The sequence below is a fragment of the Salvelinus fontinalis genome, chromosome 14, assembly GCF_029448725.1.
Source record: "Salvelinus fontinalis isolate EN_2023a chromosome 14, ASM2944872v1, whole genome shotgun sequence".
NCBI lineage: Eukaryota > Metazoa > Chordata > Actinopteri > Salmoniformes > Salmonidae > Salvelinus > Salvelinus fontinalis.
Window position 1 is genome coordinate 40337741 of NC_074678.1, and position 72089 is coordinate 40409829.

General features: G+C 43.1%; 1 protein-coding gene and 1 long non-coding RNA gene across 2 annotated transcripts; both read right to left on the reverse strand.

Moving 5' to 3' along the window:
- Window positions 1-3950: 3950 nt before the first annotated feature.
- Window positions 3951-45499, reverse strand: cers4a (ceramide synthase 4a). The gene is made up of 11 exons (XM_055861778.1): window positions 45229-45499; window positions 37084-37254; window positions 22258-22375; window positions 19143-19261; window positions 18972-19029; window positions 18796-18846; window positions 17053-17145; window positions 16328-16456; window positions 15171-15277; window positions 14692-14848; window positions 3951-10627 (listed from the first exon to the last, which is right to left on the reverse strand). The coding sequence occupies exons 1-11, from the start codon at window positions 45429-45431 to the stop codon at window positions 10433-10435; spliced, it is 1401 nt and encodes a 466-aa protein (XP_055717753.1). The 5' UTR covers window positions 45432-45499; the 3' UTR covers window positions 3951-10432.
- On the reverse strand, window positions 24634-35644 carry LOC129810844 (uncharacterized). The gene is made up of 2 exons (XR_008752789.1): window positions 34495-35644; window positions 24634-26193 (listed from the first exon to the last, which is right to left on the reverse strand). It is a non-coding gene; the product is annotated as an uncharacterized LOC129810844 (long non-coding RNA).
- Window positions 45500-72089: the final 26590 nt, after the last annotated feature.

Consider the following 72089-nt stretch of genomic DNA (forward strand, 5'->3'; position numbering starts at 1 on the left):
TTGTTGCAACAGAAACTGTTTACTCCAAACGCTGTTCAAAGTGACGTAAAAGCTGCTGAGGTTCTAAACGGAAGTTGTAGTTAAGTAAAATGTTATGGTTTCATGCATTACCATTCCAATCTGAATAGTCTGCAAAGTATTTGGCACAATCTGCACATCTATAAATTATTGATTCTTCTGTACTCTAAAGTCTGTAAAGTAAAGTCTGCAGAGTTCCTTCCAACTTTTTCCAGTCATTAAAGTCAGGCATTTATGGTGCCTTCAAGACAACTGGGAACTCTGAAAAAAACAAGTTGGAATCATGACGTCAGTGATCTTCAGGTCGGAGCTCTAGAAAGAGGCCTGAGTTCCCGACTTGGAATTCTGAGTTGGATGACTTTCCAAACCCCTCATTGTTGAATTTGCGATTTCCAAGTTGTTGTGTAATGTTTATGTGTCACGACTTCTGCCGAAGTCTCTGGACATCGAGGGGACTCCGGCGTACTCTGTTCGATCCATCCTGGATTCGAGACGTCGGGCGAGGGGCCTTCAGTACCTCATGGACTGGGAGGGGTACGGTCCGGAGGAGAGATGCTGGGTTCCGGTGGAGGACGTGTTAGATCCTTCCCTGCTGCGAGAATTCCACCGTCTCCATCCGGATCGCCCTGCGCCTTGTCCTCCGGGTTGTCCCCGAGGCCGGTGTCGACGCGCTGCTGGGGCCGACTTCTGCCGAAGTCGATGCCTCTCCTTGTTCGGGCGGTGCTCGGCGGTCGACGTCACAGGTCTTCTAGCCATCATTGATCCATTTTTCATTTTCCATTGGTTTTGTCTTGTCTTCCTACACACCTGGTTCCAATCCCATTCATTACCTGTTGTGTATTTAACCCTCTGTTTCCCCTCATGTCCTTGTCAGAGATTGTTTGTTGTTCATTTATTGTGTTGTTTGTATTGGTGTGCGACGGGTCCTCGTACCCACTTTGTTTTGATTATTGTCATGGTTTTGGAGCTATGTTTTTTAAGTTATTATACTACTCCATTTTACCAAGTTCGATTCTCCTGCGCCTGACTTCCCTGCCACCTATACACACGTCTATGACATTATGTCCAACAGCCGATGAGCACCGATACGTTTTATCTATAATTTCTCTTGATATGAAAAGGATTGAAAAGGATTTGCCAGTAGATTGTCGACTTAATTCATGACGATGACTGCTTGTGTAGCTTGCTAGCTAAGATTTTGAAAGTATGATGTCAAAGCTATTGTAGATATAACCTGATTTGACTTAATTGTATCTGTGGCCACTGACCTTGAGCCTTCTTGGATGTGCACTTCTAATGTAACTCTATGGCAGCACCCAAGGGTCTTGAATTTTCGAGCTCTCCCTGTAGACTTTGTGGTAACGTAGTGTCCTCATAAGTGACAGAACACTGAGCCAATCATGGCGCAACTAGAGAACATTAAAAAACTCCTACGCACCGTATTTTCCGCTGGCTGACCCACCACCACAGAAAGCACTGAGCTAGGTTGAAACACCTGCATTTTGGAGCTGCCTTACTCAAGAAAGAAAAAAAGAGACCATGTTTGTATGCAGCTTTATTAACTGTAAGATTTTTTTTTAAATTACACTGTTTGCAAACTGATATGTGACACGTTTTAATGCCAAAATAACAGGCAAAACAGGCAAAAAATAAATAATACACACACATATATGTATATGTATATATATATATATGTATATATTTTATAGCTAAACGGGTTGGGCTCAAAACAGGTGAGGCTCAAAACAGGTGGGGCTCTGCCCTGAATGACGGGTCGCCACTGCTATAAACATGTTGTCAGGAGTACGTATCAGTGGAAGCTCCTCAGAGGAGGAAGGGGAGGACCATCCTCCTCAGTGAATTTCATAAAAATATCAATTGTAAAACATTGAAAAAGTTATCATTTTTATACAAAACTACACTAAATATATTCACGTCACCAAATAATTGATTAAAACACACTGTTTGCAATGAAGGTCAACAGTAGCCTCAACAGCACTCTGTAGGGTAGCACCATGGTGTAGTCAGAGGACACAGTAATTATGACAACTTCTGGAGGACGTCCTCCAACCTATCAGCTCTTGTAGCATGAACTGACATGTTGTCCACCCAATCAAAGGATCAGAGAAGGATCAGAGAATGAATCTAGTACTGAAAGCATAAGCTATAGCTGGATAGCACTGCAGTGCATAAAATGTGGTAGTAGTTGACTCAAAGAGAGAGAAAGACAAATTAATTTCTTAAAAAATGAAGGAGAAGCAAGAGGTTTCATCACTTATTTTTTCACTTTCAGTTTCACTTACTTAACTCGCAAATGCAGCTGGCTAGTACAGTTACTCGAACACCCAGCTCAAACAGAGGGATGCTATGTTAGCTAGCTGGCTATGACTTTCCAACACAACATTGGAACTCTTCCAAGTCAAGGTAAGCTTTTGGTTTTATTAATTTATTTTCACCGGGACTATACACTGTAACGTTCTGCATGATTGTAGTGGGTTTACTAACGCATTAGTTCTATTAGCTATGTTGACTAGGACGTTACTTTAGCTAATATGGGGACAACGATGTAGGCTGTGTGTAGCGGTTATGATCTGGTTCGGCTTGGAAAGGTTTTTTCGCCTGATCACATACAGAGGTTAGGGTTAGGGTTAAATGTGTTGGATCCTTGTGTTCAATGTGTTGTTCATTGAAGTCCACAAACAAAGGGAGAAGGTGAGAGGAGGAGAGTGCATAGAGGCGAGAAGGAATACAACATGGCTGCTATGAAAGTGAATTGTGTTCATGCTTGATCAAGGGTGTATTCATTCCTCCGATTCTGTTGAAAAACGATTCTTAAACGGAAGCAAACGAAACAGAAATAAAAATAATACCTGCATTTGTCCAATAGAAACTCTTGTTTGCAACTGTTGGACTAATGATTACACCCTAGATAAGCTAGATGCAGGCAAGAGTGTACAAGGCGGTATTGAATGTGTCAATCTCTGTCATCTCAAGTGTTTCTCTCAACCTGTGTGCACATACGTTGTAACCTTTCATTCATGGGCTAGGTTGTAGAAACCTCATGATGGGTATAGGGCAAATTGTAGCATCATGTTGTAGCCTAAACCTATCGACGTTACATTGAACAAGGGGAATGGAATCTGAATGACAGTCATCCAATATGCTGTAATATAAATAAGGCCAAGCTCACGTGAAGAAGCGGTTGCTGGGAGCAGAGGGCTGGGAGGAGGTCAGCCCCATGGTGTGGGCTGTGGAGAGGGCTGCCACCGTCACTCTGGGTTTGTGTATTTATGTGGCTTGTGGACTGGATGAAAATGGGGAGGTGTACAGCGGCATTCAGAGATACCCTGGTGAAGGAGGACCAATGGGACCTGGTCAGGTAAGTGAACTCAGAATTTGCACCAACAAACTTTTGTCTGGGACAGGTTCCTTATAAAATAGATTTGTATGTCACGTAGGTATGACCTTTTCGCAACAGAGCTCAACGGGGCCCTCTATCTCCTGATAGGCCAGGCGCTAAGGCTGGATGTGGAGACAGACGAATGGACAGTTCTAGAAGAAGAATGTCTGGACAGAAAGTTCTTTGGTGGATGCACCACAATCAATGGCCAGATCTACCTGCTGAGCGAGCGAAAGATGAACAAAGCATTCCCCAACATGGTACTGATGGATCCTTATATCGACACCTGCATGGGAATAGACAATGCCATACCCTGTCCTGGGATGCCATACCCTGTCCTGGGCCTCTCCGTGGCTGTGTCACCATGCGCTCGGTCACAAGACACTGGTGAGTTGCCCATAAACTAGTTTGAAGTTCACATTCTTCTCACCAACTCCCTCTCACCAACATAAGATATATTTATATATTCAAATGGTTAAGCACTTTTCAGCTATTGATTTTTCTTTCGAATTAAAAGGTACAAACAAATGTATCAATAGTTCAATAAAAGTCATTTATTGATTGTGTTGAACTGGCCACAGAGTGAACAAACTTATGGGGTGTGTGCATTCATGATACGCAGAACAAAAAGACCAGTCAAATGTTATTGACATGATGACCCTGGCATTTCTCTTGTTGCAATAGTTGAACTTTTAATAAAAGAAACATCCAATAATCATGATTAAAGTGAGTAATTGAGTGTATCAGCCCTTTTGGTGCTCTAGAAACAGACCACAGATAAAAATCCACAGACACTCAGTGTGAACGTGCCATACTGGAGACAATAGTACAGAGAGTGAGGCACACGGACCCTGGTAACAAAGTAGTGTGTTCCTACCGTGGTCCATATGTGCTTTAGTCAACTCATCTGATCCTCATTGTCATTTGCCTGATACACATCAAGCACATACAGATCTGGCACCGTGCTAGTTAGTGTATTTCAGTGTGAGACAGATAGAGATGGTTGTGATTGACATCTCTGGGCGAAAGAAAATTACACTTAATTTCAAGCCCCCATCTTGCACAGTAATATCATGCTTTCAGTGCAAGAACGATTTGCCACACTTCAAACTAGACATATTTTTTGCAAAAGTGCATGTCAGTTATATGAATAGTAAATTTGTATTGATCCAGACATTATTCCATACGTATAGATTTAGACAGAACCAAAAACATTCTCACATTTTGAGGGTACCCATCAGCATGGTTACATTACATGGCTCTCCTAAAGATGTAAGATCTTAAAGACATGCTCCGCTACTTTGACGACTAAAAAATAATTGTTTAAACCTCCTGCTTTGGGCTGGATGTGTCAATGTGTAGTTCATACATGCATAATGGATGAGCAGAATTACCTCAATTAGCAATGAAATCCCTAAAACGACTGTTTTCTTGAAGCTGTGCTATGCCCCATTTGAGTGACAGCTAGCAAGAGGCCTCCTGCTCAGCGTTATCCAATGAGTTTGCAGGGCAAGCCCAACAGCTCAGTAGACACAGTGGAGGCCCGAAAAATGTATGAAGACTCTAGCTATAGTCTGTTCACCCTGTTACCGTCGGTCAAACGGTACCGGAACATCGGCTCTCGGACCAACAGTTTCCGAGACAGCTTCTAGCCATAAGACTGCTAAATAGTTAGTCCGGGGAACCCTTAATTATCTGCACTAACCCTATCTTGCACTGACTCTATGCACACTCACAAGACTATGCACTGAGTGTACAAAACATTAGGAACACCTGCTCTTTCCATGACACAGACAGACCAGGTGAATCCAGGTGAAAGCTATGATCCCTTATTGATGTCAACTGTTAATTCCTCTTAAATCAGTGTAGATGAAGGGGAGGAGACAGGTTAAAGAAGGATGTTTAAGCCTTGAGGCAATTGAGACATGGATTGTGTATGTGTGCCATTCAGAGGGTGAATGGGCAGACAAAATATTTAACGGCCTTTGAACGGGATATGGTAGTAGGTGCCAAGCGCACCGGTTTGAGTGTGTCAAGAACTGCAACGCTGCTGGGTTTTTCACGCTCAACAGTTTTCTATGTGTATCAAGAATTTGATTTGAGAGAGAGAGAGAGAGTGAAAGCGCAATGACATGCAACATTTAAAACTTGTTGTTTATTTTAGGTTTAAAAAGGCTTCTGAAGTTTGTAATTTCCACTTTGAAATTTCAGACTTGATTTTCACTTAAGAAAAATGTATCAACCCTTTTAAAAATGTCCATTAATATTATAATTATATAATTATAATCCACATAATAATTTACATTTCCTATTGCTGCAGGATTATTTTCCTGCTGTAGCAAACTGGCTCAAATTAAGCTCCAACAGCTGTACCTAGGCACTGGATGGCTGTCCAGATTCTCAATAAAAACCCTTTGAACAAGAGCAGCAAGTGAAGATTTTTACAAATAGTTTGTAAAGCTATACTAATACATAGAGCTACATAATAAGTGCTTGTGACAGAAAAAGTACAAAAAAAATAGCAGCCAAGGCACAAAATAACAAAGTTCAGTAGCACAGAGTAAAACACCTTGTGGAGAAACATGCTGCAAGATCTTCTCTACTGTCACATTGATTATAGAAAAACACATCATATTTTTTCCCCAAGGCTTTACTTGTAAAATGTTTTATAAGGGAGCAGGAGTAGTTAGCCCAAGATACTGATCTAAGGTCCGTTTTGTGTTTGTCACCTGCAATCCTATAGCAATTTCTACTTGGGACCCTTTCCTAACAAATCTTCGCTAGAGGGCGCTATCACCATTCCAACAAGAGTAATATGACCAATTCAATCCTCTACAATTTGGAGTACTTTTGGGAAATATGTATTAGCTTCCACAGACAAAATTGTCTGATTAAAAACGATCAGCTACAAAGCTATATTATCTGCACATTTCAATCTAGAGGCTGTCATACTGTTGCCTATGATATCCTTAATTTGAATAAAAAGCTAATTGTTCAATAAATAAATTATTTTATCCAAAATCTATTATCTTACATGTGTTATTAGTGCCACAGTGGTTGATATAACGAATAAGAATTCCATAGATTAATCTGGGTTTTGTAAAAAAATTAAAATTCATTAAAAATAAAATCCAGGGATAAATTATCCAGGGAAGAATTGACACACTTGTTACAGTCACCAACGCTCTGGATAACATGAAAACAGCCTAACCAGCTCTGCTAGGGCGAGTAGAATGGTCAGAGTGAAGTGTTCTCTCATTTGTGTCTGGAAGTAGCTAGCAAGCTAGCCAACGTTAGTCAGTTAGCTTGGGTGCTTGACTGCGGTTGAGGTCAGAACACTCGGATCAACCCTACTCCTCGGCCAGAGTATCCAGTGTGCGCTCTGAACGCTCCGAGAGCGAAACACTCTGAATTTACGAACTGACAATCTGATAACGCTCTGAATTTACGTACGACCCAGAGCGCACTCTGACACACTGGAGGCAATATAAGAATGCACCCTTTGACTGTACCAGAGTTAATCGCCATTGCACTGCACACTGCCCTATCCCATCTGGACAAGAAAAATACCTATGTAAGAATGCTGTTAATCGACTACAGCTCAGCCTTCAACAATATTGTGCCCAACACTAAGCTCAGGGCCCTCCCTTTGCAACTGGGTCCTGAAATTCCTGACGGGCCGACCCCAGGTGGTGAGGGTAGGCAACAACACCTCTGTCAAGCTGATCCTCAACACGGGGGCCCCACATGGGTGCGTACTCAGCCCCCTCCTGTACTCCCTGTTCACCCATGACTCCGTTGCCACAGACGCCTCCAACTCAATCATCAAGTTTGATGACGACACAACAGTGGTGGGCCTGATTACCAACAATGATGAGACAGCCTACAGGGAGGAGGTGAGAGCCCTGGCGGAGTGGTGCTAGGAAAATAACCTCTCCCTCAAAGTCATCAAAACTAAGGAGCTGATCGTGGACTACAGGAGACAGCAGAGAGGGCACGCCCCCATCCACATCAACGGGCCGCAGTGGAGAGGGTCAAAAGCTTCAAATTCCTCGGCGTGCACACCACTGACAGCCTGAAATGGTCCCTTCACACAAACAGCGTCGTGAAGAAGGAGCAATACCACCTCTTCAACTTCAGGTGGCTGAAGAGATTTGTCTTGGCCCCGAAGAACCTCGCAAACTTCTACAGATGCACCATTGAGAGCATCCTGGGCTCCCGAGTGGGGCAGTGGTCTAAGGCACTGCGTCTCATTGCTAGAGGTGTCACTACAGACTCTGGTTCGAATCCAGGCTGTATCAAAACCAGCCGTGATTGGGAGTCCCATAAGGCGGCACACAATTGGCCCAGCATCGTCTGGGGTACGGTTTGGCTGGGGTAAGCCATCATTGTAAATAAGAATTTGTTTTTAACTGACTTGCCTAGTTAAATAAAGGTTAAATAAATGAACAAAATCTAAATCCTGTCGGTGTGTATCACTGCCTGGTACGGCAATTGCACCGTCCGCAACCTCAGGGCTCTCCAGGGTGGTGCGGTTAGCCCAATGCATCACCGGGAGCACACTGCCTGCCCTCCAGGACATATACACCACCTGGTGTCACAAGAAGGCCTAAAAGATCCTCAAGGACCCAACTGTTCATCCAGCTACGATCTATAAGGTGAAGACAGTACAGGTGCATCAAAGCTGGGACCGAGAGACTGAGAAACAGCTTTTATCTCCAGGCCATCAGACTGTTATTAAACAGTCACCACTAGCCGGCCTCCGCCCAGGACCCTGTCCTGAACCTTAATCACTGTTGCAGCCGGCTACCACTCGGTACTCTACCCTGCACCTTAAGAAACTGCTGCCCTATGTACAGAGTCATTGAACGCTGGTCACTTTCATAATGTTTACACACTGTTTCACCCACTTTATACACTGTATCTATATACTGTATTCTACACATAGCTCATTAATATAACTACTGCTGTACACACCTTTCTATTCATATACCTACTCATTCAAGGGTTTTTCTTTATTTTTACTATTTTCTACATTGTAGAATAATAGGGAAGACATCAAAACGATGAAATAACACATATGGAACCATGTAGTAACCAAAAACAGCATTAAACAAATCAATATATATTTAATATTTTAGATTCTTCAAAGTAGCCACCCTTTGCCTTGATGACAGCTTTGCACACTCTTGGCATTCTCTCAACCAGCTTCATGAGGTGGTCACCTGAAATGCCTTTCAATTAACAGGTGTGCCTTGTTAAAATTGTATTTGTGGAATTTCTTTCCTTCTTAATGCGTTTGAGCCAATCAGTTGTGTTGTGACAAGATAGGGGTGGTATACAGAAGATAGCCCTATTTGGTAAAGACCAAGTCTATATTATGGCAAGAACAGCTCAAATAAACAAAGAGAAACGACAGTCCATCATTACTTTAAGACATGAAGGTCAGTTAATCCGGAAAATGTGCAGTCGCAAAAACCATCAAGAGCTATGATGAAACTGGCTCTCATGAGGACCGCTACAGGAAAGGAAGACCCAGAATTACCTCTGCTGCAGAGGATAAGTTCATTAGAGTTAACTGCACCTCAGATTGCAGCCCAAATAAAGGCTTCACAGAGTTCAAGTAACAGACACATCTCAACATCAACTGTTCAGAGGAGACTGTGTGAATCAGGCCTTCATGGTCGAATTGATGCAAAGAAACCACTACTAAAGGACATCAATAAGAAGAAGAGACTTGCTTGGGCCAAGAAACACAAGCATTGGACATTAGACCAGTGGAAATCTGTCCTTTGGTCTGATGAGTCCAAATTTGTAATTTTTGGTTCCAACCGCCTTGTCTTTGTGAGATGCAGAGTAGGTGAACAGATGATCTCCGCATGTATGGTTCCCACCGTGAAGCAAGGAGGAGGAGGTGTAATGGTGTGGGGGTGTTTTGTTCGTGACACTGTCAGTGAATTATTTAGAATTCAAGGCACACTTAACCAGCACGGCTACCACAGCATTCTGCAGCGATACACCATCCCATCTGGTTTGCGCTTAGTGAGACTATCATTTGTTTTTCAACCTAAAATACATCTTCAGGCTATTTGACCAAGAAGGAGAGTGATGGTGTGCTGCATCAGATGACCTGGCCTCCACAATCACCCAACCTCAACCCAATTGAGATGGTTCGGGATGAGTTGGACCGCAGAGTGAAGGAAAAGCAGCCAACAAGTGCTCAGCATATGTGGGAAGTCCTTCAAGACTGTTGGAAAAGCATTCCTCATGAAGCTGGTTGAGAGAATGCCAAGATTGTTCAAAGCTGTCATCAAGGCAAAGGGTGGCTAGTTTGAAGAATCAAAAAATTGTAATATTTTTTTTTGGTTACTACATGATTCCATATGTATTATTTCATAGTTTTGATGTCTTCACTATCATTCTACAATGTAGAAAATAGTCAAAACAACAACAAAAACTTGAATAGGTGTGTCCAAACTTTTGACTGGTGCTGTTTGTATATATTCAGATCATTTTTAATTAAAAAAATAAAATAAAATGTTTATTTTTTTTCTGGATTATGTGTGTATTGTTTTTTGTATTGCTAGGTATTACTGCACTGTTGCAGCTAGAAACACAAGCATTTTGCTGCACCTGCCATAACATCTGCTAATTGGTGTACGCAACCAATAAACTTTGATTTGATTTTAGTTCATGTCTTTAACTATTTCCACACAATCCAAACAAAAACAAATCAATTCTAAATATAAAATCTAGAAAAACATACTTCATCTTAAAGTAAACTTAAAGTAAAACCAGTGTTGTTCTTGTTTGACCAGACCATTATTTTGACAGCTCAGTGAACAGTTATGTACTCCAAACGTAGTGAAGTATTATCTGAAACCGTTCATAAAATCATAAATGGACCCCATTGGTAATATGTAAGCCATATAAATTAATTATATCTTACCAGCATATACTGTGGAAGGAGAGGAAAACATTCTAAGTTTAACCTAGTGCGAAAAGAGAGTGGTACTATCTGGCTTTGGGCAGTCTGCTGTTCATATTTCTCTGGTTGGTCAGGTTGTTCAGGACACAATTGTTGGCAAGCGAAGCCAATTTGGAATTGAGTGCACCCTTTCTTTGCTCCCAGCTAGTCTCCTCTTCCTCCTCTGCCTCCTCTTCCTCCTCTGGCTCGCTTTCTTCATCGCTGCGCTCGTCTTTCTCCACCTACAGCATAAAGATACATGTAAGTGACCGTTTAAGGCTGCAGAAGAAATCAACAAACGGAACATAACCAGATGGTATAGCACAGAATGTATTGATAATGCCAATACATCTTACAAACACTTATGCCTTAAAGCCAGTCCCCTGTGATACTTCCAAGGTGTACAATGAAAGAAATGGACAGTACATCATAATCATCTTCAATGACGAATGTATTCTTTGTACGGACGTGTTTTGGCCGCAGTTGAACGAAAGCACGTCTATTCAAAGAATAAATGAATCATTGAAGCATATTTATGGTGCACTGTCCATTTATTTCATTGTGGGCTTTCCTAAGATGATTCATCGCCCAACTACTTCTGACAAATAATACGAGTGAGCATGTGATCTACTTTTCTACTGTATCATGGCATCCGATTAAATCACTATTAATAAGTGTTAAGGATACAGGTATCCTGTGAGTGTATCCTGTGTGTGTGTGTGTGTATTTCTTTTCTCTCCTTCTCCCCTCACAGGTGGCAATAATCATTCCCCAATCAGTCACCAATCAGTCACCAATCAGAAGACACACCTCCTCCTGTTTCCATTACCAAATCACAACCCCTTTCCCTTGGTTTAAAAACCCATTCAGTTGTTATCTCTGGAGCTCAATCTCTCTGTCATGCAATCTCTCTGTAGGTCTCTTGTTTGTGCAACTACATGCCACTTTGTCCGTTACCCTGTGAGTATTGTTTTTGTTATGGTGTTTGACTGTTTGTTTTATGGTGGGAAAAGGGGGTACCAAGACAAGTCACCCATGGGCATACACTACCCGTAGGAATACTTTGTCTAAGAACACTAGTTAGAACTGGGCGGACCACCCACTGTATTTTTGGTTAGTTAGTTGTATTGAAGTAGGCTAGTCTAGTTTAGTGGTGTTTTTGGATATTTGTTTCTTTCCTTGGGTCCAGCTCAGCCCCTTTTCCTGCCACCCTTTTTCCGTGTGTTTACCAAATAAACCATGAGTGTTTGACGGTAATTTAGTTGTCTGTGGTTTTTCGTTCTCACTGTTACGTTTTCACTATTCTACTTTGCATGAGTTATGTTACAGGTCTCGTTACCATCCCCCCTTAGACTGTCGGGCCAAAGGGATTCGTAACATAAGTGGGGTCTTGTCTGGGATTTTGTCATTACTGACACCCATGCTGCTAGTGCAGATTGTTCTAGTGGTATAGTTCAGTGTTGAGCGTGATAGCTGATGTAGCATTAGTGTTTGCTATTTGTTGGCTTTTGTGTGGTAGTTCAAGATGGCTACTTTTGATTTGAAATCCTTTTTGGATAACACTTCATGGGAGGTTTTTGACAAATGTCGTGGAGTTGATTTACAGACCTTGGCTGACCATTATTCTGTATCGATTCCGCAGAGTGTAGTTAAGGCGGAGGTTAAACAGCTAGTGTTAAATGTTTTGTTGGAAGAGCAGGTGCTTGTATTACCGCTGCCTGAGCCTACTACCCCTGTAGGGGATGTTGCTGCTCCTCTAAGCCCAGTGGTGTCTGAGGGCGAGGCTAGAACTCCAGCCACATTGCCCCGTTTTGATCCACTCTCCCCACAGTCAACCAGTGATGCCAGGAGGGATGTCCGTTCAATACAGTTCCAACTGGAGGTGGAAGAGAGAGCCCAAATTAGGCGGGAGACTCTTGGAGATGTGTAAAATGGAGGCAGAAAAAGAAAGAGACCAGCGGCAGATGGAGTACAAAATGGGACTGGAGGCAGAGACAGCGAGGCTGGCCTTCGTTCCTGCTGTAACTGTTAGTGAGGCGTCCTCACCAACTGGAGCTTCCAACACTTTTGACATTAGTAGGCAGATTGCCTTGGTACCTTTGTTCAGAGAGTCAGAGGTTGACTCCTATTTTTGTATTTTTTAACGTATAGCCGTAGCATTGAAATGGCCTGAAGAGGTATGGTGCCTATTACTTCAGTGTAAATTAACTGGTAAAGCCCAAAAGGTTTTGTCAGCGCTACCTCTTGAAGACAGTTTGAATTATGAAGTGGTCAAAGCTACTCTTCTTTGCGCCTATGAGCTTGTGCCGGAGGCATACCGACAGAGATTTAGGTCTCATAGAAAGTCTTCTAGTAAGACTTATGTGGAATTTGCTAGAGACAAGGGATATCTGTTTGATAAATGGCATGCTGCTAGCAAGGTAACTGATTTCAACTCTCCGGGAGTTAATCTTGTTGGAAGAGTTTAAAAATTGCTTACCCGAACGGATTGTAGTTTACCTAAACGAACAGAAAGTATCCTCCCTGTCAGAGGCATCTGTGTTGGCAGACGAGTTTGTGTTGACGCACAAGAGCGTGTTTTCGGCTCATACTGAGAGTAGAGCCACTGAATTGCCTACTTTTAGTCCTAGTCGGCCAGCAGTAGTATATCAAGCACGCCAGAAAAATTAGCGTTTCTATTGTCATAAGGTGGGACATATGATTGCTTCCTGCTAAAACGCAAACAAGGGTTGCCTCTTCGTGCCAAGCCGCCAACAGGTGTTGGTCTAATTCGTACGGTTGTGAGATCTGAAACGAAACAGGTGCCTCAGGGTAAATGTAGTTTGAAAGTCTCAGTCCCCGACGGCGGTTATGAACCGTTTATTTTCAAGGGGTTTGTGTCCCTAGCGAATGACGAAGCGTCTCAGCGTCCGGTTAAAATCCTTAGAGATACTGGTGCGGCGCAGTCGTTTATATTGTCTGATGTGTTGCCCTTATCCGACGATACATACTGTGGTTCCAGTGTGTTTGTTCAGGGTATTGAAATGGGTTTTGTGCCGTTGCACTTTGTGAAAGTACACTCTGAGTTAATAAGTGGAATATTCAGTGTGGGGGTACGTTCTATGTTGCCAGTAAAAGGTGTGACCTTTATAGTGGGTAACGATATTGCCGGAGGAAAGGTAGTACCCGTATTGGAAGTATTGGATAAAAGTGACCACTCTCTCTCCAAAGAGCTGGCACAGAGTTATCCACATGTGTTCCCCGCTTGTGCTGTCACTCGTGCTCAGGCACGACAAGAGAGTGACGTGATAGATTTGTCGAACACTGTTCTGTTCAAAGAGGATGATCCAGAGGATGGGTTGTGCACTACCTCTGGGAAGCTGATCACCTCTGACAAACAGCCCAGGAAAGAATCGAAGTATGTTGAACTTATTGCTGATGCAATACAGTTACCAGTCACTCGTGAGCAGCTGATTGCTAACCAAAAGGTTGACAACAAGCTTGCTAAATGTTTTTCTAGTGTTGTCTCATTGGAAGAGGTAAAGAAGAAGAACGTGGCTTACTTCATTGATGGTAATCTCCTCATGCGTAAATGGACATCCCATGATGACGCGGACGGAGATTGGAATGCTGTTTACCAAATAGTGATTCCTACAGCCTTTCGACAAAACGTGTTATCCCTTGCTCATGATCACCAGTGGTCTGGTCATTTAGGAATCACAAAAACTTATGATCGGACCCTTCGACATTTCTTTTGGCCAGGTTTAAAACAAGATGTGGCTCAGTTCTGTCAGACATGCCACACGTCAGATAACAGGAAAACCAAATCAGGTTATTCCTCCCGCTCCTCTGTCCAATACCTGTCATAGGTGAACCATTTGAACATGTGGTGGTTGATTGTGTTGGACCGTTACCGAAGACAAAATCGGGTAACCAGTTTCTGTTAACAATTATGTGTATGGCAACAAGATACCCTGAGGCCATTCCTCTGAGAAGTATTACAGCTCCGGTAGTGAGTAAAGCCTTAATTAAATTCTTCACGACATTCGGGTTACCTAAGGTGGTACAAAGTGATCAAGGTACCAATTTCCTATCAAAGCTCTTCAAGCAGGTGTTAAAATCCTTGTCAATTACGCACCGGGTGGCAAGTGCATATCACCCAGAGTCTCAGGGTGCGCTTGAACGATGGCATCAGACACTGAAGTCTATGCTACGTAAATAATGTTTGGAATCTGAGATAGATTGAGATGAGGGAGTTCCTCTAGTTTTGTTTGCTGCTCGTGAAACTGTAAGGCAGTAAGGCAGATAATGACTTTAGTCTACTGACCTTGCCCATAAAGACAAACTTGTAGACCATGCGAAGGATCAGCCAGGCCCAGAAGATGTGCAGAGCTTGCAGCACCAACAGCAGGGCATTGAAGAAGTAGTAGCCAAAGAAAGGCTGGAAGAAATCCAAGGACACAACCAGGGTGGAGTGGACTATTCTGAAGGGGAAAGAAGGGGCATAGAAAACTGGAAATTAATCCAACCTCAACCCTTGCCTTTTTAACATTCTCTAATTGATACTTCTGAACACATTCCCTTAACTGATTTATAGTACACACTATGTGCTATGTTCTGACTTGAGATGTGCGTACATCGGATGTATTGGAATATTTGCATGTAGGCCTACATTTGAGTTACAAGTGTAAACTGTCAGAAAAGGATAGACCCTGAGTAATCTTATTACTACTTTTATTATAATTGACCTTTGTAATACACTCCTAATAAATTGTCAAATGACTGTGAGAAAGCCTCCAGTCTCACCTGCCAGGGAAGACCACTAGTCGTGTTAGCAGGAAGACCAGGGCGAAGATGACAAACAGTGTGTCACATGTCTTCCTCCAACCAGCGTAGTTGAACATCTTGGCAGACTGTAAGTGAAATATAATAATACTCCTTTCACAGTTGGCCTTATTCACGACCCTCATGAGGCACTAGTAATGATACAGTTGTGTTACCAGCTGGGTTGACCAATATAGCACAGTGGCTGCACAAATGATAGCATACAGTAATGCTGTTCTCCAACACATTGTATGATCTCCCAGTCCATACTCGCTGATGGAGTGGTTTTCTCTAGCACACACTGACAACCAATGTCCCCTTCTGACCCAATGTCTCCCATTGACTGCTTCTAAAGGAAGCATTATGTCACGCCTGGATCCTGACATGACAAGCCATACAGATTTCATCAGGTCCAAGATGATGGAGACAATGATTATTGTGAGATAACATCAGGGCAATACTACACTGCTTTACTGAGGTCATTTAAAAACATCTTTAGGAATACATGTGATAATAGGAGTTCTATTTCAGAGCGGAAAGTCTATTGGGAGAGTTAAGAGAAGTTCCCCCCGAAGACATGTTTTCCTTTAACCACATAAAATTGCTAAAAATATAACCATATGTGTTTGATCGCTATGAACCTACAGATGCAGTATCTTCATTTGGAAATGAAAACTTGTAGAGTATTTGAGAGTATAAAAAATTATACTTTGAAATTTCAGACTTGATTTGCCCTATGGAAAAATGTATCAACACTTACAAAAAAAGTATATTAATTATAATCCACATCATAATCCACATTTCCTGATGATGCAGGATAATTTTCCTACTGTAGCAAATTGGCTCAAATTAAGATCCTACATCTGTATGAACAAAATAGTGTGATTCGCGGTCATAATAAGATTAAGTTATGTTAATAAACAATCCCTGTATTCAAATCAAGCTTACAGTGACCTACATGTAAACAAAGAACCTTGCTTAAATAACCACACAACCCATCAAAACAGTCTGTGGGGAAAATGGTAGTGCCAAATTAGCTTGACCACATGCATTTATGATAAGAGATATCATTCCCCCTTTAGTTCCCTGTGTCTGTATGATTTGTGTGTGTGACTTGTAAACTGGGACTGAGCTCCTACCTCCAGGAGGAAGTCTGAAGAATCATGGACTAGTATCACCAGTGTGCCAACGCGCACATAATTGGCACAGTACGAGAAACCGATGAGCAAAATGGTAGCGACGTGGTGGATGATCTGTTCCTTGAAATCCTGAAAACACACACAAACCACACAGCTATAGAGGATATACTATAACCTGAGCTTCAGCAGTTCTGCACTTCTGGTGCCGTAAATCACTCATCTTTCTCCTGTATGAGTGATTTATCAATGGTACAAAATAAATAAAAAAGTTGCTTAAGAACTGTACAAATCAGATATACGTGACAACATCTGTGAACCCCTCCTGCTTGTGTCTGCTGGTTATCTGTATAGCAGTTTATCTTTACAGGGTGTTCCTGATGAGTTTCAGAGTAGAGAGGTTGACTGTTTTTCAGATTATGGACAGAGAGCTGAGTCAGACCAAAGCAGGCCAGGAGGGGTTGGTCCCCATGAGGGGAGGGAATAGCAGGAGAGGATGAGGAGAGAAGGGGGGGGGTTCCTGTAGGGAAACATGACTATAAAAATGACATGAACGTTTCAGTAAAACAAGCTGGGAATCTGCTGTGAACACTAACTGTAATCTGGAAGGGAAAGTAATGATTTCTTTCAGTGAAAGCTGATGCTGTTCTGTGGATTGGACTGAGTCACTGTGAATGGAGACAGCGTGCGTGCGTGCGTGCGTGCGTGCAGACAGGAGTGACACATACCTTCCGCTTCACATCCACAGTGACACAGAGCAGCAGGGACCAATAGAAACCCAGTTCAGTGATGTAATACCAGTAGTGAGCCTCAGCGACAGGCTGCAGGGACAGAGAGAAACAAAACAAACACCAGGGGGGTTGAAGGTGACCGAGCATGACTCCGGGGGGTGCATCCTAATAGTCTAAAGTGACTTCCTTTAATTTCCTCCTCACCTTTATCTGCACCGATCTGACATCAAAGTAAAGTTGAAGGCTTTATGGGAACGGAAGTCTACATGGGGGGATTTGCTTTCACCTGTGCGGTTCTCACACAAGCGTAGATGACACAGGAGGTTGGTGGCATCTTAATTGACTGGACTGGAATGACTGGAATGGTAGCAAAAACATCCAACACATGGTTTCCAGGTGTTTGATGCCAGTCAATTTGCTCCGTTCCAGGCATTATGAGCCTTCCTCCCCTCAGCAGCCTCCACTGGTAGATGACAAAAGAAAGGAAACCAGGGAGAGGAAGGAGGCCTTTTGAGACTAGTGAGACACAGCCCAGGTAGGAAGGAGTTAATGTGTGGACTGACTGACTCCATCCCCCACCTGTGCACTGGGAGAGATCAGTCAGTCAGGGGAGTTTACCAAGGAGGCCTTTTCCCAGCAGCAGCAGATAGACACCCAGCCCACTGCCAGGCCTGAGAATCCACACAGCTGAGCATTTACAACAGGGAGCTCTATGTTTGGGGGATAACCCTTCACTGAAATGGAGAAACTCAGGATTCCACACACAGTGAAGCACAGGCTTTGAAACAACGCACCCCTGGGGCGGGCCAGTAACCAAAAGGTCGCTGGTTTGAATCACAGAACCGACTAGGCAAAAAATCTGTCTGTGCCTTTGAGCAAGGAACTTAACCCTAATTGTTCCTGTAAGTCACTCTGGATAAGACTGTATGCTAAATTACAAAAATGTACATTGCTGATTGCTGCTTTGTTTATTAAACCCCCTCATATTCCCAACCAAAGCTTTAAAGTGGAAGCTTTGAAACCCCCTTTAGCAAGCGTTCCCCCACGCTTCCACAGTCAAAGTTTAACATTAAAATCAGAGCGGATGTGTACATGTATAGAAAGAGGTGATAAATCAAAATGGCCGTGAAGTGACCCAAACACCCACCACCAAACAGTACTCTCCAAGACTCCATAGACAATAGAGGGAAGTTTACTGAGGCATTTAACCCCTAGAAATCCCACCCTCCCTCTGCAAGGCACTGAACACAGCCTGGCTTCAACAAACGGAAGGGCAACAGCATTAGGGAGTTACAGTGCCATGATAGGTTTAAGTGTAGAAAGAGATGCTGTGTCATTTGTACTTGTAGTGTTTTCTGTTTCAGGTCATCCCTTTTAGGGAAGGAGGAGGAGAGGTTAAGTCCCCTGTAGGAATGTCATAACTCTTATCTGGAGGGGCGTTGTTCAATTCCTCCAGACATAGCTGTCAATAGCGGTGCAGCACAGCAGAAAGAGAACGTTTCCTGAGATTGTCCAAAGCAGTGTTTTCCAGATTCCCAAATCGTGTTTTGGGACTCGAGACTCAATGGTGTGGGATGCGGCTTATTGTGGCTATACAGTAGATTGGGTTGTCACTAGAAACATTGGATGTATTTACTTAGTGGGTGACAGGACAATTCCATAGGCCTTTGATGAGTGACAGGACAAACATGTTTGGAAACCACTGGTCAACTGAAAGTTAAAGTGAACTGTTCTACTCACTTGTTTGGGGTAGCCCTGCCAGCACTCTCTGTGGTCCCAGAACCAGGGGGTCTGAGGGACAGAACAAATAGTCACAGTGAGGGCCCCTTAGTAGTAGTAGTAGTAGTAGTAGTACAAGAAGCAGTAGCACTGTTTAGGGTAAAGGTAGCCAAAGTGAATGTGCTTAATATACTCACATCAATCAGGGAGGCAAACGCTGCTACAAATGCAATGAGGTAGAAAACGAACCTCCAACTGCCAAAACAAAATATTTGTCATAAGATAACTTAATATGCTTTCTATGAACTATACATTGAAATGAAATGGATCACATGAATACATAGAACTCTGAATGAGAGCTGACTCACGAGGCTTCACAGAACTTCTTGGTGTTGCTCGGCCTGTCTTGGTTACGGCGTTGGCGGAACCACGTTTCTATCTGGCGCTGACTGAGACCACAATGCTTCCCCAGGCCCAGGACCTCACTCTGAACACAGACAGGACCAAATCACCTCAGAGAGAGAAGCTCCGCTGTTCCTTTCCTAAGAAGACCCTCAGCATATCTTTCATATACAGATTTGTCAGGGAGATAGCCCATTACCTTCTTCAGCACCTTAAATGATCTCAATAGGTGTTTTGTCATAGCTTCATTAGAGCAGAATTCCAATATTTTTTGTGTGTAAAAAATGATGATTTTTAAAATGACAAATATGTTAAATCCCTCCATTTGGCTTCCCCTGATCCCTGCTCTGTGCAAGCTATACCCTCTACCCTCTGCTCCCCCCTGCCTGTCACGCCCTGACCTTAGAGATCCTTTTTATGTCTCTATTTTGGTTTGGTCAGGGTGTGAGTTGGGGTGGGTATTCTATGTTCTATTATTTGTATTTCTATGTTTTGGCCAGGTATGGTTCTCAATCAGGGACAGCTGTCTATCGTTGTCTCTGATTGAGAACCATACTTAGGTATCCCTTTTTCCCACCTGTCTTTGTGGGAAGTTTACTTTGTTTATGGCACATAGCCTTTAGCTTCACGGTTTGTTTTGTAGTGTTTATTGTTTTGTTCTGTGTTTTTTCATATAAAAAGAAAATGCTCACCACGCTGCGCCTTGGTCTACTTCAGTCGATGGCCATGACACTGCCCACATAAAAAAATACTACAGTTTAATATAGAATACTAAAGTACTTACTGTGAAATTCTAAAGTAAACTGTAGTATATTGTAGAATACTATACTACACACTGTGAGGGCAGCAGGTAGCTTAGCAGTTAAGAGCGTTGGGCCAGTAAACTAAAAGTCCCTGGTTCAAATCCCTGAGCTGGCAAGGTGTAAAAATCTGCCGTTGAGCAAGGCAGTTAACCCCTAACAACAACTGATCCCTGGGCGCCGATGACGTGGATGTCGATAAGGCAGCACCCCGCACCTCTCTGATTGGGGTTAAATGAGGAAGACACATTTCGGTTGAATGCATTCAGTTGTGCAACTGACTAGGTATCCCCTTTCCTCTTTCGCTAGTATCCCTCAATCATGTGTAGTGCTTACTATAGAATGTTGTAGAATACTACAGTATTATCTGCAAAAAGAACACTGCACTGTCAGTAATGTCCGCAAAAACACTACACTTGTTTTTACTAGAGTAAATACTACAGTATTTCATTTGCATATACCCTGCTCATTCCCCATACCACATTTTGTGCCACCCATAAGTGAGAAATCTACATGCCAAGTATAGACCATATTGTGTTCCCTACAGGTCATAGAAAAGCACAGAAGCGCTGAACTATTGGTTCAGATCCCAGTCCTACAGGTTATGCAAAATGTGATCTTTTGTATTTCTCCAGTAGGTTTCCTGAAAGAGAAAGCCTCTATGTCAAAGATAATACAAATTTAAAAAACACTCTAGTAAATACTACAGTATACTACAGTTTGCACAAACCCTACATGAATTACTAAAGTATATACTACAGTTTCCTTTTAGTAGAGTATTTATACTATAGTTAACTGTAAATACTACAGTAAACACACTTTAGTCTGCAAAAATACTACAGTGAATACTACAGTAAATTCAGCAAAAACACTAGTGAATATTACAGTATTTATAGTATAGTATTTTTTCATGTGGGTGGCACTTTACACCACCTTAGGCTCATACTTCTACTGTACTGTAGAATGGCTCTTGTGTGGGGAGATACATAATTACTCTAGAGGGCTCCTAGTATTAGTAGGTGTATGTCACTCCTGAGTAACGGCAGAACACAGAGACAGACAAAATGCTCACCTAAACCTTGTTTGGAACTGATTTGATTTTATCATCGTGACATACCAATGAGGTGGTTACACAATATGGGTGTGGCTAGTGCAGTCCTGGTGATTGTATATGTTGAGAGCATTAACCTTCACTGAAAATCCAGGGAACGTCTATAGGGAGCCCATGCGCTTCATGAAAATGTGAGGTTTACAAATGAGGCAGGAAGACGTTCTAACACAGAGACTGACAGCCAGGTAATACTTCACCAACAACATAACCTGTTTCAACAATAGACAGAAGACAATGTCTAAATGCACAGAGAGAATAGGATTTGTGTATATCCATATACTATGGTATGTCTACTATCAGAGATTTGTACTTGTAAACGAGGAGACACATGCCTCAGCAGATGTACAGTCCAACATGTCAACATTTGCAAATTCTGCCTTGTTACTCCTAACGAGTAAAAAGGTGGAACATTTCCATGTGAACAGAGCCAAGCTATAAAATATGACCTGTACCTACCTGACTGACAAGGAAGGGATGGGCCACTAGAACAATGCCTTCCAAAGCATTTAAGGGTTTTACCCAAGGAAGTACTCTATTATTTATCCTATTCCACCAAATATACCTGGCTAATAAACAACTATCTTGTCATTTCCTGGTGTACTACAACCCACAATAGTAGACCCTAAACCCAACCCTAACCTGATACCCCTAAACGAGTTCCACATAACGGTTTCCTATTATAGCAGAAACTACTTTAACTTCAACCTGATCCCCATTCACCCAGTAAACCATATAATTACAACTCAACCTTTATGCACCAATGCTCTAATTCTACTTGCTATACTCAAGTAATAGAGTTTCTATTTCTAAACTGGTTACCAATGTAATTAGCGTAGTAAAAATACATGTTTTGTCATACGCATGGTATACAGTCTGATATACCACGGCTTTCAGCCAATCAGCATTCAGGGCTCGAACCACCCAGTTTATAATTCTACTTGAGGGCTATACTCATGAAGCAATATAGATTCTCCAGGGGAGAAATTGTATCTTATCTCATGAGTACTAGCTGCAATATTTGTAATGCTATGTGTAGAGGCTTGTATAAGATCTTTGCTAAAAACATACTCCTTATCAATTTCAGAATCAATCATATATGTTTCTATAAGTGAATATTCCATATCCCACTAACAGAGTGACAGAGATGGATGAAGGCGATTTATAACTGACCTGTGAGGGTTGCTGTTTGTTCTGTTTGTAAAATGTCTCCAGCTTTGGGACAGGCAGGGCTCGAACCCGCACCCTGTCTCTCACCCCCAGCTGTCTGCTTAGTGGCATGGCTATGACCCTGTAGAGAAGACAGACAGAAAATAGAGTTCTGCAGTAGTTCAATGCAAAGGCAAATGTCAGTTAGGCCCTATTTTCCATATGTCACACTGCTTTTGACCTAAGCTGCAGTATTTTGGTCAAAGGAAGTGCACTGGGCACTATTGGTGAATAGCTTAACCTGTTGAGGCTGGGGGCGCTGTTGTCACTATTTATGCTAATCGTGTAATTTTTGAAACGGCTTCCCACAAAATTCTTGATCGTACAATATGCATATTATTATTATTATTGGATAGAAAACAGTCTATAGTTTCTATAGGAGTTGAAATTTTGTCTCTAAGTGGAACAGAACCCATTCTACAGCAATTTCCCTGACATGGAGTCAGATTTCAGAAATGTTGGCCCCTGATCTGGAGTCAGTTAAAAGGCCACTGTTATTGCTATGAGTATACGGACACTGCTTACGTCTTCCCCTGGATGCCTTTACGTGATGACGATTTGAATGGGGTCGATTGCGCGTTCACAGGCACTATAAATTAAAAAACCCTGTAGCTAGCAACTCTTTTCTTGGTGCGTCATGCGCGTGGAGGACACCGACCCGCACCTGTTCAAAGCATTAGTGTTGGGAGTAATCTTTCTCCGGTCATGTTAAGACTCGTTATATGAGTTAAAAACATCATAAGGTAGTTAATTTAAAGCGTTTTATAGCAATTTATATCCGTTTAGTGCGATTTTGGGACATTTATTTCTGAAACGCTGTGAATCGCTGGGCACGCTTCCAGTTCATCCCGAACGCAGTTGGCATTTCCACATGGCAAGACGACAGCTTTCCACCAAAAGACGATTAGACCCAAGAAAGGATCCTTTGCCCAAGATACTGATGGAAGAACAGCTCAAAGTAGGACATTTTTATTATGATAAATCGTGTTTCTGTCGAAAAATGTTAGTGGCTTAGGACGCCATGTTTTTTGACGTAGCTTCGCTTGGCGCAAACTGTATTGAAAAGTAAGGATAATTTAAAAAATGTAAATCCGCGATTGTATTAAGAATTAAATTGTCTATCAATCGCTGTCCACCCTATATTTTTTAGTCACGTTTATGAGTATTTATGTATAAGAGTAGATCACTGTCTAATATGGCGCACCAACATTTTCTCACCAGCTGGGCTACTTTTGTCATTGTGTAACCATGATTTTGGTGGCTAAATATGCACATTTTCGAACAAACTGTATATGCATGTTGTAATGTGATGTTACAGGGGTGTCATCTGAAGAATTCTGAGAAGGTTAGTGAAAAAATAATATATTTTGGCGATGTTTACGTTATCGCTCACTTTGGCTAGAATTAATGCTGGGGTAATGTTTGCACATGTGCTATGCTAATATAACGATTTATTGTGTTTTCGCTGTAAGACACTTAGAAAATCTGAAATATTGTCTGTATTCACAGGATCTGTGTCTTTCGATTAGTGTATGCTGTGTATTTTTACGAAATGTTTGATGATTAGTAAGTAGGTAAACACGTTGCTCTATGTAGTTATTCTAGTCCATTTGTGACGGTGGGTGCAATTGTAACCTATGCCATCTACCTGAAATATGCACATTTTTCTAACAAAACCTATCCCATACCATAAATATGTTATCAGACTGTCATCTGATGAGTTTTTTTCTTGGTTAGGGGCTATAAATATCTTAGTTTAGCCGAATTAGTGATAGCTACTGTTGTTGGTGGACAAATAAAAGATGGTGGATTATGCTAATGTGTTTTTAGCTAATAGATTTACATCTTTACATATTGTGTCTTCCCTGTAAAACATTTTAAAAATCGGACATGTTGGCTGGATTCACAAGATCTGTGTCTTTCATTAGCTGTATTGGACTTTAATGTGTGAAAGTTAAATATTTAAAAAATATATTTTTTTTGAATTTCGCGGCTCTGCCTTTTCAGTGGGGGTGGGGGAGTGCCGCTAGCGGCACCCTCATCCTAGACAGGTTAAGACCGGGTGTTTTGCGTACTACAAAAAACTCAAGGTCCTAGTTATATTATAGCCTATAACAGGCCCCAGAGTTTTCATTGCGTATGTCAGGTGGGGTGAAAAACAGTCAGGTGGTTAGGAAAAATTCCTGGAATAGAATATCACTTAAGGCATAACCATTATCTCCTCAACAACAAAGAGCAAAAACACGAGAGCTCCTCATGTCACTCCATGTTGTTAAGGCTGTCGCTCTCCTCATCCTCGGACGAGGTGAGGAGAGAAGGATCTTCAGACCAATACGCAGCTTCAGGGAAATAAGCCATCTTTTTATTTATAAACGACAAAACTGAATAATGATGGCAACACGAAAACAAACACTTTACCAAACTTTACAAAAACAAGAAAACGACGTAGAACGAAACCTGAACATAAACTCACATCACTAAACGTAAACTCACGGACAGGAACGTTACATCAAAACACACGAACAGCCAAACAGCCCCGTAAGAAAAAATACATCGACAACGACGAAGACATCACAGGAGACAATCACCCACAAACAAACAGTGAGAACGCCCTACCTAAATATGACTCTTAATTAGAGGAAAACGCAAACCACCTGCCTCTAATCAAGAGCCATACCAGGTAACCCAAAACCAACATAGAAACAGATAACATAGACTGCCCACCCAAAACACAGGCCCTGACCATAAACACATAAAAAACAACATAAAACAGGTCAGGACTGTTACACATGTCAGTCTTCAACATAACATAACAAATGAACTGACAACCGCTGGAGCCTGTCCCATTCCCATACACTTAGTGTCACATTGGGCCAGACAACCTTTGTGCTAAATTGATACTACACCTCCAGGGACACGTGATCTATGTTTGTGTGTCTGAGTGAGAGGGTGTGCTTGTGTGTATATGCATGGGTGGGAAAGGGTACAGGTAAGAGTGTGTGTGTGCGTGTGTGTGTGCGTACCTGTGTGTGTATTTCTACAGTATGTGTGTACAGTTTAAGTGTGTGAACCTCTACCTGAGAGATAATCATAGGTAAGTGGGCAGGCAGGGAGATCAGAAGTGATGGAAGTTCAGAGTAATTTAGCTCGGAGACTCCAGGGCTTTCCGGTTACAGGAACCCCAAAGGAAACACCTGCTGCTAATGAAGTCCCCACTGACGACTACTACTTGCATGTAAACAAACCCCTCCCTGCCCTGGCCCTGCGTATCTCACCTCACCTCATGAAACACGTACGCCTGCACGTGTGTGTTGTGACTGACACACAGCTCAGCCCTGCCCAGGTACAGTACAGTACACTAATAAACTGTGAGGAAATAACTGATAAGGAAAAACATTCAAAAAATGAGTGTCCTATCGATCGCTCCATCAGACTTCTGTTCTTTCTGTCTCCATGCCTGAGCCCTCCACTTTACATTTCTGGCCTCTGCCTCCACATGGCTTCCAGCTCTAATGTAGTGTGCAGTACAAAAATCTACAACTAATGTCCACAGGTGCAATGTACAATAAATGCCATGAGGACAAGAAGAAAAACACCTGCACATTGTTAGAATGCTCCCATAGGTTTATTAGCAAATTTGACTGCAACGGATCTGTGTCAGGATTATAGAGCTTTTCTGCGTCAGGAGAAACTCCTGGCCCTATTTTTAATTGCCCATTAAAAAAGCTGGATAAACGCTCCCAAGTACATTTACTATAACAATGTTTTGACCCTATGATCGTCATCAGGTTTTAGAAACCGTTTTCTAAATCGTTGAAACGTTGTTACAATAATGTTGTTATAACACACCTGGGAACAGATCTCTATGTGCAGTGTTTTCCCGTTTTGCTCCCAATTGCTCTTAGTGTAACAGGGTTGGTTATGTTTCCACTTGCCTCTAAAGAAATGTGTATTTGATGTTCAAGCATTCTTATTGGTTAGTTCAATTCTGATGACAATAAGGGGTGTTGTGATTGGCCCCACTTGCAGATAGGGGGAGATCGCGAACGTCAGGTCTTCCCAGTATGAAAATGTGATGCAAGGGGTAGGTCACGTTCTGAATACTGTTTTCTATTTTCTATTTTACAATGTGTACAAGTTTGCTGTACGTTACTGATTTTATACATGTGTGGGTATATGGTACCTGTTAGGGATTGAGGGGCTTTCTGGGATGTGCTTTGGCATATGATTGCTGTAAATAATTGTGTTAGCTAGCATACACCGATGTCATGGTCACATAAGCCACGGCTAACACAGTTGTCTTCATGCTACAGATTTTGTCATCGACAGCCATCAACACTGTTAAGCCCTGCACAACTAACGTGCTGTTTCCCATTTAACAACAGGTATTTATACATGTTATATTTTGTATTGTATTTTTGTATTTTGTTCGCCCAGTATGAAAATGTGATGCAAGGGATTTTGTCATCGACAGCCATCAACACTGTTAAGCCCTGCACAACTAACGTGCTGTTTCCCATTTAACAACAGCAGAAATAAATGATGCTCAACTGGGACCACTGGCCGAAGTTATTTATTATTATAAAACACAACGCATGGAGAGTACACTATACATCTGTTACACTGGTGCCGTGACTCGTCTTCTTGTCTTTGCCGGACGTCACGTGGAGGGATCGGAGACCCGGCTTCAAGAAGTACTGTGGTTGCTGATACACGTCTAAAGCCTAGGTTTTGCATTCTGCGCAAGTGGAGTTCTCAGGAAGCTCCTGGTAGCATGAGTGAGTGGGGAATATAATATACTGTTTATTAGTTGTATGTGTTGATGTTATGATTATTTAGTGATGTAATTGGGCTGTTACGCTAGTGACCTTCGTAAGCCAATTAACGTGAGGGTGATGCCATTTTCTACCACACGGTGGCGACAACTATTAAGGCGTTTCTTGTTACTTTTCTGTGTTGATTCTTGGTCTTGTTAGACAACTACTACTGAACTTTTATTTTGAGTGCATTATGTTCAAGCTGATTTTATAGAAGTGTTAATATTGATTGTGATAATTTTCATATTTTTTGGGGGGGACTTAATATTTACAACAACAACAAAACAAATTATTATTTTTTAATTTATTTTAAAAATGGAAAGTTTTGGGAGAGGTAGGGGAGTTTTCATGTTTAACCCTTCACTGCCAGTGGGTAGGGGGGCAGCTATTTCTCCAGTTACTTCCACACCTCTGGCCAGGCCAACTACGCAGGCAAGTGTGCACCTTCCACATGATTTAGAGCTACCTCAACTCAGTGCATTCGAGCCAGTTTCACCTAATCCTAGGAAGGAGGATGTGTCTATGGATTTCCTGGCGGACATTGTTAAGCAGATAGGTTACTCCATAGGTGAAAATATTGCCTCTTGTTTGGAATCAAAGGCTATGGGAGATGGGGTGGGACAGAAGGTTGATTATGTTGGTGGTACCAAGGTTGGGGCCAGCTCTAGTCTAAATGTAGTGGTGGAAAATGATGTCAGGGAACCAGTGTGTTTCAGGGGGGATGGTTTAGAGGAATGCACAGTGCATGAGTGGGAGGAGACCATGTTAGTGTACATGCAGAAGAAGGGCTATGGTGGGCAGGAGAGGTCAGATGAAGTTTTGGGTAAGCTGAAAGGGCGGGCACGTGACGTGGTAAGAGTAAGCCTACGCAGTAACCCAGTTGACTTAAGCCAGGGCCCTAGACCGGTTTTTGACATTCTGAAGCATCACTTTAGCGACACAATCAACTCTGACATGCCCCTAGCTGATGTTTATTCTACGTTGCCAATGGAAGGTGAGACTCCGTTTGATTACTGGATCAGACTGAACAGAGCCATAGAGGTGGCAGAGGACTGTTTGAAGAGGCAGAACAAGGAGCTAGACAATCCATCACGTGTTCTGACTGTCATGTTCATCAAGCACTGTCCGAACCCAGAGCTGTCATTGATATTCATGTGCAAACCATTGCATGAGTGGACGGCTGCGGAGGTCCATGACAGGCTGGAGGAGTACCAGAGGAAGTGTAAGGCTCCAAGTCCCTTGCGGCTGGCCCCACTGGTCACCACACTGACGCAGGAAGTAAGTAGGCCAGTGTCGGCTGTTGCAAACTGTCCGGACCCCTTGCAGCAGCCCACAAATAACTCATCCGAGGCATTGGATCGTGTGATGGGCATGCTTGAACGGGTCTTGGAGCAGAGGCCTCAGCAACCGGTAGGCGGCTATAATAACCGTTTCCAGAGGAGGCCCAGAAGGGAGAACCCATCTTTGCAATGCAAAGTGTGTGGGGATGCGAACCACAGCACAATGGATCATTGTTATTCTAACCACCTATGCTTCCTCTGTTATGCAGCTGGGCACACACGTCGGGAATGTAATTCCCGTCGCTCCATCAAACAGCAACACGACACAGCGGCAGGAAAACTAGCTGGCCCGCACTGGGTGGGGGGAAGTGCTGGGCCTTGTGAGGTGCCCCAATTCGATAGTGTTGTAGATTTAGAGTCAATATATTCAAGTGTTTGTGATGAAGTCAAGTCGAACGAAAAAGTCATTATGCAAAATACACAGAGAGTGCTCCACAACGATGAACTCTTCTATACTAGTGTGTTACTGGGGGATGTTATAGAGGTGAGCGCTATGATTGACAGCGGTTCTATGGCATGCACATTGAGCTCTACAGTGGTGCCACGCCTTGAGAAAGCAGGTGTGCTCAAGAGTGGCTCCCTCAGTCCGACTGAAGTGGTGTTGGTTGGCTGCGGGGGGTTGAAGACCAAGCCTGTAGGTGTGTGTGAATTGAATCTGTCTGTGTATGGCAGCAGTGTCTCTGTCCCTGTTCTAGTAGTGGATGGCCAACGTGATGAGCTCATCCTAGGCAGCAACGTGATAAAACATCTCATCAGGGAGCTGAAGACGACCGGTGACTTCTGGGAGAAGATGTCATCATCTGAACACAATGGAGATGACAAACTGTTCCGTCTGCTGGCTAATGTAGAGAGATGGAAAGGGACAGAAGTGCCGGAAAGAGTGGGCACAGTAAGGCTGAAGCGGGCGGTCACATTGGAGCCCATGCAGGAGCATTTAGTCTGGGGCCGGTTGTGTACGCCTCAAAATGTATCTGCGGGCAGTGCTGTCGTTATTGAGCCTACGAGGGCACGCTCAAGACCAAAAAACATTCTAGTGGGGAGAACTGTAGCGACATTGTGGAGCGATGGCTGGGTCCCTGTCAAAGTTATCAATCCCTCACCAAAGCCAGTAACAGTGAGACGCAATGCCAAGATAGCGGATGTTTTTCCTTGCATGGCATTAGAGGACTTTGACACTGACTACATAGATGGGCCCACTGTCGAATCGGTCCCCCTGGTGCAGCAGGTACACAAAATGGATGACAATCAAGACTTTGACAATGGTAGTGGAGATAGCTTGACCGTTGACAGTGCTGTAAAACCGCACAGAGTGACAAGTGAGGTGTTGCATGAGTTAGGGCTAAGTGACATTGACATTGAGTCCACTCAGTTGTCGCAACAGTGTAAGGCCCGGCTAGTTCAGCTAATAGCCCGCTACGAGTGTATCTTCTCCCGGAACAAACTAGACTGCGGGAAGGCTACTGGATATGTCCATCGCATCAGACTCAGTGACACTAAGCCTTTCAGGCTACCTTACCGTAGGCTCTCCCCTAACCATTATGACAAGCTCAGGCAGGCCTTGGATGAAATGGAAGAGCGAGAGATAATCAGGAAATCCAGCAGTGAGTATGCCTCCCCGCTCGTGCTGGTCTGGAAGAAGTCTGGCGATCTGAGACTGTGTACAGACTTCCGATGGCTCAATGCTCGCACCGTAAAGGATGCTCACCCTCTACCTCACCAAGCTGATGCTCTGGCGGCCCTGGGTGGCAATGCCTTCTTCTCTACAATGGATTTGACCTCAGGCTACTACAATGTGGAGGTGCATGAAGACGACAAGAAGTTTACAGCCTTCACTTCTCCTTTTGGGTTATATGAATATAACCGTCTTCCACAAGGACTGTGCAATAGCCCAGTTACATTCATGAGGATGATGTTGAGCATTTTTGGGGATCAAAATTTTTCTAGCCTTCTATGCTACCTGGACGATGTGCTGGTTTTTGCCCCGACTGAAGAACTTGGATTGCAACGCTTGGAGTCAGTTTTTGAGCGTCTGAAGGCCCATAATCTGAAATTGGCTCCAAAGAAATGCCATTTCATGAAGAGGTCAGTGCGGTTCTTGGGGCATGTCATCAGTGAAGGAGGTGTGGCCACAGACCCGGAAAAAGTAAAGGCTATTGCAGGGATGACAGAGAAGGATCTCATGGAGGATAACACGGACGTGCCCTCCCAGGGGAAGATTCGGTCCTTTCTCGGAATGATAGTCTATTACCAGCAGTTCATTGAGGGGTGCTCCACCATCGCTAAGCCGCTGCATGGGCTGACAACTGGGACGAAGGCACCACGCCATGGGAAAGGAAAGAGGAAAAGAAGAATAAATAGGAAACTCACAGCAGCAGACTGGACTGGTGAGTGCAAACAGGCCTTTAGTCAGTTGAAACAAGCTCTCCTCGATCAGGTCATGCTAGCCCACCCTGATTTTAGTAGACCTTTCTTGCTGTCTGTAGACGCATATAGTAATGGATTAGGTGCTGTCCTCTCCCAAGTGCCAGAGGATGGGTCTGCAGCCAGGCCCGTAGCATTCGCTAGCAAATCTCTTACTTATGCACAGTCAAAGTATCCTGCCCATAGGTTAGAGTTTTTTGCTTTACGCTGGGCAGTCTGTGAGAAGTTTAGTCATTGGCTAAGGGGCAAGCCTTTTACTGTATGGACAGACAACAACCCATTAACATACATCCTGTCCAAGCCCAAATTGGACGCCTGTGAACAGAGATGGGTTGCTAAACTCGCTCCATTCGAGTTTGACATAAAGTACATCCCCGGTCCCAAAAATGTCATTGCTGATGCACTCAGTAGACAGCCATTTGTGCAGCCGAGCGCTCTCCACCGCATCACAAGGGTTCCATACAAGGCCTTGCTGGAAGAAGCTGCGGGAGTACATGCTGAGAAGGTGCAAGATGTGTTCCGCTGGTCGAACCACCCATTCGACCTCGAAAGCTGCTCACCGTCAATTGAGGCAGAGGCCTGTGAAATTGTCATGGACTGCCAAACTACCTCCTACCCTTCTCCTGGTTCTCTGTCAAAGGAAGCGGTGTCAGCAATCCTGAGGTCGCAAGAGGAGGCTGGTCTACAGAACTGTGCGCTGCTACTGCCTCAGCTCACTCAGTCATTGGTGCCATCTGAGATGTCAGATGTGAGAGTGCTGTCCCGTGACGACCTGATATCAAAGCAGCGCCAGGATGATGCACTCGCCAGAGTTGTCTTCTACGTGGACAGGGGCCGTAGACCTTCTAGGAGGGAACGTGGCCATGAACCAATCGAGGCTCTGCGGATTCTGAAGACATGGGAGAAGCTCACTCTGAAAATGGGTGTACTATATCGCGTTACCAAAAGTTTGCTGTCAAAGAGGAAGACGTACCAGTATGTAGTACCCACCTCAATGAGGGCGACAGTTTTGAAGGGTGTCCACGATGAAGCCGGTCATCAGGGGCAACAGCGGACGTTGTACTTGACGAGACAGAGGTTCTTCTGGCATGGTCTGGAGTCGGATGTGAGAGAGTATGTCAAGACCTGCAAGAGGTGTGTGTTCAGTAAGGCCCCCGAGCCAGAGGCCAGAGCTCCACTGGAGAACATCATCACAACTGAGCCCCTCGAGTTGGTGTGTGTGGACTTCTGGTCTGCTGAAGACTCCAACAACAAGTCCTTGGATGTTCTGGTCGTCACTGATCATTTTACTAAGATGGCCCATGCCTTCTTGTGTCCGAACCAATCAGCTAAAGCAGTGGCCCTTCAGCTGTGGAACAACATCTTCTGTGTGTATGGTTTTCCTCGTCGTATCCATTCCGACCAAGGGGCCAACTTTGAAAGTAAATTGATTGCTGAGTTGTTGAGTGCTGCAGGAGTCCAGAAGTCGCACACAACTCCCTACCATCCGATGGGGAACGGGGGAGTCGAAAGGTTCAATAGAACGCTGGGAAACATGATCAGGGCTTTACCTACGAGAGCGAAGCACAGGTGGCCCCAGAAGCTGAAGTCGTTGACCTTCGCCTACAACTGTACAGTCCATGAAACCACGGGCCACGCCCCTTTCCAGTTGATGTTTGGGAGAACCCCACGTCTGCCTGTCGACATGATGTTTGGTACGGTGCTACAAGACTCAAATGTTGTAGACTATGATGAGTACGTCAAGTCCCTGACGAGAGACCTGAGGGAGGCCATGGAGACTGTACAGTTGTCGGCAACCAAACAGCTGAAGAGGCATGCGGGCCTCTACAACAGGAAGATCAGAGGAGCTCCAGTGGAGGTCGGTGATCGGGTGCTGCTGGCGAATAAGGGTGAACGTGGAAAGAGGAAGCTGGCGGATCGCTGGGAGAACAACCTCTATATTGTTACGGAGAAGAATAGTGACATCCACATCTTCAAGATACAGAACATGTCGACTGGCCAGGAGAAAACGGTACACCGTAATCTGATAATGCCTGTAAACTTCTTGCCTCTCCCTGACACTGCCTTAGAGACATCTAATACGGGAGACCGTGAGGATCCGAGTGAGGAGATGGAGGACTCATCCATGAATGATATACCAGAAATGGACGTTGGTGAGAGGACTAGTGTGTGGGTATCAGAACAGACCTCGGAGGAAACACAGTCGGAGCCCTCTGAAAAAGAGACCCCAGATGTGCTGGAAGATGGGCCACTGGCGAGGGACCCTCAGAACTCACCACATTCTGAGGGTGCCACTGGTGGCACAAGCATGTCAGAGCTAACCTTTGGAGAAGAAATGTCCGAACCCTCTGAGGAAGAAAGACATTCTGAAGATGCCACTGGTGGCACAAGTTCCAGCAACAGTCACAGAACCCTTGACCTTGACTACCCATCGACTGTGGACAGTGACCCACCAATGGTGGTTGTAGTTGAACAGGTTAAACGTAATGATAACTCTGTTAGGACTGTCAGGTCAGGGGCTGGTCGAGTTAGGAAACGCCCAGTGAGACTCATTGAGACTATGCAGACACAGAGGGTTTTTCATACAGAATTCATTAGAGTACCTGTGTGGGTGTAGGATTAGAATCCAAGTCTGTAGCCACAATTTTTTTTTTTTTTACTTTTAACGTTCAAGAGACCCTATAGAGGTAATGGGTCAGGGGTCATGTAGGCCAAGGTTTTTCTGTCTGAGGTTCTTATTGTCACTGAGTGTACTGAACATGTAACAGGCATGTTTTCCTACGGGGTCTTTGAATTCCCCTAATTCTCTTTAGAGAATAGTCTTTGCACTGGAATATTTGGTGACATATGTATTGCAAGGTATTGCATACCTCATTTAGTTTCTTTGTAGTATGCAAGTGTAATTCAGCAGGGGAGAATGTAACAGGGTTGGTTATGTTTCCACTTGCCTCTAAAGAAATGTGTATTTGATGTTCAAGCATTCTTATTGGTTAGTTCAATTCTGATGACAATAAGGGGTGTTGTGATTGGCCCCACTTGCAGATAGGGGGAGATCGCGAACGTCAGGTCTTCCCAGTATGAAAATGTGATGCAAGGGGTAGGTCACGTTCTGAATACTGTTTTCTATTTTCTATTTTACAATGTGTACAAGTTTGCTGTACGTTACTGATTTTATACATGTGTGGGTATATGGTACCTGTTAGGGATTGAGGGGCTTTCTGGGATGTGCTTTGGCATATGATTGCTGTAAATAATTGTGTTAGCTAGCATACACCGATGTCATGGTCACATAAGCCACGGCTAACACAGTTGTCTTCATGCTACAGATTTTGTCATCGACAGCCATCAACACTGTTAAGCCCTGCACAACTAACGTGCTGTTTCCCATTTAACAACAGGTATTTATACATGTTATATTTTTGTATTTTGTTCGCCCAGTATGAAAATGTGATGCAAGGGATTTTGTCATCGACAGCCATCAACACTGTTAAGCCCTGCACAACTAACGTGCTGTTTCCCATTTAACAACAGCAGAAATAAATGATGCTCAACTGGGACCACTGGCCGAAGTTATTTATTATTATAAAACACAACGCATGGAGAGTACACTATACATCTGTTACATTAGCAGCTGTCTAACTATGCTAAATCTGAGTTATTAATGTTTGGTGATCTTAACCTGGATTGGTTGATGCCCATATCAGATAAACTGAAAGATATTTGTACTGAGCTACATTTAAATTAACTGATAACAAAACCCACCCCAATTTAAAACACACATTTTTGGGAGGGATATGATTCCGACAAACGCCCCCTCATAAGTGTACAACCAATGGAATCTTTGCTAATGAGCTCAGTGACCATTGTCTCATTGCCTGCATTAGAGATAATAAACTACCTAAACTGTATCCGTGCTTTATTACAAAGTGACATTTTAGAACTTCAATGTGTAACATTTCATGTATGACCTTGGGTTAAAGGTTTCCGTTAGCCGGTAATAGGCACTTTTTGCAGATAGAAAAAATGTAAAGCTGATAAATAAAATTGGTGCCGGCCAATTGTCCGGGAGAGAAAAATAATCCCATTGTTAAATAATACATTTTAGCCTATGCATTGACTGAAATAACCGTTGATGTAGCACGAGAGCTGCTGATACAGCTCAAACAGCTGTTTGTTGCTGCTGGAGTAAAACATGTGGTTTAATAAGTCCAATCATTGTGCAACAATTATAAAGGCAATCGCATGTAAAAAAATAAATAAAAATAAAAAATAAAAACAATGGCCACGAGAAATAAAAATCGTAGCTCTTTTTAATCAACTGGTAATTTAAACGCGCTTCCCATTCAAGTGCATAGGCAACAAGGTAGGCTTCAGTGCGTCACCCACCACTTTGCAACGAGCTGGATGCAGTATGCATTTTGAAAATATTGACTTAATTGTTTGAAACCTGAACCTTTTACTACATATTATGAGGCATGTCTTACCTTGCTTCAAAACCTAGCCAAAATCCAACCAAACATGCAGGCAATTCTTTTATAAAGACTTCCATATGCCATTCCATATGCCATTGAAACCAGTAGCCTATTTCTCTACAGGACCTGTATTTTCTCCTGTAGTAGGTCATGTAGTATTTACTGTAGTATACTGTACTATTTACAGTATACTATAGTATAATAATGTAGTAAAAAAAAATGTACGATATATTATAGTATTTACTGTAGTGTTTTTGCAGACTGTAGTATGCTGAAGTATTTACTGTAGTATTTTCTAAAGTGTTTCTGTTTTATTATCTTTGACATAGAAGTGTGTGTGTGTTGGGGGGGATAGGCAGGGTATATGCAAATAAAATACTGTAGTATTTACTAGAGTTGAATTATTATTTTTTCAGACTAGTGTTTGTGTGAACATTTCTGTAGTATTTACAATAGTGTTTTTTTGGTGGATAATACTGTAGTATTTATTATAGTATACTACAACATTCTATACTAAGTACTACCCATGATTGAGGATTGGTACAGTGTGTAGTATAGTATTCTACAGTATACTACAGTTTACTACAGAATTCTATCATAAGTACTGTGGATTCGCTTTATCAGAGGTGAGAGGTTTAATACTCATCACCGCATCCTTTATCAGAAGGTCGGCTAGACCGCTCTATATTCCATAATTTCTTCCTTTTTGTGTACAAAGCTCTACTGCACAAGCTTCCAAAATATCTCACTTCTCTGTTAAAGTATAATTATACGAGGCATCAAACCCACTCACAGGGTTGGTTAACTCTTGAGGTCCCTCGTGTCTCTACCAACCTACAGTAGGTAAACCAGCCTTGAGTTTGGAATAATTTACCATTCTCATTACATCTTGAATCCCTGGTGGCAATAGACCAGTTTAGAACGCTGATGAGGAATGAATTCACTGAAGTTTGCAAGTGTTTTGGTTGATTGTAATAATTTATTTGTGTTGGTGAAATGTAGTGTATCTCTTGTATCTTGTAGTTTCTTTGTTTTGCTGTTTTATTGAATGAATATGTTGATTTGGGAACTGTTTGTTTTCAGGGCACCATTGAAAATGAAACCCTGGTCTCAATTGGGCTCCCCTGAATAAATTTAAGTTAAGATGAAGAAGAATCGTATTTTTGATATCCAGCGGCTTCTGGGAAACCATAGAGTGCATATCATCCTCAGCGTCTGCTGTAACCCAACCCATGTCTATCTACTGTCCATCAGCCTGACAGACAGACACACCATCAGCTTTCTGCCACAGCCTGAGTTAATATGAACCTAACAGAAAGACATTTTACAGCCCCAGCAAAAGCTGACTACTCATCAGGCATGAAGTCTACTTGGAATACTTCCAAAGGGCAAAAGCCGACAGCAGTCACTAAACACAAAGTTAACGGAACAAAACGGGGATGTACTATCCAATAAGACAGGGGTTCCCAAACGTGTGCAGTTAATGCTCATTTTCTTGCAATTCTATAAATTTAGACATTTCTAACGTGTATTCATGTGATATTTGAATGAACACATTTCTGACAAGTTATAAATAGCTCTAGGTATGAAATGACTAACATGACAAGAGGAAAACTGATGATGCACTACCCAATTTAGAAATCACACCTTGTGTATTCTTCTCTTAAATATTTTAAGAATAAGTTGAAAGCCGGACTGAATTCCTTTAAAAAAGGGGGGAGGACCCCCGCGCCCCCTCACCTCTCAAAGACGTAGCGCAGGACGATGAAGCCCAGAGCCAACGGCAGGGTGTAGAAGAGGTCCCGAGGTAGAGGGTAGCGGTCCCCCTCGATCTCTATGTCCTTCCAGGTGACCCCCGGAGGCAGCCAGTACTCCTCCTTCCATAGCCATTGGTCCAGCAGTCCTTCCATCCTACAGAGGGGAGGGTGAAAGGAGAGGATAATGTTTGAGAGCTCGATCCTCAGAAGTGTCTGTGCCTGCTGAAACATTGATGCTGCTATTATTCATATTTATGGAGAATACAGCGGCTGGGAACCTCCAAATGAAATATGACAAGCTAAAGAGAGTGAACAAGACGGTATGTGTCCTTGATTCACACTTCACAGACAGAATCATAGTTAGAGCCAACATGAAGTCTGTGTGTGAGGCTTAAAGGGATAATTCATAAAAATTACAAAATTACACATAGGTTTCATTACCCTGTATGACCAGGGCCATAGTCAGGGTCTGAGTTTTAGTGTGGTCTCCCCCCATCCAATACATTTTAAGAAAGTTGAAGCACATTTACCGTAAAACTTTTTTTTTTTAATTACCCTAGCCATTATCACATTCATTGCTGTAGCTTCATTCACCTTAGCCTATTAGCTATACAATTAGCCGCTACACATTAACTCAGGACCGGGATTAAAAACTATAATTGAAAAAGTATTTTATTAACAAAAAGTAAACAAGAAAGTTTGCTTAAGGTTCGTTTCACTTAAAAAAAAGTACAGGAAAGGGGAATTCAACACTTATTTCAGATTTGTCTGAAATCGTTTCTGTAGTAAGTAACAGTTACGATTAGCATTCCTGAAAATGTATTTTGTTTAAATATAATTTGATCTCTGAGAAATGAAGCTAATTGATTGCACCCAAAATGCCCATTTTAATTTATAGAATTCAGATAATATTCAATAAATATAGCACCCAACATTCGATTTGGACCAAACTTCTTTCTACCCATGAGTAAGACACGAAGGAATTCCCAAAAGAAATTCAAAAGCCACCCACGGATCCCCCGCACCCCATGCCATCCCACCCCAACAACCAGTATACAGTATCCGATCTCTATGTTTGACAAGTAGTATGACGCTGTGGCTTGTAAGTATTGCTTCTCCATACTATGTAATGTATTCCCTGTGAATCTGGAGATCGTTTTTTTCACCATTCAGAGAAATTAGCCATTGAAGTCGCTTGCATTATTTAACAAAAAGTTTTGTGAAAGTACCAGGTTTTGACCACTAGATACCACTGTTCCTGCTATACCGCCACACTCTTTTATCGATTTGCTGGTCTCTTGTGTTTATTAAATAGATCACAACATTTCCTTTGTAATTTTGGGTAGAAAACCAATAGATTTGGCTCATTATGAAAATAAATTGTGTGGTCATCCTCACAATTCAAGCCAGACCTCCATGAAAGAAATTCAGTTTGTCTCTAATGCTTCAACCCAACTCACCTTGAATAGTCCAACAAGTGGCAGCTCTCTGAGAGGGTTATCCCTATGGTGCAATTCTCATATGAAAACTTTTCCTACAAATCCAAAACGTTAATGGAGAAATGGGCAAGGGACTAAAATGTTGTGCCGATCCTAATAGAACCCAATACCATTACAAAACACTATACAGTGTTTGTTTGGGACTTTCACTATTGAAGACCATTAGAGACCATAACATTATTTGATTGAAGGTCTGGTTGCCTAGTAATGGACTTTAGTCCCGCTTCACAACGCATCACTGGGAGCACGCTGCCTGCCCTCCAGGACATCTACAGCACCCAGTGTCAAAAGGTGGCCAAGAAGATCATTAAGGATCTCAGCCACCCAAGCCATGGACTGTTCACTCAGCTATCGTCCTACCGGCGACAGAAAAACTGCTTCTATTACCAGGCCATCAGACTGTTGAACATCACTAGCTGTCTACAAGGTGATGCACACTAACTCACACAAAACACACACAAGCTAATGGTTACTATTTACAAGATTCACTGCGTTGATCTACGTGAGTGGAGTGGAGTGGGATTTTTGGAGTAGTGGACACCTTTTGGTAACATGACATCTTTGCTGGTCCCACTCCCATTCCCATTGATACAAGCCCTAGTGCTAGGAAGGCAAAGTGTTCTCATTTTGAACCATTTCATGAGTCTCACTCATCGTCAACAAAACAGAGGAGATGATCGTGGACTTCAGGAAACAGCAGAGGAAGCACCCCCCATCCACATCGGTGGGACAGCAGTGGAGAAGGTGGAAAATTTTAAGTTCCTGCACATCACGGACAAACTGAAATGGTCCACCCACACAGACAGTGTACACCTACCATCAACAGCGTGAAATTAATAAAAAAAATAGGAACGCAAGGCTTTATTGTTGGGTTTTTTACAGAAATGTTTAGTGATGGACTAGGAATGGCTGATCGACCGGTTGGTGATCACTGCTCTATAGCATGGGATAGCAGCGTTGGATGCGTGTGTGTAAGGATGCTGAAAAAATGTGTCTTGTCACCTAAAACCCTCACAAACTTTTACAGATGCACAATTGAGAGCATCCTGTACGGCAACTGCACCGCCCACAACCACAGTGCTCTCCAGAGGGTGGTGCGGTCTGCACAACACATCACCGGGGGCAAACTACTTGCCCTCCAGGACACCTACAGCACTCGATGTCACAGGAAGGCCAAAATGATCATCAAGGACAACAACCACCCGAGCCACTGCCTGTTCACCCTGCTACCATCCAGAAGGCGAGGTCGGTACAGGTGCATCAAAGCTGGGACCGAGAGACTGAAAAACAGCTTCTATCTCAAGGCCATCAGACTGTTAAACAGCATTCCCCAAAAAATTGTTTGATTTGAAGGTATAACTCTGCCCACCCGGCAGGCCCAGAGATCAAATCAAGTGCACCTATAGGCTTACCGTTGGCCAATCAGATAGCTCAGATCACTTTGTCTGCATAGTTTCCTTGCACCATAGACTATAAAAAGACGCATCGAACACACAGCAAAGTTGATAATGCGAGATTTCAAAACTTTTAAAACCATGACTAGAGAGAGACTCAACAAATACAGCAAAGACCTGCTGTTTTTATGAGTAAGTTAATGTTTAAGTTGTTATTCGGCACTGTCAACACTTTGTCCAACAGTTTTAAAAGCCATACAATTTACATTTAGATAAGCTTGTGTTGTTATTATTTGCTACCCTTTTTTAATATTAAGGAATATTTCACTTTCTCTGGTCATAGTTTCGCCATCAGCTGGAAGACTGAGTCCCCTTTTTTCAGCGTAGGGAGGGGGAGAGGAGGGACTGTGAGTCGGGTGAGAGGCAGCCTCACCGCTGCTCTCTCCTTCCCCTCAGACTAACCAGATGAGGCCATCAGTCCAGTAAAAATATATTATTTCAAAATGGTCTAAGAACAACATTGACAGGGCAATTCAAGCGTAACCAATATGCAATATGCCAATATGCAATGTATTGGGCTTTTTGCCTACTGCAGTATTTTGCAACCGGGGGTACTTGGCCTTTCCACAGGGGGTACTTGAGAAGACTCATGAAACCATAGGCATAATCAGGGCTGCAACTTTGTTTTTTGAAGTGGGGGGGACCACATTTTTTATCCAGTCGGATAAACACTCAAAACAGCCTACTCGACTGCTCGAAGGCGTCCGGATGGTCCTAAAGCACACCGTTGCCTTGTCTTGTATCACATTCCAATGATAAAACTGGGAGGGACAGAAATGCAATTTCATAATGTGGGGGGGACATGCCCCTCGTCCCCAGTGAAAATTGCACCACTGGGATTAATGGTAAAATGCACATGAGGGGGTACTTCACGGGTACTCTGGGCAGAGCTAAATGTACTTGGTGGGGCAGTAACCAAAAAAGGTTGGGATCCACTGGCCTACTGCACAAACTTCAATGCTACAGAACTGTTTTTAATTGTTTAATGTTGCATAGGCTAATGTTTTTTCAAGTCATGTTTTTTTAAAGATTTCGGCTTTTGACACAGAAAGTGATCTTGATTCAGAAAAAGGTTTTCACCACTGCTATAGAGACATTGAACCATGGTCACTTCCTGTTTCACACTGTGTATTTAAATACTGTATCCCCGACATAGCTCATCATAATATTTCTACTACTATACATTTTATTTTAGTTAGACTGTTTATATATACCAGACATTTATTTATACACTGGATTCTTGACATAGTACAATCTAATATACTGTATCTACTGCTGTACATATCATTCTTAGCTGATCTTGTGTAAATTCTACCGTTGTACATATGTAGTGGACATGAGTCAGTCATGGTCACGTGATGAGGTAACCCACCACGACCTTCGAGGGAATTTCCTCTTGGTCTAACGGTCTAAGACAGAGATCAAATCAAATGTTATTTGTCATATGCTCCGAATACAACAGGTGTAGACCTTACTGTGAAACTCTTACTTACAAGCCCTTAACCAACAATGAAGTTTTAAGAAAATAGAGTTAATAAAATATCTCCTAAATAAACTAAACTAAAAATAAGTACCACAATAAAATAACAATAATGAGGCTATAAACAGGGGGTACTGGTACCAAGTCAATGTGTGGGGGTACAAGTCAGTCGAGGTAATTTGTACATGTAGCTAGGGGTAAAGTGACAATGCATAGATAATAAACAGCAAGTAGCAGCAGTGTAAAAACAATGGATGGGGGTGAGGTCAATGAAAATAGTCTGGGTGGCCATTTGGTGAATTGTTCAGTAGTCTTATGGCTTGGGGATAGAAGCAGTTAAGGAGCCTTTTGGGCCTAGACTTGGGCTTGCCGTGCGATAGCAGAAAGTACAGTCTATGACTTGGGTGACTAGTCTTTGGCAAATATTTTGGCCTTCCTCTGACACTGCCTAGTATATAGGTCCTGGATGGCAGGAAGCTTGGCCCTAGTGATGTACTGGGCTGTACACACTACCCTCTGTAGCGCCTTACGTCGGATGTCGAGCAGTTGTCATACCAGGCGGTGATGCAACCGGTCAGGATACTCTCGATGGTGCAGCTGTAGAACTTTTTGAGGATCTGGGGACCCATGCCAAATCTTATCAGTCTGCTGAGGGGGAAAAGGCATTGTCGTGCGTTCTTCACGACTTTATTGGTGTGTTTGGACCGTGATAGTTTGTTGGTGATGTGGACACCAAGGAACTTCAAATGCTCGACCCACTCCACTACAGCCCCATCGATGTGAATGAGGGCGTGTTTGGCCCTCCTTTTCCTGTAGTCCACGATCATCTCCATTGTCTTGCTCACGTTGAGGGAGAGGTTGTTGTCCTGACACCACACTGCCAAATCTCTGATCTCCTCCCTATAGGCTGTCTCGTCATTGTCGGTGTTCAGACCTACTACCGTTGTGTCGTCAGCAAACTTAATGGTGGTCTTGAAGTCGTGCTTTACCATGCAGCTGTGGCTGAACAGGGAGTACAGGAGGGGACTAAGCACATACCCCTGAGGGTATGTGTTGAGGATCAGCGTGGCAGATGTGTTGTTGCCTACCCTTACCACCTGGGGGCGGCCTTTCAGGAAGTCCAAGATCCAGTTGCAGAGGGAGGTGTTTAGTCCCATGGTCCTTAGCTTAGTGATAAGCTTTGTGGGCACTATGGTGTTGAATGCTGAGTTGTAGTCAATTAACAGCATTCTCACATAGGTGTTCCTTTTGTCCAGATGGGAAAGGGTAGTGTGGAGTGCAATTGAGATTGCATCATCTGTGGATCTGATAGGGGGGTATGCGAATTGGAGTGGGTTTCCGTAAGGATGGTGTTGATGTGAGCCATGACCAGCCTTTCAAGCACTTCATAGCTACATATGTGAGTGCTATGGGACGGTAGGAAGGCAGGTTACCGTTGCTTTCTTGGGCACAGGGACTATGGTGGTCTGCTTGAAACGTGGATATTGGAGACTCGAGAGGTTGAAAATGTCAGTGAAGACACTTGCCAGTTGGTCCGCGCATGCTCTGAGTACACGTCCTGGTAATCCATCTGGCCCCGCGGCCTTGTGAATGTTGACCTGTTTAAAGGTCTTGCTCACATCGGCTATGGAGAGCGTGATCACACAGTTGTCCAGAACAGCTCTCATGCATGCTTCAGCGTTGCTTGCCTCAAAGCAGGCTTAAAAAGCATTTAGCTCGTCTGGTAGGCTCGCGTCACTGGACAGCTCGCGGCTGGGTTTCCCTTTGTAGTCCGTAATAGTTTGCAAGCCCTGCCACATCCGACGAGTGTCAGTGTAGTAGATTCAATCTTAGTCCTGTATTGATGCTTTGCCTGTTTGATGGTTCGTCTCAAGAGTATAATGGGATTTCTTATAAGGGTCTGGATTAGTGTCCCGCTCCTTGAAAGCAGCAGCTATAGCCTTTATATCGGTGAGGATGTTGTTTGTAATCCATGGCTTCTGGTTAGGATATGTACGTACGGTCACTGTGGGGACAACGTCCTCGATGCACTTATTGATGAAGTCGGTGACTGAGGTGGTATACTCCTCAATGCCATTGGATGAATCCCGGAACATATTCCAGTCTGTGCTAGCAAAACAGTCGCATAGCATCCATGTCATCTGACCACGCCCGTATTGAGCGAGTCACTGGTACTTTCTGTTTTAGTTTTTGCTTGCAAGCAGGAATCAGGAGGATATAATTATGGTCAGATTTTCCAAATGGAGGGCGAGGGAGAGCTTTGTACGCGTCTCTGTGTGTGGAGTAAAGGTGGCTTAGAGTTGTTTTTCCTCTGGTTGCACATGTGACATGATGGTAGAAATGAGGTAAAACAGATTTAAGTTTGCCTGCATCAAAGTCTGCGGCCACTCGGAGCGGCGCTTCTGGATGAGCATTTTCTTGTTTGCTCATGGATTTATACAGTTCATTGAGTGCGGTCTTAGTGCCAGCATCGGTTTGTAGTAGTAAATAGACGGCTACAAAAATATAGATGAGAACTCTCTTGGTAGAGAGTGTGGTCTACAGATTATCATGAGGTACTCTACCTCAGGCGAGCAATACCTCAATACTACCTTAATATTAGAGATCACCTTGAACAAGAAATATTTTCATGGTTATTAAAACATCATGCCAGGGTAAGCCTAAACGAAACTTAGTCCTTATTTTAAGTGTTTCTAAAATCCCCTATGGGAAAAATTAATGGGGGAAAAACGATTGGAACCATTTCCCGGTTTGACCACGAGGTTATGGGTATTATGATACCTCCACTGTGGGGCTCTATGTAGCTGACATGAGTCTTGTCAAGTGATGAGGTGGCCCCACCTGCAAACTTCAAAACCAGTGTCTGCCTGATCTGAGAATTTCCTCTTGGTCTCATGGTCATATTGGAACTTGCTCCCCATGGGAGACCCCGATTAATATCTCGTATATTACACATTCTTAAAGATTGCATTTAATTCCTGCTACAGCGCTATTTGGGTTGTTAATCATATTCGTCCCGCTGTTCTTGATTTCTTGTATCCCCCCTTTTAATTGTTTTACTGCATTGTTAGGAGCGAGTAAAATAAGCATTTAGCTGCCCGATAAACTGATTTGATTTTGATTTATCAAGTTGATATAATTGTTGTTGTGTGGGTATGGACCTCCCCTCACTGAACAGCAATGCAAACAGTCCCCGTATTCATGAGTGCGCACCTCTCTCCATCAACCTTGCGCGATTGGAGATCACTTGCCTTAATATGCCTTATTCAGCTAATTTCTCTGCATTTATCAGCGTGGTGATAAATGCCAATGCATTTTCCTACCATAACGACTCAATTACTAAATTAAACATTTGGCGTGGCCCTTTGATTATTTGATAAATCACTCCTAATGTAGCCTACTGTCTGAGATAGACCAAAACAAGGCCCAGTCAAAGAAAGCAACGTTTTCAATCAAATGGAAAGTAAGCGCAGGATACGCCTTAAATCGATTACATAATAAAACGATGTATAGCCTATAGGTTCAGCACCGCAATCTTCAACAAACCTGTCTCAATAACCTACAACAACAAATAGATAATAGATCAACAATAGCAATCTATTGGGTAGCCTACAACATCAATTCGCAAAAAGGCATTATGGAAAACGTTCGGTGTTAATGAAATTGATTTAAATTAACAACACCATTGAGATTACCTGTCCACTCTCGAGTAATGGGATGGGGAGCACAGTGTTGTCACAGCGGTTATCCAGCAAGCAGGAGCCGATTGACGCAACCTGCCTCTGTTTGTGGCGGGCGCGCGCCACGTATCCTTCAAACCGAACACGGGGAAAGCCCCGCTCACATCAACACGCTGAACATAAGGCGGTAAATATGGCGCTTTTCCCGTTTTTCCCATCTAGGCAATAGAGAGCAATAGTAATGGCGTCTTTTTGTAGGCACTAACTCCGCCATGGTTCGTTAGAGGGTTTTTTGATAAACGTCGAAAATAGAAGAGTACCTATGTTTTGTTCTATGAGATAATCTTCATCAGCTAACGTCACTTTTTGTGATTTCTGAAGTATTTATGTAATAATAAAAAAGGCTTCATAATTCATAAAGGTCATGTTAACTGACTGATATTATCTTATAGAAAAAATGTATAAAATCTCATAAGCCTGTGTTAACCTTATTTTCGGCGTTTATTCCAAAACCGTATTCTGAACGAACCAGAAGTAAATCATTTCTGTTTTGTAGGACTATAATGGCGAACCCTAGTCAAAAAATCCAATAGGATTAGTGATTTTTCCAATAGAATCCTTTTTGTCACAAATGTAAATAACCGTGCAGACAATCTCAGTACTACAGCTATTGGTGTTGCAGTTGGCACAATCATTTCAATGTGTGACACATGCACCAGATGCAAATGTTTACTCACATTGTGTCCCTTATGAGGTAGCTACTGGGCCGGCGGTTTTACAATCTCAAGTGATGGTTCAATATTGGTTGCTTATGATGTTATTATAGTTCACATGTTCACTGTCCACCTTCATAGGTAATTGTCTAAGAGGTTTGGAGGGTGGGTGCTCCATATGTTAAGCAGCCAATTTTAACTATAGTTTATAGCCAAGTTTTCAGGATAAATCCTTTAGAATTTGATGTAAATATCTATACAATTCCCATTGACAAAATTGATAGAAATCCTATAGGAGAAAAAAAAACATTGAAATCCTATAGAATCCTATATCATTCCAATACAAGGATCCAATTAGAATCCAATAGAAAAATCATATCAGATCTTGGAACCAGTTCTTTTGGATTCCCATAAGATTCTATCCTAAAGGATTTTATATACAATAATCTATTCGAAAACATCATTGTGCTGGAGTCTGGTGTGGAGTCTGTGCCCTTAATCACTTTCTGTATCTGTGTTCCTGTCACGTTCTGACCATAGTTCTTTTGTGTTTTCTTTGTTTTAGTGTTGGTCAGGACGTGAGCTGAGTGGGCATTCTATGTTGTGTGTCTAGTTTTCCCGTTTCTATGTTTGGCCTGATATGGTTCTCAATCAGAGGCAGGTGTTGTTAGTCATTGTCTCTGATTTGGAACCATATTTAGGTATCCTGTTTTGTGTTGGGTTTTGTGGGTGGTTGTCTTCAGTCTTTGTTATTCTCGTTTGTCGTTATTTTTGTTTGTTTGTTACATATTTTATTAAAATTGATACTTTTCCCGCTGCGCCTTGGTCCTCCTCTCCTTCGTCCACAGAAGAAAGCCGTTACACTTCCTATCTGTACTTACATCTGTCCTGTCAGAAAAACAATAAAATAACTCAGCTCTCCCAAAAAATTGAATAATAATATAATTCGAACCTAGTCAAAAAATCCTACGGGATTCCAATAATACAAAATCCTATTATAATCCAAAAGAAAATCCTATCCAATTTTGGAACCAGTCCTATTGGACTCCTATAGAATTAAATAGGATAGGTTCCAAAATCTAATAGGATTTCTTTTGGGTTCGAATAGCATTTAAAAAAAAAAATTATCCTAGGCAACTATTTTTACTGGTAGGCATATACACTGAGTATAACAAACATTAGGAAAACCCAGCAGTGTTGCAGTTCTTGACACAAACCGGTGTGCCTGGCAACTACTTTCAAAGGCACTTAAATATTTTGTCTTGTCCATTCTCACTCTAAATGGCACACATACACAATTCATGTCTCAGTTGTTTCAAGGCTTAAAAACCCTTCTTCAACCTGTCTCCTCCACTTTTAAACAATTATATAACTAATCTACATTGATTGACGTGAATTTAACAAGTGACATCAAAGGGATCATAGCTTTCACCTGGATTTACCTAGTCAGTCTATGTCATAGAAAGAGCAGGTGTTCTTAATGTTTTGTATACTCAGTGTAATTTCCCAATCTGAAGAAACATATGGGCATACAGATGTGGTAGCAGATGTGAATAGTTTCTTTGGAATTGATTAGTTTTTCATTTTGTTATACCTTCAGAGTGCCCATACCATACCCATTACTTACCTAATGAGCTGAGACATTTACATTTACATTTACATTTAAGTCATTTAGCAGAGACCTTCTGTAGCCTTGATTGAGCATGCGCACTAATGAATAAGCACATGGTTGTGCAACTATCATTTCAGCTTATGACCGCATGAAATAAATTGGCACTTGTGTAACAGCATAACTTCAAACCGTCCCCTCGCCCCGACACGGGCGCGAACCAGGGACCCTCTGCACACATCAACGACGGTCGCCCACGAAGCATCGTTACCCATCGCTCCACAAAGGCCACGGCCCTTGCAGAGCAAGGGGCAACACTACTTAAGTCTCAGAGCAAGTGACGTAACTGATTGAAATGCTACTAGCGCGTACCCGCTAACTAGCTAGCCATTTCACATCCGTTACACTCACCCCCCTTTCAACCTCCTCCTTTTCCGCAGCAACCAGTGATCCGGGTCAACAGCATCAATGTAACAGTATAACTTTACACCGTCCCCTCGCCCCGACACGGGCGCGAACCAGGGACCCTCTGCACACATCAACAACGGTTGCCCACGAAGCACGGTCGTTACCCATCGCTCCACAAAGGCCACGGCCCTTGCAGAGCAAGGGGCAACACTACTTAAGTCTCAGAGCAAGTGACGTAACTGATTGAAATGCTACTAGCGCGTACCCGCTAACTAGCTAGCCATTTCACATCCGTTACACTTGCACAACAGCAAACCCTGGGAAGTCCAAGGACAACCACAGGAATTAATGAAAAAGATGACCCAAGTCATACTCACCCAGGAAAGAGTGAGAAATATGACACAATTCCCAGTGAAAGTTTGCAGAACTAGATAGGTTTAGTCAAACAGATGAAACTATCAGGCAGCAGGAAAAAGGGATTTAGAAACACTTTACATATACACTATATAGAAACACTTTATACATACAGTGGGGCAAAAAAGTATTTAGTCAGCCACCAATTGTGCAAGTTCTCCCACTTAAAAAGATGATAGAGGCCTGTAATTTTCATCATAGGTACACTTCAAATATGACAGACAAAATGAGAAAAAAATCCAGAAAATCACATTGTAGGATTTTTAATGAATTTATTTGCAAATTATGGTGGAAAATAAGTATTTGGTCACCTACAAACAAGCAAGATTTCTGGCTCTCACAGACCTGTAACTTCTTCTTTAAGAGGCTCCTCTGTCCTCCACTCGTTACCTGTATTAATAGCACCTGTTTGAACTTGTTATCAGTATAAAAGACACCTGTCCACAACCTCAAACAGTCACACTCCAAACTCCACTATGGCCAAGACCAAAGAGCTGTCAAAGGACACCAGACACAAAATTGTAGACCTGCACCAGGCTGGGAAGACTGAATCTGCAATAGGTAAGCAGCTTGGTTTGAAGAAATCAACTGCGGGAGCAATTATTAGGAAATGGAAGACATACAAGACCACTGATAATCTCCCTCGATCTAGGGTTCCACGCAAGATCTCACCCCGTGGGGTCAAATTGATCACAAGAACGGTGAGCAAAAATCCCAGAACCACACGGTGGGACCTAGTGAATGACCTGCAGAGAGCTGGGACCAAAGTAACAAAGCCTACCATCAGTAACACACTACGCCGCCAAGGACTCAAATCCTGCAGTGCCAGACGTGTCCCCCTGCTTAAGCCAGTACATGTCCAGGCCCGTCTGAAGTTTGCTAGAGAGCATTTGGATGATCCAGAAGAAGATTGGGAGAATGTCATATGGTCAGATGAAACCAAAATAGAACTTTTTGGTAAAAACTCAACCTTTTGTGTTTGGAGAACAAAGAATGCTGAGTTGCATCCAACGGACACCATACCTACTGTGAAGCATGGGGGTGGAAACATCATGCTTTGGTGCTGTTTTTCCGCAAAGGGACCAGGACGACTGATCCGTGTAAAGGAAAGAATGAATGGGGCCATGTATCGTGAGATTTTGAGTGAAAAACTCCTTCCATCAGCAAGGGCATTGAAGATGAAATGTGGCTGGGTCTTTCAGCATGACAATGATCCTAAACACACCGCCCGGGCAATGAAGGAGTGGCTTCGTAAGAAGCATTTCAAGGTACTGGAGTGGCCTAGCCAGTCTCCAGATCTCAACCCCATAGAAAATCTTTGGAGGGAGTTGAAAGTCCGTGTTGCCCAGCAACAGCCCCAAAACATCACTGCTCTAGAGGAGATCTGCATGGAGGAATGGGCCAAAATACCAGCAACAGTGTGTGAAAACCTTGTGAAGACTTACAGAAAACGTTTGACTTCTGTCATTGCCAACAAAGGGTATATAACAAAGTATTGAGATAAATTTTTGTTATTGACCAAATACTTATTTTCCACCATAACTTGCAAATAAATTCATTAAAGATCCTACAATGTGATTTTCTGGATTTTTTTTCCTAATTTTGTCTGTCTTAGTTGAAGTGTACCTATGATGAAAATTACAGGCCTCTCTCATCTTTTTAAGTGGGAGAACTTGCACAATTGGTGGCTGACTAAATACTTTTTTTTGCCCCACTGTATACTGAACTGTATATGCACTGTATAAGGAGCTTCCCTTTGCTAATACTGAATAATCGTTTTTCTGTCCTAGAATAAACCTTCAGTTACGCCCTGCCTTCATATTATCTACTACTACCCACTCTAATGACATCAGTAGAGCATTATGTACAGTACATAACCTAGCCAATCTGACAACCAGCTTTTTTCCCCATGCTGCTAGACTATAGGTGGCTTCAGGCCAAAACCAACAGTCTTCTGACGGGAGGGGATTCTACAGAGTTTCCTTAGAGGACCACCATGGCTCTACAATGCATGGCTCTGTCTGTTCATATTCCACTGTTAAAGATAGCCCCTCCCCTGTAAAAATGCTCTCCTCAGGAATTCAGAGTATGTATACTGTGAGTCGAGGCACCTGAGATGGGGATACAGCATGTGTGTACTGTCTACTCTCTGAATACTTGACTGTCTAGGGAATATTTATACTCCTATCAGATTCCAAATAATAACCTGGAGACTAGATTAGATGTTATTAGTGTTTGGATTTGTATATTCTTAATATGTCGCCAGCCTAGTGTCATAGACTAGACGAAACATAGTAAACTTAAATCCGAGAAACTCAAATTAGTATGATGTGTTACGTTTGGTATGATTACATAAGACAGAAGGTTACTTAAAACAAATATGAAAGTAGGGTAGTTGGTTGCGGGGGATGGATGGATAGGCATATAACGTGAAGTCTAGTAACCCAAAGGTTGCACGTTCGAATCTCATCGTAGACAACTTTAGCAACTTTACAACTACTTCCCATTTTTTTGCTACTTTGCAACTACTTAGCATGTTGGCTAACCCTTCCCCTGACCCTAACCATAACCTATTGTATGAATTGCATTTCGTAACATATCTTACAAATTGTAATGCATAACATATCATACGAAATGGATGATGTACAGTCGTGGCCAAAAGTTTTGAGAATGACACAAATATGAATTACCACAAAGTTTGCTGCTTCAGTGTCTTTAGATATTTTTGTCAAATGTTACTATGGAATACTGAAGTATAATTACAAGCATTTCATAAGTGTTAAAGGCTTTTATTGACAATTACATGAAGTTGATGCAGAGTTTTTTGTTTGTCCACCCGCCTCTTGAGGATTGACCACAAGTTCTCAATGGGATTAAGGTCTGGGGAGTTTCTTGTCCATGGACCCAAAATATCTATGTTTTGTTCCCCAAGCCACTTAGTTATCACTTTTGCCTTATGTCAAGGTGCTCCATCATGCTGGAAAAGGCATTTGTCATCACCAAACTGTTCTTGGATGGTTGGGAGAAGTTGCTCTCGGAGGATGTGTTGGTACCATTCTTTATTCATGGCTGTGTTTTTAGGCAAAATTGTGAGTGAGCCCACTCCCTTGGCTAAGAAGCAACCCCACACATGAATGGTCTGAGGATGCTTTACTGTTGGCATGACACAGGACTGATGGTAGTGCTCACCTTGTCTTCTCCGGACAAGCTTTTTTCCAGATGCCGCAAACAATCGGAAAGGTGCTTCATCAGAGAAAATGACTTTACCCCAGTCCTCAGCAGTCCAATCCCTGTACCTTTTGCAGAATATCAGTCTGTCCCTGATGTTTTTCCTGGAGAGAAGTTGCTTCTTTGCTGACCTTCTTGACACCAGGCCATCCTCCAAAAGTCTTCGCCTCACTGTGCGTGCAGATGCACTCACACCTGCCTGTTGCCATTCCTGAGCAAGCTCTGTACTGGTGGTGCCTCGATGCTGCAGCTGAATCAACTTTAGGAGACGGTCCTGGTGTTTGCTGGACATTCTTGGGTGCCCTGAAGCCTTCTTCCCAACAATTGACCTGCTCTCCTTGAAGTTCTTGATGAGCCGATAAATGGTTGATTTAGGTGCAATCTTACTGGCAGCAAAATCTTTGCCTGTGAAGCCCTTTTTGTGCAAAGCAATGATGACGGCACGTGTTTCCTTGCAGGTAACCATGATTGACAGAGGAAGAACAATGATTTCAAGCACCACCCTCCTTTTGAAGCTTCCAGTCTGTTATTCGAACTCAATCAGCATGACAGAGTGATCTCCAGCCTTGTCCTCGTCAACACTCACACCTGTGTTAACGAGAGAATCACTGACATGATGTCAGCTGGTCCTTTTGTGGCAGGGCTGAAATGCAGTGGAAATGTTTTTTGGGGATTCAGTTCATTTGCATGGCAAAGAGGGACTTTGTAATTCATTTCAATTCATCTGATTACTCTTCATAACATTCTGGAGTATATGCAAATTGCCATCATACAAACTGAGGCAGCAGACTTTGTGAAAATTAATATTTGTGTCATTCTCAAAACTTTTGGCCACGACTGTACATCCACAAATGAATACATACCATACAAATTGTAACATATCATACTAATTGAAGTGTCTCATTCACCATGATACGTTTACCCCTGAGTCCAGGTTGATGCTGCATAGTGATTAAGTATAATAGCTGTATTTTTGGGGAGATCTTTTTGGAGAAACTATCAGTTCAAATGGAATCACCACTAAATAAACACAAGCTCATGGACCAAGCTATTAGGTAAGATGTACATCAAATCCTTGTGTTTATGTAACATGACACACATGTCATTTAACCAAACATTGAATGCCTTTGTTATCACAACCGCTTTAAATGTGATTTACAGTGATTTGTTTGCAACAGTACGATTTATGTTTCCTTTACTACTGTCCCCAAGTCATCAGCTACACAGGTCACCGTGGGGGCACTGTGACCACAGCAAACATGATAGTGCTGCTTGTTCTTGTTGACAGGTTTACGTTAGTATGAACTGTATGGCTGAGACCACGATAGCATCTCCACCGGGAGGGAAATTGCCTAGTACATTCATATAATGCTTTTCATGCCCACACATGCACATGCACCCGCACCCGCACCCGCACACGCACACACACACACACACACACACACACACACACACACACACACACACACACACACACACACACACACACACACACACACACGCACACACACACACACACACACACACACACACACACACACACACACCTCCTCTGTGTTTCATTTTTCACACTGCTATCGCTCTGGGCCATCAGTCCGATGGTTAAGCTGTCACAGGGCATGTTTGCCATGGAGCCCCGACTGCAGCGATGTGATTTATACCCTCAAAGCAATCAGCGAATCTGTGAGACGTAATGGTGTTATTAGACCCACACTGGAATGTAGTCTGACTTGGACTGGGGTGTTCAGGAAAGCCTCCATTGCCAGCCAGCCAGCCGGCCTGCAGACAGCATCAGGGAAAAAATTATCAAAGCACCCTTTGAAGGCCTGAGTCATTACACACACAGACAGAGGCAGAGGGGGAAAATAAACAACCTGAGAAGGACAGATGGACATTTCCCCCTGTCGAGCCTGGAGGTTGTAACTTCTTGAAACATTGTAGGGAGAGGAGGGGGAAACAACTCTGCTTGGTGTTGGTCTTGACATGAAGCCAGAGAGCTTTTTATAGTGTGGCTTTCTCATGATCAACATGGCCAATAACCTTTGTGAAAACAACGTGTCATTCGGAGGGGTTGTTTGTGTATGTGTGTGTGTGCGCGGGCGGGTGTGTGTGTGTGTGTGTATGTGTGTGTGTGCGTGGGCGGGTGTGGGTGTGTGTGTGTGTGTGTGTGTGTGTGTGTGTGTGTGTGTGTGTGTGTGTGTGTGTCTATGTGTGTGTGTGCGCGGGCGGGTGTGGGTGTATGCCTGTTAGGTGCTTTTTACTACCAACAAGGACCAGTGTCCAAGCATATGAGCCCTGAGCTCATGAGCTCATGTCCTGTTACACAGCCAATCACAAAATATATATAGAAATACAGTTGAGGTTCTAAAATGAACCAAAGTGATCAAATTTACAAAATTGCAGCGATGACTAATGTCTGTGTACAAAGTGAACCTGTTTCAGACCGTCTGTCTGATCTTTAGTAGGGAAAAGAAAACAAAGTCACCCAATATGCACAGAAATGCATTTACATTAATTATTAATGCTTTCACGTTCAAAGTCAAAGGCATCAATACCAGCCATTACAAAGCTGAGCTGAAATACCGTACAGAAACAATCGGTAACATTTCAATATAGTTCACTGTTTTCCACATCTTCAGTGTGTTGTCTTGTAGACAGTGATGAGACCTTTCTGAATAAAGTTTTGGACTATAACAAATGATGGTGTGATGTGTGGTGGAAGGTAAAACTGACTATAGTTCTTGTCCTTTCATAGCCTTTGTTAATGGAGAAGACATCTCTAGTCTGCCAGTGATGCAAGCTGTTCTACTCTGGCTGGACTTCACATGGATCCAGCTTCGACTCAGACAGCCCAGCCTCACCCTCAGAGAGGAAACAACAATTAAACAGACGGAGAGGGTGTGAAACAAGTCGAAAGGGGTCAGATAAAATATAGTGGACCTAACTGGCTGCCAAGAGTCTGTGGGTTAAGCAATACCACAGGCAGGCAGTCCTGAGCGGCCGTGGGGAGGTTGGGGAGGCCCCGTTAGGCTGCAGCCTCCCAGCCTGGTACCTCTCTTAGGGCCAACGATAACACAGCCGGGGAGGTAGGGAATGTGGACAGGAAACCAATATTTCACATCGCCGCTGAGCTTCTGAAGACCTGGCCCTAATGGAGTCACATTTTGCACCGAGAGAGAGGTCCTCCAGGAAACACACTGCTTTCCCACAGGATCCTTTTGACCCAGGTTCACACACACGCAAGCAAGCATCTATGCAAGCTAACACACACAAACCCTTCAGGCCTGGTTTCATCTTTCCTCACTGCCAGTCCCCATGCTCCTATGACTGTCCAACCGAAGTATCACAGTCCTGCCCCAAACAAGGCAGAGGCAAGCTGAGCAATGTCTCTGTCTGTGTGTGCCAGGTGTCTGGACTGCTCCCTGGTTGCCTACACAACAGGACCACTGTTTCAAACTGCATATAAAACATTGCTGGGTACTTTTCTCACTCAGAGAGAAAATCTCCTAAGTTCTAACCCCCACTGTGGCTGACCCCCCTCCTTCCTTGCTCAATCCTTCCACCCAGTGTTGTTTTTCATCCTGTTGTTTTTGGCGTGGACCCTCTCTGACCCCCAGAGGAAGCACTCTAACACTGAGCAAAAAAAAAACTGCACTAACCCTTAAGACACACACTCTAAGGCAAAGAATAACACAACAACCTGGGAGACATGAATGCTGCTCTGGGGCCAGCTAATTGAAAATCGCACTCACTGACAGAGCTCAGAAATTGACCTCATTCCATTGTGGATAACATTACGGTTTTGCTATACCTCCATCGTCCAGCAGAGAGCACACATGAGTATGAGCCTTGGGCTGATGCATTGTGGCTCTGACAGCTCTGAGATTAATGACATGGAAAATGGTTCTTCGACAAAAACAAATGAACACATTATTTAAAACCCCTTGGCTGCTGAAATATATCATTGTTTTATTGTGTTACATAGGAAAGGAACCCATTTGGCTTTTCTATGTATGACTTTGTGAATGGACTTTGTTGTAATAGCTGTGTCAGATTTAGAATACAATGAGTGGAATAAAAATTATTTCATGTGTACAAATATATCCTCTACTGCCACACAGTATTTGTCAGAAAATGTTTATCAACTTGGCTCTGCATGCCATTGTTTTGTATTCTAAGGAATGTCTGGTACATTACATGACCAAAGTATGTGGACACCTGCTGGTCGAACATCTCATTCCAAAATCATGGGCATTAATATGGAGTTGGTCCCCCCCTTTGCTGCTATAACAGCCTCCACTTTTCTGGGAAAGGCTTTCCACTAGATGTTGCCACATTGCTATGGGAACTTGCTTCCATTCAGCCATAAGGCACTGATGTTGGGCAATTAGGCCTGGCTCGCAGTTGGCGTTCCAATTCATCCCGAAGGTATTCGATGTGGTTGAGGTCAGGGCTCTGTACAGGCCATTCAAGTTTTTCCATACCGATCTCGACAAACCATTTCTGTATGGACTTCGCTTTGTGCACGGGGGCATTGTCATGCTGAAACAGGAAAGGGCCTTCCCCAAACTGTTGCCACAAAGTTGGAAGCACAAAATCATCTAGAATTTGATTGTATACTTTAGCGTCAAGATTTCCCTTCACTGGAACTAAGAGGCCTAGCCCAAACCATGAAAAACAGCCCCAGAACATTATTCCTCCTCCACCAAACTTTACAGTTGGCACTATGCATTGGGTCAGGTAGCGTTCTCCTGGCATCTGCCAAATCCAGATTCGTCCGTCGGAATGCCAGATGGTGAAGCGTGATTCATCACTCCAGTGAACGCGTTTCCACTGCTCCAGAGTCCGATGGCGTTCCACATACTTTTGTATATATCGTGTATAAGTAGAAAAGCTGAGCTGGTGTTGATACTGCTGTATTACTGTAATGAACCCTACTTGAACAAACGCCAAAACAGTTCCCATCATGCAATGAACGACCTATCTGTCCTCTAAAACAATCTACTTCCATCGACTTCCACCCTGGTTTCATGTTTCCTCCATCTGAAACAATGCAGAACCTTTCTTCTGGTTATCCTTATCGGTTCTATTAGAGGGGTGGGTGGGTTCGAGGCAGAGGAGAGGCTGAAGAGATGGCTGTGTTCCCTGCCTCAGCAGTTCTTTACCAACCCTCTGTCTGTCTGGCTGCTACTTTGAGCTTACAGTGCCTTGCAAAAATATTCACCCCCCTTGGTGTTTTTCCTATTTTGTTGCATTACAACCTGTAATTTGAATGGATTTTTATTTTGATCTCATGTAATGGACATACACAAAATAGTCCAAATTGGTGAAGTGAAATGAAAAAAATTACTTGTTTAAAAAAAAAAAAAAACATTTTAAACCGGAAAAGTGGTGCGTGCATATGTATTCACCCCCTTTGCCATGAAGCCCCTAAATAAGATATGTTGCAACCGATTACCTTCACAAGTCACATAAATAGTTCAATAAAGTTCACCTGTGTGAAATCTAAGTGTCACATGATCTGTCACATGATCTCAGTATATATACACCTGTTCTGAAAGGCCCCAGAGTCTGCAACACCACCAAGCAAGCGGCAATTTGAAGACCAAGGAGCTCTCCAAACAGGTCAGGGACAACGTTGTGGAGAAGTACAGATCAGGGTTGGGCTATCAAAAAATATCTGAAACTTTGAACATACTACGGAGCACAATTAAATCCATTGTAAAACGAAATGAAAGAATATGGCACCACAGCAAACCTGCCAAGAGAGGGCCGCCCACCAAAACTCACGGACCAGGCAAGGAGGGCATTAACCAGAGAGGCAACAAAGAGACCAAAGATAACCCTGAAGGAGATATAAAGGTCCACAGCGGAGATTGGAGTATCTGTCCATAGGACCACTTTAAGCCGTACACTCCACAGAGCTGGGCTTTATGGAAGAGTGGCAAGAAAAAAATAAGCAAACACGTTTGGTGTTCGCCAAAAGGCACGTGGAAGACTCCCCAAACATATGGAAGAAGGTACTCTGGTCAGATGAGACTAAAATTGAGCTTTCTGGCCATCAAGGAAAACGCTGTGTCTGGCACAAACCCAACACCTTTCATCACCCCGAGAACAACATCCCCACAGTGAAGCATGGTGGTGGCAGCATCATGCTGTGGGGATGTTTTTCATCAGCAGGGACTGGGAAACTGGTCAGAATTGAAGGAATAATGGATGGAGCTAAATACAGGGAAATTCTTGAGGGAAACCTGTTTCAGTCTTCCAGAGATTTGAGACTGGGACGGATGTTCCCCTTACAGCAGGACAATGACCCTAAGCATACTGCTAAAGCAACACTTGAGTGGTTTAAGGGGAAACATTTAAATATCTTGGAATGGCCTAGTCAAAGCTCAGACCTCAGTCCAATTGAAAATCTGTGGTATGACTTAAAGATTGCTGTACACCAGTGGAACCCATCCAACTTGAAGGAGCTGGGGCAGTTTTGCCTTGAAGAATGGGCAAAAAGTTGCTGTAATTGCTGCACAAGGTGGCTCTACAAAGTATTAACTTTGGGGGGGGGGGGGGGGGAATAGTTATGCACGCTCAAGTTTCCTGTTTTTTTGTCTTATTTCTTGTTTGTTTCACAATAAAACATATTTTGCATCTTCAAACTGGTAGTCATGTTGTGTAAATCAAATGATACAAACCGGCCAAAAATCCATTTTAATTCAAGGTTGTAAGGCAACAAATAGGAAAAATGTCAAGGGGGTGAATACTTTTGTAAGCCACTGTAGGTGGTCAGATCATCTTATCGGTTTGTAAGGGCATGGGTGTGGTGTTGCTCTGTGACCTCTGGATTTATGACTTCTTGATTACAGTAGGGGGGAATTCAGGCTAGGCAACTTGTTTATGTACATCAGTGCCCACACACACACATATACACTCATTGTATTCAGAAACCTGAAGCATCTATCTGCTAGGGAAGTGTTGTGTACCTGCTATTTCTGCAATCAAACCAATTTAGAAATTTGTTTTAACAAGGGAGAAAAAGTATGTTTACTCGTTACTATGTAAACACTGCAATGTGGGTTTGATTGAATTGAGCCCAAGAGTTCTGTTTTTGTCTCCACAGTGGAATTCAGTGGAGATAATAGAACACACTCACTGTGAGGCAGCAAGCACAATGGAGACATTGTGTGTCATCTGTTTGGAATGTAAATATAAATGTGAGTTTATTCTGCATTCTTGTGCATTTTCCATAACATTGTCTCAATGCTTAAATGGTGATATGTATTGGAAGTGTCTAAAAAGACACTACACGCAGAATGGTAAAGTTAGGTATTATCATGTTTTTTCTAAAAGTTACTTTATAAAGTGAAAACATGTGGTAGGCTATGTTTTTTTGCCAAAAGTAATAATAATAAAAACTAACACTGGCACTTGACCCCCCCCCCTTACTAGCTCTGACTCTGCCGAGAGCTACTTTATTGAGGAACATTGTACTTACTGTGGCTGTGATATGTGGTTGTCCCACCTAGCTATCTTAAGATGCATTCACTGAATTCAATGAATAAGTCGCTCTGGATAAGAGCGTCTACTAAATGACTAAAATGTAAATGTAATGTCCAGAATCTGATTGTCTTTACATAAAGTAACCCAAAGTAGTTCAGTTGACTGACTGGCCAGTAGATGGCTCTCCTTTTCTAAAACGTTAGCTAAATCTGAACTGACATGTTTTTCCACCATAAAACCTTTCATTCAACTTAACCTTTAATTAAACTCTAATCTAATTTATCAAATTAAGTGGTTCCAAAAGGAATTCAAAAACGACAACATCCATTTCACAAAGCAGCAATCTTAAAGCGGTTAATAGACTCAATTGATGGTAACGTCATGACACAAGTAAATATATATACAGTATAACGACATCTTTAGGTAATAACCCTCAATGCTATTTAAATGAATGATATCCCATTCTTTCTCCTCTGTTTTGTTTCTCTATCTCTCCTTTCACTGCTCAGATGGCTTTCCCAGAGAGCTAGTCATCTTTTCCTCTCGTCTGTCTGGCTCCTTGGATCCCCTCTCTCTCTTCTCTCACCCCCCTTCCCCTCTTTCTCTCTTCCCTCTCTCTCTCTCTCTCTCTTCCCTCTCTTTCAGCTTGCCTGCCAGATCTCTGGCCCCGCCAGGTCCTATATGTCACATGCCTGGTTCTCTATCTCCCCCAGACCAGGACACAGACTGTGAGGGCCGGTATCAGTGTTTCCAGTCAGTCGGGGTTTCCACTTAGGTCAGATATGAATGGGTTTCCACTTAGGTCAGATATGAATGGGTTTACAGGAACTACAGTAGTTGTAAAGTGTCATCTATAGTTTGGAAGAACATCAGATCCTACAATAGTAGCAAGTCTCTTTTTTTATTCAGTAAGTAGCTGTTGGTATTTTCTTGCTAGGGTAATTTAATTTTAGTGCTGTCTTTTACCTAGTAGACTACTTAATCACTGCTGTTTGAACTGTCTGATTGCTCAGTACTTGTGACTCTTAGTTGTACACATAGATTCGTTTCAGACATATTTCTGTAGCACTCTTGCTAATTTGTGGTGTTGTTGCCAGGCAAATCAACAATCAGTGCTGGAAGATGTGTCTTTCACCTCTGCTAGGCATTTAAGTGGTGTTGTGTTCGCCAAAACAAAGATGTTCTGTCAAGTTTGGTATTTAGTATTTTATTAGGATCCCCATTAGCTGTTGCGAAAGCCGCAGCTACTCTTCCTGAGGTCCACACAAAACATGAAACATGACATAATACAGAACATTAATAGACAAGAACAACTCAAGGACAGAATTACATACATTTAAAAATGGCACACATAGCTACATATCAATACATACACACAAAATATCTAGGTCAAATAGGGGAGAGGCGTTGTGCCGTGAGGTGTTGCTTTACACATACTTACACTGACATCCCAACACACACCTACACACACACTACATATTCCCACACACACATGCATACTGACCACACACACACACACACACACACACACACACACACACACACACACACACACACACACACACACACACACACACACACACACACACACACACACACACACACACACACACACACACACACACACACACACACTGCTGCTATTGTCTATTATCTATTCTGTTGATTAGTCAGTTTACCTACACCTATATTTAACTACCTCAATTACCTCGTACACCTGCACATCAACTCAGTATTGGTACTCCCTGTATACAGCCATGTTACTTTTATTTGTTATTGTTATTCGTTATTCGCTGTGTATTTATTCCTTCTGTCACTATTACATTTTTCTTATTATTTTTAATCTTTATCTTAGCTCTGCATTGTTGGAAAAGGACCCACAAGTAAGAATTTCCCTGTTAGTCGACACCTGTTGTTTATGAAGCATTTGACAAATAAAATGTGATTTGATTTGTCTCACCTAGCTATCTTAAAGGAAACTTTGTGCATCATACCAGCTGTATTTCTGTATTTTGAAAGTTATATATCTTGAAAATCTTGAGTGCTGACATTGAGTTTTAACCTTTATTTAACTATGCAAATCAGTTAAGAACAAATTCTTATTTTAAATGATGGCTTATTCAGGGGCAGAATGACACATTTTTACCTTATCTGCTAGTCCAACACTCTAACCACTAGGCTACCTGCCGCCCCACTATATCAACAATGAACTAATGAAACAAATACCAAAAGATAGTTTTAAGGTGGAATTTTCCTAATTGTAAGTTGCTCTGCATATGAATTTCAGGAAGATGACACTTGTCAGTAAAAGTTCTTACTGATTGTCTGAACTGTCAAGAGAGAGTAAAGTGCAGAAAAATATTGTGAACTTCCTAGTTGTCATCTTCACCTTAATGAGGCATTTTGTCACAGATATTCCTTGCCTTAGGTACGAGGAACATAGGTCTGACTCGCCTCCCACTGAAACTTCACTATACGCAACACACACACACACTAAATATGTGTACGTGACCAATAAAATTGGATTCGATTTGACACATACACTTAGCCCAGCTCTGTCAGTTCACACTCACAGCTGTCTCGCTTGCCTGGGCCTCTAATTGTTGCCGCATGACATCACAGAATCCCTCGGCAAGGACATCTTTCATTATCATTTCGGTAACGATTATCATTATCAACTACTATCAAAAGTCTGCACGGGCTGCATCATATTTGTGAGAACAGGTTGCGCGACGGAGGTGGAAAGAACAAAGGGAGATAAGTGGAACCACATTGAGGTGATTAGCATCTGGCTGTGTGTTGGCCAAGTGGTGCATAAGCTTGTCAAGGGGTACTATCTGCCACACATCATTTTGACATTTGTTTTCTTATGGTGATCACCTGTCATGCCCTGACCTTAGAGATCCTTTTTATGTCTCTATTTTGGTTTGGTCAGGGCGTGAGTTGGGGTGGGTATTCTATGTTCTATGTTGTGTAGTTCTATGTTTTGGCCGGGTAGGGTTCTCAATCAGGGACAGCTGTCTATCGTTGTCTCTGATTGAGAACCATACTTAGGCTGCCCTTTTTCCCCACCTGTGTTTGTGGGAGGTTGACTTTGTTTAGGGCACATAGCCTTTAGCTTCACGGTTTGTTTTGTAGTGTTTATTGTTTTGTTCGGCGTCTTTTCTAAATAAAAGAACATGTACGCTAACCACGCTGCACCTTGGTCCTCTTCTTTCAACGGCTGTGACATCACTGTCATTATTGGCGCAATATCGTCCCCGCTATAATCATTTTCACAGTAGATCATCTCAGACCCCCATTCTACGAACATTTACTACAGTAGTTTGTCAACATTGTTGACATTTAATGGCACATCCTTGACATTATTTCAACATATTTGACACATAGTTGTTTGAGTAAGTAATGGTCCTGCCCACTTACAATGAGTAGCTAAGCCCCGCCATTGAGAAACACACTGGTTAAAATAACCTAAAGCCATTCTTATCCAGCATCACTAATGACAGCTACGAATGTGTGATAGCTGGTTGTCACCCTGGCTCTGGCAGACCAGGCAGGGCCTATTGTTTCCTTACCAGCCTGTGATCTCCTGTAGCGAGGTCAGTAGATAACACATTGGAGGGTAGATAACACATTGGCGGGTAGGACAGTAGAACACCTTGCACCTCAGAGAGAGAGAGAGAGAGAGAGGGTCAGATGAGCTCCTGCACTTTCCTGCATTTTCTTTAAAAAATATACATTTAGAGTTAGATAAACTTGGATTTTTTGTCAAGAACACATACAGGATGCTACCCTCTACAACATAACCCTCACTTCAAATCAAAACTCAAAACCTACAACCTGATTTTGGAAGGATTTACGGAATCACCTGAATGTTTCACATCTACCAAGGATTAATTATTCTATACAGCAAATTCTCTGGAAAACAACAGAAACCTGAGAACACCACCCAACCTGGAACTGAGTGAGTAATGTCTAGTCTGAAACTATATTTGATTTCCAAAAGCCAAGAAGGAAAATACATGACACTACTTTATAAGGACCGAATAGTAACATAACTCTGCCAAGCTTGATCCAGCTTCAACTAGCACTTAAGTGTCAAGTGAGAGGTGTCAAAGCCCATTAGCCCAACAATGGCAGGAGAGTCGAATAGTCTACCCCAAACAAAGGGAGAGGCCTCAGAAGCTGCCTCCCGCTGCTCAGAGGTAATTAAAATACTCTACCCTGGGAGTGTAAAGAATGACAAGACAAGAAAAGATCACAAAATGAAGCTCCTTATGGAAAATCAAGAGACACTTTTTGCTGACTATTACAAAAATGGGAACATCAGCAACCTTATCTTCCACACAAACCATCCCCAGGCATGGCACAGTGCTATATTAGCACACTACCCCTCTGTTAAGAGAGGGGGGGTTAACGAGGGGTGGAAACTCAGGATTCTTGACAACGAGGACGAGGAGTCAGCTAATATAAATCTCTATAAGTCTGGAACAGTAATTGTACAGGGCAACCACAAACAGTTTCAGCTGGACTTTCACCTAATCAAAGAATTAGCCCAGCAGGAGAAGCTCTCCCTTGATAAAGATACCCCCACCCCAAGTGGGTCAGACCAAACCTCTTCACCATATAACCCTACAGACGAGCAACCCTCAGCAGACAGTCAACCTCCCAGTGCAGAGTACTTCTCCCTCATTGAAATGAAGGATAAATTCACCCAGCTGGAGGTAAGGCAGGTGGAGCTGGAACAGCAGGTGATCACACTCCAGTCAGCACAGACCCAGACAACAGTCCAGCACAACAACACCCCCTTAACCAGACCTGGAGAGCTGGAGGTGGAGAGAGACATATCTGCACTATGGACAGTGGTGAGACAACATGAACAGGAGAAAGAGCAGGAGCAGGAGAAGAACAGAGCACTAGAGGAGAGGATCAGACTACAGGAGGAGAGGGAGAGGGGGATGGAGGAGAGGATCAGACTACAGGAGGAGAGGGAGAGGGGGACGGAGGAGAGAATCAGACTGCTGGAGGAGAGGTTGAGGGGGATGGCATGTGACAGAGAACAACCCACTAGGGAGGTGGCCATCCCCACAGAGACGCCAGCAGAACAGCCCACCTCAGCACCCTACAAATGTCTCGACACCACAGCAGAACAGTCCACACCAGACCCTGACCATAGAAACGACATCACAACAGAACAGACAAAAGAAAAACCCCAAGCCCAGCAGCTCTCACCCCCTGTGAGCACCCCCCCCTGTCAGCCACCCTGATAGCCCTCCTGACAACCCCCCCACACCCACTGAGGACAAACACAAGACACAGATTGTCCTTCTTATGGACTCTAATGGTAGATTTTTAGAAGAAAAAAAACTTTTTCCCAAACACAGTGTGTTTAAACTCTGGTGTCCAAACACCCAGCGCGCCCTAGACCTTCTGTCTGAGGACAAACTAGGCTCACCTAGCCACATAATAATACACACAGGCACAAACGACCTGAGAGCACAGCAGGAAAGGGTGGCCACAGCACTGAAGGGAGTGATTGAAAAAGCTTCTTCTACTTTCCCCAACGCACAAGTGGTTATCTCCACCCTGCTACCACGAAAAGACTTCCACCCTGCTACAATACAGCGGGTAAACGCAAGCATTTCCCGTGACTGTGCCTCAAAACCAAATGTTCTTCTGGCCCACCACTCCACCCTGGACTTGAACAGCCTCTATGACCAGGTCCACCTCTACAAGGCAGCAGTGCCTACCTTTGCCCGGACTCTAAAGGACATCGCTCTCAAACGAAGCCCCAACACTTCACACAGGAGCAACAGATCAATAGACACCCCACCCAGACCAGCGAGACACCCTCCAAGACCTCCAGGACCCCGCCCTGGACCTACACACCCCCCCCACATCAACCATGCCCACACCCAATTTAGGCCCCCTCAGATCAGACCCATGCCACTCTTGCCCACCCCATGCACCCCACCCCCGCAAAGAGGGCATCAACATGGAAGTCACACATACGCCCAGGTATTGAGCGGGCAAACAGGCCCAACCCCCACTCTTACACTCGCCCAAGCCAACGGCATGTACCAGATGCTCAGCAGGCTCTGCTCACACCTACTGGCCTGAGGCCAAACCCCGACCAACAACATTGGACACTTTATGGAACAAAAAGCCTTCACTATATCATCCTGGAATATCCAAGGTCTGAGGTCATCTGCCTTTGGCCTAAAGAGCAGGAACCCGGACTTCACCAAAGAAATCGGTAATGCAGACATTGTCATCCTGCAAGAAACCTGGTACAGAGGAGACGGACCCACTGGTTGCCCTCTAGGTTACAGAGAGCTGGTAGTCCCATCCACCAAACTACCAGGTGTGAAACAGGGAAGGGACTCAGGGGGAATGCTAATTTGGTATAGAGCAGACCTAACTCACTCCATTAAATTAATCAAAACAGGAACATTTTACATTTGGCTAGAAATTCAAAAGGAAATTATCTTAACAGAGAAAAATGTCCTCCTGTGTGCTACCTATATCCCCCCACTAGAATCCCCATACTTTAATGAAGACAGCTTCTCCATCCTGGAGGGGGAAATCAATCACTTCCAGGCCCAGGGACATGTATTAGTCTGTGGCGACCTAAATGCCAGAACTGGACAGGAACCTGACACCCTCAGCACACAGGGGGACAAACACCTACCTGGAGGTGACAGCATTCCCTCCCCCATATGCCCACCTAGGCACAACTATGACAACATAACCAACAAAAACGGGTCACAACTCCTGCAGCTCTGTCGCACGCTGGGTATGTACATAGTCAATGGTAGGCTTCGAGGGGACTCCTATGGTAGGTACACCTATAGCTCATCTCTTGGCAGTAGCACTGTAGACTACTTTATCACTGACCTCAACCCAGAGTCTCTCAGAGCGTTCACAGTCAGCCCACTGACACCCCTATCAGACCACAGCAAAATCACAGTCTACTTGAACAGAGCAATACTCAATCATGAGGCATCAAAGCCAAAGGAACTGAGTAACATTAAGAAATGCTATAGATGGAAGGAATGCAGTTTGGAAACCTACCAAAAAACAATTAGGCAACAGCAAATTCAATCCCTTTTAGACAACTTCCTGGGTAAAACGTTCCACTGCAATAGTGAAGGTGTAAACTTGGCAGTAGAAAATCTTAACAGTATATTTGACCTCTCAGCTTCCCTATCAAATCTAAAAATCTCAAATAAAAAACCGAAGAAAATGAACAACAATGACAAATGGTTTGATAAAGAATGCAAAAATCTAAGAAATAAATTGAGAAACCTGTCCAACCAAAAACATAGAGACCCGGAAAACCTGAGTCTACGCCTTCACTATGGTGAATCACTAAAACAATACAGAAATACACTACGGAAAAAGAAGGAACAGCACGTCAGAAATCAGCTCAATGTAATTGAAGAATCCATAGACTCTAACCAATTCTGGGAAAATTGGAAAACACTAAACAAACAACAACACGAAGAATTATCTATCCAAAATAGAGATGTATGGGTAAACCACTTCTCCAATCTTTTTGGCTCTATAACAAAGAATAAAGAGCAAAAACACATACATGATCAAATACAAATCCTAGAATCAACTATTAAAGACTACCAGAACCCACTGGATTCTCCAATTACCTTGCATGAGTTACAGGACAAAATAAAAACCCTCCAACCCAAAAAGGCCTGTGGTGTTGATGGTATCCTTAATGAAATGATCAAATATACAGACAACAAATTCCAATTGGCTATATTAAAACTCTTTAACATCGTCCTTAGCTCTGGCATCTTCCCCAATATTTGGAACCAAGGACTGATCACCCCAATCCACAAAAGTGGAGACAAATTTGACCCCAATAACTACCGTGGAATATGCGTCAACAGTAACCTTGGGAAAATACTCTGCATTATCATTAACAGCAGACTCGTACATTTCCTCAATGAAAACAATGTACTGAGCAAATGTCAAATTGGCTTTTTACCAAATTACCGTACAACAGACCATGTATTCACCCTACACACCCTAATTGACAACCAAACAAACCAAAACAAAGGCAAAGTCTTCTCATGCTTTGTTGATTTCAAAAAAGCCTTCGACTCAATTTGGCATGAGGGTCTGCTATACAAATTGATGGAAAGTGGTGTTGGGGGTAAAACATACGACATCATAAAATCCATGTACACAAACAACAAGTGCGCGGTTAAAATTGGCAAAAAACACACACATTTCTTCACACAGGGTCGTGGGGTGAGACAGGGATGCAGCTTAAGCCCCACCCTCTTCAACATATATATCAACAAATTGGCGCGGGCACTAGAACAGTCTGCAGCACCCGGTCTCACCCTACTAGAATCCGAAGTCAAATGTCTACTGTTTGCTGATGATCTGGTGCTTCTGTCACCAACCAAGGAGGGCCTACAGCAGCACCTAGATCTTCTGCACAGATTCTGTCAGACCTGGGCCCTGACAGTAAATCTCAGTAAGACCAAAATAATGGTGTTCCAAAAAAGGTCCAGTCGCCAGGACCACAAATTCCATCTAGACACCGTTGCCCTAGAGCACACAAAAAACTATACATACCTCGGCCTAAACATCAGCACCACAGGTAGCTTCCACAGAGCTGTGAACGATCTGAGAGACAAGGCAAGAAGGGCATTCTATGCCATCAAAAGGAACATAAATTTCAACATACCAATTAGGATCTGGCTAAAAATACTTGAATCAGTCATAGAGCCCATTGCCCTTTATGGTTGTGAGGTCTGGGGTCCGCTCACCAACCAAGATTTCACAAAATGGGACAAACACCAAATTGAGACTCTGCATGCAGAATTCTGCAAAAATATTCTCCGTGTACAACGTAGAACACCAAATAATGCATGCAGAGCAGAACTAGGCCGATACCCACTAATTATCAAAATCCAGAAAAGAGCCGTTAAATTCTACAACCACCTAAAAGGAAGCGATTCCCAAACCTTCCATAACAAAGCCATCACCTACAGAGAGATGAACCTGGAGAAGAGTCCCCTAAGCAAGCTGGTCCTAGGGCTCTGTTCACAAACACAAACACACCCCACGGAGCCCCAGGACAACAGCACAATTAGACCCAACCAAATCATGAGAAAACAAAAAGATAATTACTTGACACATTGGAAAGAATTAACAAAAAAACAGAGCAAACTAGAATGCTATTTGGCCCTAAACAGAGAGTATACAGTGGCAGAATACCTAACCACTGTGACTGACCCAAACTTAAGGAAAGCTTTGACTATGTACAGACTCAGTGAGCATAGCCTTGCTATTGAGAAAGGCCGCCGTAGGCAGACATGGCTCTCAAGAGAAGACAGGCTATGTGCTCACTGCCCACAAAATGAGGTGGAAACTGAGCTGCACTTCCTAACCTCCTGCCCAATGTATGACCATATTAGAGAGACATATTTCCCTCAGATTACACAGATCCACAAAGAATTTTTTTGATAAACTCCCATATCTACTGGGTGAAATTCCACAGTGTGCCATCACAGCAGCAAGATTTGTGACCTGTTGCCACCAGAAAAGGGCAACCAGTGAAGAACAAACACCATTGTAAATACAGCCCATATCTATGTTTGTTTATTTTAACTTGTGTGCTTTGGCCATTTGTACGTTGTTGCAACACTGCATATATATAGTGTGACATTTGTAGTGTCTTTATTGTTTTGGAACTTCTGTGTGTGTAATGTTTGATGTTCATTTTTATTGTTTATTTGACTTTTGTATGTTGTCTACCTCACTTGCTTTGGCAATGTTAACACATGTTTCCCATGCCAATAAAGCCCCTTGAATTGAATTGAATTGAATTGAATTGAGAGAGAGAGAGAGAGAGAGAGAGAGAGAGAGAGAGAGAGAGAGAGAGAGAGAGAGAGAGAATGAGAAAAGAAAAAGATAGTTACTTGACACATTGGAAAGAACTAACAAAAAACAGAGCAAACTAGAATGCTATTTGTCCCTAAACAGAAAGTACACAGTGGCAGAATACCTGACCACAGTGACTGACCCAAACGTAAGGAAAACTTTGATTATGTGCAGACTCAGTTAGCATAGCCTTGCTATTGAGAAAGGCCGCTGTATGCAGTGTACACACTGCCCACAAAATGAGGTGGAAACTGAGCTGCACTTCCTAACCTACTGCCAAATGTATGACCATATTAGAGACACATATTTCCCTCGGATTACACAGATCCACAAAGAATTCAAAAACAAACCCAATTTTGATAAACTCCCATATCTACTGGGTGAAATACCACCGTGTGCCATCACAGCAGCAAAATGTGTGACCTATTGCAACAAGAAAAGGGCAACCAGTGAAGAACAAACACCATTGTAAATACAACCCATATTTATGTTTATTTATTTTCCCTTTTGCATTTTAACTATCTGCACATCGTTACAACACTATATATAGACATAATATAACATTTGAAATGTCTTTATTATTTTGGAACTTCTGTGAGTAATGTTTACAGTTCATTTTTATTGTTTATTTTACTTATGTTTATTATCTACTTCACTTTCTTTGGCAATGCTAACATATGTTTCCCATGCCAGTAAAGTCCTTAAATTGAAATTGAATTGAGAGAAAGGACTTGAAAGTGGTCTCTATCGTTCTCCCCCTTTCTTGAGCCCTGATGTGAGGCCTCTAATCATTGTTATTGGAATAAACTGCCATCCCACCAGTTGTCAGAGGTGTAAATCAGTTCCTCATTAGGCATGTAGAGTGACACCAGGCCAAACCAGACCCTTCAGGACTGTACCTGCAGCAGGACAACAAAGGGGATTTTGGTACCTCCCTGATTCCTTGTCCCACAGGTACAGGTTACCTTTCATCTCAATACTCTGAAGAGGCTTCCTCTCCTCATCTCCTTCTGTTCAATTTACTGATATGAAACGATGAATGCAGCTTCCCAGCAGGCACCCACCATGTTGTTTTCAGCTAGCCTGTGGTCTTCGGACCACATCAGAGATGTACCCGATTACCCGTACAGTACTGACTAGGGGATCAATGAGGGGCCCATCCTGTATCCTCTCCAGCTTGACCCATAGATTTATTAGGATCCCTATTAGCCGACGCCAATGGCGACAGCTCGTCTTACTGGGGTCCGACACATAACCAAAAAGACATTACAGACAAAATACTTTACAATTTACATACATTTAAAAACATTAACGTGTGTGTGTGTGTATGTGTGTGTGTGTGTATGTGTGTGTGTGTGTGTGTGTGTGTGTGTGTGTGTGTGTGTGTGTGTGTGTGTGTGTGTGTGTGTGTGTGTGTGTGTGTGTGTGTGTGTGTGTGTGTGTGTGTGTGTGTGTGTGAATTACAGATACATGTCAGGACATACACTCAACAAGTAGATCACATGGGGAGAGGCGTTGTGCCATGAGGTGTTGCTTTATTTGTTTTTTGAAACAGGTTTGCTGTTCACTTGCTCTATCTAAGGTAACACCAAGTAATTTAGACTCCTCTTGTTCAACAGCTACACCATTCATTACCAGATTCAGCTGAGGTATAGAATTTAGGGAATGATTTGTTCCAAATACAATGCTCTTAGTTTTAGAGATGTTCAGGAGAAGTTTATTACTGGCCACCCATTCCAAAACTGACTGAAACTCTTTGTTAAGGGTTTAAGTGACTTCATTAGCTGTGGGCCCATTAGCTCCCGATGTGTGTGGAACTTGACTGATCCCGGTGAGGAATTTGCTCTAAATCTCTGTGGAGAGCAGGAGCTGTAAATCACATGACAAGTATGTGGGAACGGCTGTTACATGTAATGAAGATGGACAGCCTGAGGAGGAGAAGGGTGGCAGTGGAGACTACATTCCTCTAGTCTAACTTTTCTACAGCTCACTTACACACGCACACACCCACACACAATGTAGAAAACTGTTAGTGTGTATGCGTATATAGCATTGTATGTTAACTGTTTGTGTGTATATAAACTGTTTATACTGTGTTTGTGTGTGTGCGTGCGTAGAGGAGTAGGTCTGTGCAGTATAATTGAAGTTGAATGTCACGCTCGTGATTAAAGACGGACCAAGGCGCAGCGTGTGTAGTTCCACATCTTTATTTCGGTGAAACTTCAAAACAAAACAATAAACCAACAACGAAATGTGAAAGTAGTGGTGCACATGCACAAACACAAAACAATATCCCACAAACACAGGTGGGAAAAATGGCTACCTAAATATGATCCCCAATTAGAGGCAACGTTTACCAGCTGCCTCTAATTGGGAAACATACAAAACACCAACATAGAAATATTGAGCTAGAACACCCCCTAGTCATGCTCTGACTTACTACACCATAGAGAACCAAGGGGCTCTCTATGGTCAGGGCGTGACAGTACCCCCCCCCCCCAAAGGTGCAGACCCTGGCCGCAAAACCTGAAACCAAATGGGAGGGTCAGGGGGGGTGACTAGTGTCGGTGGCGGCTCCGGTGTGGGTCGTAGCCCCCCCCAGACCCCGGATCCGACCATGGAGCCGGGCTGAACGCCGTGCCTGGACTGGGCACCGGCACAGAGGAGGGCTTCGGCCCTGGAGCTGGGTTGGACGCCGTGCCTGGACTGGGCACCGGCGCAGAGGGATCCGGCCCTGGAGCTGGGTTGGACGGCGCGCCTGGACTGGGCACCGGCGCAGAGGAAGGCTCCGGCCATGGAGCTGGGCTGGCCGCCGTGCCTGGACTGGGCACCAGCGCAGAGGAAGGCTCCGGCCTTGGAGCTGGCATCGGAAGTACCGGGCTGGGGAGACGCACTGGAGGCCTGGTGCGTGGAGCTTGCACAGGTGGCACCGGATTGGTGACACACACTTCAGGGACAGTGCGGCGAGCTGGCACAGGACGTACCGGACTGGGGAGACGCACTGGAGGCCTGGTGCGTGGAGCCGGCACAGGTGGCACTGGACTGGTGACACGCACTTCAGGGAGAGTGCGGGGAGCTGGCACAGGACGTAC

Bases quoted from the DNA above. Each gene is read 5' to 3' on its own strand.
- cers4a (XM_055861778.1), bottom strand. From the start codon at position 45,431: ATGGGAAAAACGGGAAAAGCGCCATATTTACCGCCTTATGTTCAGCGT. The intron at 19,262-22,257 runs GTCAGTTATAAA...GTCTGTGTTCAG, and splicing joins ACAAACAGCAACCCTCACAG to AGTGAGGTCCTGGGCCTGGG. The intron at 19,030-19,142 runs GTGAGTCAGCTC...TTGTTTTGGCAG, and splicing joins AAGAAGTTCTGTGAAGCCTC to TTGGAGGTTCGTTTTCTACC.